Source organism: Nematolebias whitei, chromosome 15 (genome assembly GCF_014905685.2).
Source record: "Nematolebias whitei isolate Nwh7 chromosome 15, NemWhi1, whole genome shotgun sequence".
Classification (NCBI taxonomy): Eukaryota; Metazoa; Chordata; class Actinopteri; order Cyprinodontiformes; family Rivulidae; genus Nematolebias; species Nematolebias whitei.
Window position 1 is genome coordinate 43,952,397 of NC_056512.1, and position 65,254 is coordinate 44,017,650.

The window sequence follows — 65,254 nt, forward strand, 5'->3', positions numbered from 1 at the left end:
GGGGGGGGGGGGGGGGGGGGGGGGGGGGGGGGGGGGGGGCAGCATGTTATTCATGTTATTATGATAATGCATTTGTATTTATGGCAAAAAAAGTGTGACGTCACAGGCACTTTAAAGTTGAGTTGAATCCATTTTGAGTGTTTCTCAGCATTATTTTTTAACCACAACGTGTTGTGTAACATTAAATGCTTTGCATTGGTCAGATCGCAGTAATCTCAGCCTTTGGTATGTTGTTTGTGCTCACACAGCGAACACGTGTGTGGGAAAAACCCCATTTTCCTCTCAGGCTCTCACCAGCAGGCCGTCTTAAATCTTAAGGGTATCAAAACGACGGTTATGGAGCCTCGCGTGACCCCAGAGACCTTGGCTTGGCCCCTTTGACCTGACGCTCGTCTTTTCTGCTAACACCACTCCTTCTGATCGTCTGAGCCCTCTGCCAGCACGATTTAAAAATATCCCGTGGAAAAGCAAAGCAACAACAGGACGAGGGAACACACGAACAGTTTGGTTATTAGAGAATTACCGCAGAATAAGATCAGCACGTTGACATGTCGTCACAGAGGTCTGTCCCAGTAAGAACTGGGTTCATGACAAACTTCGCTTCAGATGAATGAAGGTGTTTCCAGTAGCTCCAGATTTCAAAATAAAGTTCTGGATCAATAAAAACAAACTTCTTTAGTTAGTTTGTAATAAAGTATGTCACATTTCTGCACCTTGAAACACATCTGAAGACAGATGTCTTATTTGCCTCTAGAATTTGCTGTTATGATTTTTAAAAAGCAATAATAATAAATTAACTTATTTAAACCAGCTCGTTGCGTTTTGATCTCATCTCATCTCCAAAGCAGCTTTGCTCAACACTTTTCTGTTGCGTGTTGGACTGAGCTGAAGAATCAGGAGTTAAAAATAAACAAATATTTTTTTTTTTAATTGGGCTTTCTTTTTATTGTACCACCACACGAGGAATGCAAAAAAATAAATAAAAAATAAAAATAAAATCCCCAAGTCCCCTTGGGGGCTCCGTACCATGAGAAAATGTAAAAAAATTTAAATTAATTAATTAATTAATTAATTTTAAAAAGCCTTGAGAAAGAAGTCAAATTAACTGAAGTAAATTATGTTAAAATTCAACTCAACAAGCTACAAACAGAACATTAAAAAAGTAAATTAAAATATTTGCAACGTTAATTTTGCGCCTTTTGCAACACCAACATAATTTTGTTGACGCCTCTTGTCCTGAGCCTGGTCCTGCTGGAGGTTTCTTCCTCATGGACTTTTTCCTTCCCACTGTCGCCTTCATGCTTGCAGCCTGCTCCTCAAATAATTAATGTTATTAATTTATTTGTATATATGAATGTTTCTGTTCAGTGCAATGAGATAACTTCTGCTGTGACGGCACTTTATAAATAAACTGAACTGAATTGACAGAAGTGGGCGTGGCCTATACCATTTGGGGGGACATGTCTTTTGTGAGGCTCATACCAAAGCTCTAGTTACAGTGTGAACACCATCCCTGAATTTCTTGCACTTTGGTCCACAGTCTGACTTTAATTTACTGAAGAATGTTAGAATAATCCATCCATCCATCCATTTTCTTTACCCGCTTGTTCCATTTTGGGTCATGGGGGTCGCTGGTGCCCATGTCCAGCAATCACTGTGTGAGGGGTGGGGGACACCCTGGACAGGTCGCAAGTCCATCACAGGGACACATAGAGACAAACGAGACAAACAACCATTCACTCTCACTCACACCTAGGGACAATTTAGAGTTACCAATCAGCCTAACATGCATGTTTTTGGTCTGTGGGAGGAAACCGGAGTACCCGGAGAAAACCCACGCATGCACGGAGAGAACATGCAAACTCCACCCAGAAAGGCCCCTGGACCGGGGTTTGAACCAAGGACCTGCTCGCTGAGAGGCAGCAGCTCCACCAGTTGCGCCACCGTGCTGCCCCATGTTAGAATAATGGCAAATCATAAAAACGTAAAAACAGAAGTCTCAATCCTCTTCTGGACGCAGGAAACGCTGCTGGTCCCTTGCCTCTGCAGGTTTGGACCACAAGGACCGGCAAGTGGCGACCAGAGAGGGAAACGTTACCTCCACAAACAATAAGCTCCATTTTAATTACAACCGACACTTCAGTGTTTATTTTAACAACTCAACAGTGATTTTAGCTACAAACAATAAAAAAGTTCTACTCCTGAGAAGAACTTTCAAAAAGGCTCCTAATACGTAACTTTAGCTGCTTTAGCATCCACTGAATATAACAAACAAGGTCCGATCGATCAGAACGTTTTACATTTTTTCTTAATGTTTTTTTTGCCCTACCACCGAAAACGGGCCCACGACCCACCAGTTGAGAATCACTGTTTGAAGTTAAATAAATCCATAAAATAAACTTCTAAAATGACAAGGCTTCTTAAAATCACACTTTTCATTATCAGAATTTGCAGGGCCTCGTGCTGAAGCTTTGGTGGCCCGGGGTGAGTCATCCTGCTGTAATGAATGTGGGGGTCTGTAAAGGTGAGCAAAGACTTAAAGTGAAGCCTGTCACAGACCCCCCCGCCCCCTCGCCCCCCGTCCTTTCATCCTCCTCGGCCTCAGTGAGAAGGAACTTCACGTTATGTAACGCCGCCATGCACAACCGAGGCAAAGTGACATTTAAATGAGCCGTCGCTGACAGGAAGAAGCTCAGGCCGGGCTCAAGCCTCGGGAAAGTGTGTTTGATTCTGTTGTGACAGAGGTTGGGAGGACGGCGAGACACCCCCCACACAGACACAAAGAGCAGGTTTGAGTGGAGACAACTCCGAGGATGATTCCTGCACACTCTCAGGGCTTCGTATCCGCCCAAGCATGCGCCTCCACTCTTATGTAACAACAAGAAGCAGCTGACTGCCAAAACGCCATCATCACCGAGCCTGCAGGCCTCAGGGGGGGCAGGCATAGCCGGACAGCCTGCAGGCCTCAGGGGGGGGGGGGGGGCAGGCAGAGCCCGACAGCCTGCAGCAGGTGAGAGGAGCACAAATACCCAACAGATGGGCCACATGAGGGAGCTGGAAAAGTACTCTGCTTGAAAGCTTCAAACTTTGATTGTTCCTGGCTGCTGAAGACAGCCAGAGTTATTATTCTTCATGTCAACAATCTAAATTTAGAGCGACTGGACGCTGCATCAACACGACGCTGCACGAACCAGATGTTTTAGATTTACCTGTATAAATAAAGGTTGATTGTTTTAGGCAGAAACTTTATTTCAACCTGAACACGTGCGCAGACTCACACTTTCATTTGGAAACTTCTCCCCTTTTTTCTTAAAGATTGCTCTAAAGGAAAAGCTCCCCCACACACGTCACACGTACATTGGACCCCCTGAGAGTCTTCACAGTAACAGCAGCATTATTATGGGGTGCCGTTTGCAAACAGTCAAAAATTAACAACAATATTTTGGTTTATTTAGCTCTTCATAAGGAAAAATTAGCTCTTTTTTTTTTAAAGTCATATTTTCAACATGTGATTCATACATTTATAAATGTCATAGTTCCAAACTAAATATTTAATTTACAAACTAAATACTTAACTTGCAAGTTAAATATTTAAATATTTAGTTCCACATTAAATATATAGTTTATGGCTTAAATGTTTACGTCCAAGCTAAATGTTTAATTTGCAAAGTTTGTTAACAAAATATTTAGTTAGTAAATTAAATATTTAGTTTAGAAATTAAATGTTTAGCTTGGAAATTAAATATTTAATTTACACCTAAATATTTAGTCCACTAAATATTTAACTTGCAAGTTAAATATTTAAATGTTTAGTTCCACACTAAATATTTAGTTTACAGCTTAAATGTTTATGTCCAAGCTAAATGTTTTTAATTTACAAACTAAATATTTAACTTGCAAGTTAAATATTTAGTTTGTAAACAAAATATTTAGTTAGCAAATTAAATATTTATTTTGCAAATTAAATATTTAGCTTGGAAAATAGATATTTAGGTCCGAGCTATATATTTAATTAAATTAAATGTTTAGTTTAGGAATTAAATGTTTAGCTTAGAAATTAAATATTTAGCTTGGAAATTAAATATTTAATTTACACATAAATATTTAGTCCACTAAATAAAGTTAAATATTTAGTGAACTAAATATTTAACTTGCAAGTTAAATATTTACTTTGTAAATTAAACATTTAGCTTGGACATAAACATTTAGTTTATAAACTAAATATTTAGTGTGGTGCTAAATATTTATCTTGCTATTTAAATTACAAGTTAAGTATTTAGTTTGTAAACTAAATATTTAGCTTTTAAATTAAATGTTTAGTTTAGAACTATGACATTTATAAATGTATGAACGACAAGGTGAAAATATGACTGTGAAAAAAAAGCAATTTTGTTTTTTAGATGAAAGTTTAAATAAACCAAAATGTTGCTGTTAATGTTTGACTGTGTAAATTTACAAACGGCACCCCATACTTTATCATTTACTATTTCTCAACTAAATTCAAAGCCTAATGTAGATTTAAACAACTTGATTTTAGTAGCATATATCACCGTAAAACCAAGGAGGACATCAGATTACATCAGTAGTGGCGGACAAACTTTCTGTACACTCAACTTAACTTTCTCCTACAAATCTCAAAACTTTTTTTTAAAGAAAGAAAATAAAAGAAGGACTCAAGCTGTGCAATAAAGGAGAATATATTCAGCCTAATTGTTTTATTTAAACTAAAATTCTGAAACAAATAAGACACCTGAAGGCATTCTGCGTTGCTGACTACTGCCCCCTGCTGGCTATCTTCTGTTACTGCAGCCTGCGAATCTTCAGGCTCAGTTTTCATCATCCCTCTCATCACTTTCATCCTCATCTTCTGCACCACGTCCGTTCATGGCCTGGACTCTGGCCAGCAGCAGCGGCAGGTTGATGGCGAGGCCTGGCGTCTCCTCCTCGTCTTCAGAACCATCTCTCGGAGGATAGAAGCGCTTTGCCTTCGCCAGGAAATCCTCAGCTATGTCCAGGTACAGGAGGCGATCCTGTGAGGAGAAAAAGAAAGAGCTGTACTCAACCGTAGCCGGATGTTGTCTTTTATCCAACACTGAGTGAGCGATGTGCGACTGAAGCCATTTTCTTCCTAATCTGGGAGACAAATTTGACTTTGAAGTCGTGTTAAAGCATAAAATCCTCAACAAAGGACGGTTTTACATAATCCATTTCAAATTTGGTCATAAAAGACGCCTGAAATGTTTATTTCTTTTGTGATTTCTGCCTGTAAACTCTACTTCACATGACTGCAGACGAAGTTCTTAAAACACAAACTTCAGTTCAGGGTAATCTGAGAAATTACCACCTGTGTTAAACTGAAGGGGTGCTGCCATTGGATCTGTGCCGCTGGGGTCATATTTTAAACGTTTAAAAATAATCTTTAATTTTGATGTAAAAAGAGCGACACAAACAGCTCAAAGGACATCTTTTAATCCCGAGTCCTAACTCAATATCTGTGAAAATCGTTGCCCTATAACCAGTTGTGTGTTGCTAACGTAGATTAGCTGAGGCAGCCATTTTGGATTGGCTTCAACTTGGACTATGTTTTTCTTTTTTCTCCATTTTGGCACCCCTGATTTGGAATAAAGAAGTTTTCTTCCCACACCAGGATGAACAGGTATCTCTCCGGCGGAGGCTCGTTGCCGTTGAAGATGGAGGTCTCGGTGTGCAGCGTGTGAAGCAAGGCCCGCGCTGCTGAGGCGTCATGCATGCGGTCATGTGACGCACCAGCAGACACGGTCAGCAGGGAGTCTGCCTCCGCCATGAAGCCTGGAGAGGACGAGCACAGAGGTTAACAGAAGCAACTGGAAGGTGTTTGTTTGTGTAACTGCTCCGTCTTTACCCAGGTTCTCCAGGATGGTTCTCCATTTGTCCCTGACCTCTCTGCGCGTGTCTCTCATGGCCTCGATGTCGACACTCAGACGACGGTAACCCTGCAAAGAAAAGTCAGAAATATCTCATCGTGTGTAAAAAAAAATCATCTTTGAATCGGCTTCGATGAAGAAAAACTTCAAGAAATTACAAAGTGGTAAACTCTGTTTAGTTTCAGCCCATTTGAAACATCTGTCTGGTCTTTGTTTCCTCTAAACCAAAGTTTAAATGAGCCGTCTGCCCGTCTCGTACCGTGGACCCAACCCGGGTCATGTTCCTGGCCTGAAGCAGTCCGTAAAGCGTGCGGTCGTCGTCTCGCTCCGTGTGGCTGGGGTCTCCAGGTTCGCTCCACAGGTTGGTCTCCTCATCTCGCCTCTTCTGGACTTCACGAGTAAAATAGTCCAGTGGATCAGGACTGCGTGGGTCAACAAACACAAGAATCAACGATTTGTTGAAAACATCTGCACAAACGTCATCGCAGATGTTGATCTTTGGGTCTTTAGCAACGTGCTAATCAGTTTGCTGTGGGCCGTGTCAACTTACGTTACTAAAGGTTGTTTTTGGTCGTCGTCATCGTCGGCGCAGCAGCAGCAGCAGCACAACTGCGTGCAGAACCTCTTAAAGGCCGAACCCATCTAACAGGACCAGAACCAGGCGGGTTGGGAACTCCAGAGGGAGGTTCAGTTTGTCTCCTCCGAACGATGGGGCTCTTTTTGTTCAACCAGCTCCAGCCGCTCAGCGTCTCGTGTGAACGCTTCACAGAAACGTTTTCAAAAAGTGGATCTAGATCGCAGGGTGTCGTTGAAAAAAACAAGAAAAATCATCCGTCACCATCCGTGTGCTCCACCTCTCCGACTCCTCGCTCACTTTCAGAAGGAACTTGTGGCAAAAGGAAACACAAAACGCTCAGTTTGACCAACTTTCATCTTCCCATCTTCCACGATCCGGCCAGCGCGCCGCTCGGCGTCCAGGTTTGTCCTCCAGATGAAGCTCGTCTGCAGCGCGGGGACGGCTTCTCGTCAGCCTTTCATGCAGGACAAGAAGGGCTCTGAAGAGGCTTCCGCCCTCATGGATGTTAAAAACACACACCCATAGCCTCAGAAGACAGTCACAGCACAATCATGTGAGACGCTTCTTGTCCTGAGCATTGTGCTTTGCCTCGAGGACAACACATCCCAACAACAGGCGGTTTGAATCAAATCCACCACGGCTCTGTTGACTCCACTTTAATGTGTGGATGTAGAGACTTCAATTCTTTCAAGGGTTGTTTGTCAAACTTTAAAAAGTCCTTACATCCCATTTCTATTTTTAGTCTGACTGGGGACATTGTGTACCTCCAGGAGGACACGTCACGCAGGGTGGGCCTCCAGTATTTAGTGATTTAGCTGTTAGCCTTTGTGTTTTATGCAACACAGCAGCTGTAATGCAAAAGTCTTCAGTCAAATCTGCAGGTATCCCCCCCCCCCCCCCCCCCCTCCCATGATGCGGTGCAGGACGCCACACGTGTGGACGCTGCAGAGACTTTTGATCAGGGGTCAGTGGGTTCAAGTTCAGTCTGTGTGACTGGAGGTTAAGATCTGAGGTTAGAGAGACGAGAACTGACGCTCAGTTTATCAAGAAAAGCACAAAAGCTTCAGAATGAAAAACTCTGGAGATCCAAAACCAGTTTTCATCCTCTACCAGTTTGAAGATTTTTACACAACACAGTCTTGCTTATATTTTTATATCAAATGTGCAGAGGAAGTGGAGAATAAAAATAAATATATACCATTAATACAAGTTGCTGCTGATACAGAGGTCTTGAACCTGCGGTTCTGGAGCCACAAGTCAGTCTCCCCACCATCGCAGACATCTGCACCTCCAGATGCAGGAAGAGGACCACCTGCATCATGAAGGACCACACTCACCCAGCACACACACTTTTTGCCCCGCTCCCCTCAGGAAGGAGGTTGAGGAGCATTAAGTGTAGAACCACTAGACTGAGGAACAGCTTCTACCCTGAGGCTGTTAGACTCATGAAAAAAATCACTGTAATGCATTTTTAATTGGTTTTATGTGACTGTGCTGCTGCTGATCTCATGCTGCTGATTACCCATGCAGCGGTATTCATTCGTACCCGTCTACTCACTACAGACTCATGTTCGGGCTGCTGTTTAATATACACCGTATTGTTTTACATTAGGGAGTGGTGGCGCAGAGGTTAGAGAAGGTGGGCCTGTGATTGGAAGATCGCAAGTTCAACTCCCAGTGCAGACATCAAAATGTGGGTGGGATAGGTGAAGCACCCACATCTGTCTCTACCCTCAGTTGCCCCACTCTGGGCCCTTGAGCAAGGCCCTTAACCCCCACCATCTGCTCCTCCGGGCGCCCTACGGCAGCTCTCTGCTCCACCCAGAGGCTGTGGTAGCTCGAGTGTTGCGTCAGGAAGAGCGTCCGGTGTACAAATAACTGCCAAGTGTTCGTGCAGCTTAGTTTGCTGTGGCGACCCCTGAAGAAGGGAGCAGCCGAAAGAAAAAAAACATTATTTTACATTGTTAGTATTTAGTGTATATTTTAAATCCTTATGTCCTTTGCTCTTTCATATTTTTGCTATTTTTGGGTTTAACTGAGACGTTGAGTGCACAGTTTTGTTCCACCTCATGTACCACATGTGATGCAAATGACAGTAAAGATAATTGAACTTGAACATGTGGCTCTTTTGTCCCTCTCAGCTGCTGATCGCAGCTCTGGACATATTTTACTTATATTTATTTTTAGGGACAGAAGCGACTCTGCAGCTCCAACGTTCTAAAGCTCCGAGACATCAGCTGAAGGTTCTGGGAGTAAAATCAGAAAACTTCTGAACTAATGCAGCTGGTGTGGAACGTTCACGAACTTAAACAGAACATTTAGTGCACCTCTGCTGCACATAACTGTCGAGCACGGTGGTAGAAGAGTCATTCAGCTGTGAGATTTGCTTGACAGCCGAAGTTTAGCTGAAAAGACTAAAAAATAAAAAAATCAGTACAAATATCTGCATCAAAAAGGTTGATAGGAAATAAAAGGGTTTTGCTTCTGATGAGCCAAAACCTTCAACATCATTCAAATATTGTGGCAGAATTTGTGCAGAATCAGACAATAAAACTTACAGTAAAAAAACTAGAGACACTGCATTTCCTGCAAAAATGTAGTGTGATGTAGAAGAAATTGCTGAAAAACAGCTGAAATTAGCTAGAAAAAAACATGCTGAAATGGAAGAACACGCCTAAATTAGTAGAATAAAGCAGAAAGAACACATATTTGCTGAATTAGGTTTAAATAGGAAAAACAATTAGCATAAAATTAGGAAATTTGATTAAATAAAAAGCTAAAATTAGCAAAAAAAAGTATATATATGTAGCTGAAAATCGTAGTTGAAATGGCAGAAACGGCTGAAAATTGCATAAATAAGCTGAAAGGAGTATAATAAGCTGAAATCAGCAGAAAGAACCTACAAGGATCACAAAAAAGCAGAAAAACAATACAAGGAAGCTGAAAGAAGCTGAAGCAGAACAAAATGTGAAAGGAGCAGTAAAATGTAAACTGGTGTGAAGATATGAACGATGTAAAATGAGATCATCTCATTTTTTATGAGAAAAATGGCAGAAAATGTTAAACATTTCAAAAAGCTAAAGTTGCACCAATGCCAAACATCATAGCAGGATTGTTCTGAAAGAGCTGAACATTTTGATTTATGATTTGTTGAAATAGCAAAAATAAATAAATTGTGAAACGAGAAAGATGCAGAAAAACGTCCGGAAGGAAAATGGATCACAATAGTGTGAATGCTTCATAAACGTTCACACTATTAAAAACTAAATACTGAAACAGAGTGGACCAAAAGATCCACGCACACTAGTTACAAAAGAAGTTTCTTTTCCGTTTCTCCGACCTAAACTTTGCAAATATTTAACTAAACTGCATCACATGCAAGAAGACTCATTCTCTTACAGACACGGTTGTTTTGCAGAAAGAATAAGAACCGAGACTCTCCAGGGAGCGTGCCGAGGACCACTCAGTTCTGCTTTGGCTCCGGAAGAGAAAAATAACATCCAATCCATTTTTAAAGAAACACTTGCAAATAATTTAACCCCGTGGGTGTGAAACGCTTGAATGCTGCGTGTGTGAGTGAGTTGGAGGAAAGTACAGCGTCGTGAGTTTGTGTTTTATTAGACAGAAGACGTTAAGAGCGACAGCTTTAAAACATTTGATTGACAGATGAGAAACTGAGCACGAGCAGGCGTCCGTTTGTAGGAAGCAGCACAAATGTAAAGAAATAAAAGGCCATTGTGTAATATTCCTGTGATAAAGGCACAATCATTTTAAATTCATTTCATATTCCCCTCTTAGCGGCTAAAATCAACACATTTATCCTTAATAACCGCGTACGTCAATTATTTCCAACCGTCACTGCAGCATCTGCACAAACGATGAATTTCAGAGCTGACGGCACAAATAAGGTCCTCGTGAAAAACAAACGCAACTCGCTCTTTAAAGGAACGCCGAGACAGTTTGGAAACAGATGCAGCTTTGAATCCTGACATTCCGAGGACCCACGTGGAGCCGGAGGGCCCGTTGCAAATATTATGTAAAAAATAAATGAAAGGAACAGAAAGTTATGGACGCCTTCAGGGAGGTTTGTGGAAGAGTCAGTTGTAATTTAATTCATACGTAAGACAAAAACGTGAATCTGGCAACTCAAATGTTTGGCACTAAAAACAGCTTAGTCAGAAATTTATGTCAGAATTGTAATTTTTCTTATTCCTAACCCTAAAAACGGGCAAAGTTTATGTTTTATAATAAGAAAAACAGACGAATGAACCTGCAAGGTCTCCCTCTAGTGGCGAGCAGGCGGTAGTGCACCTCGAGCGTCAGTTTAAAGGTGAATATTTATGTCAAAATAGCTGTAATCCATCAAACCAGGTGTTTGTTGAAAATACAGCTGCAAAGTCTGAACAAGTGAAGGAAGAAACAAAAAGATAAACCGTGCGGTGATAATTCTTGATACAAATCCATATAAAAAAAAGCAGCAAATTAATGATAAACGGCGTGTTCCGTCAGAGAAGGCTCGGCTGTTTTCAGGCTGTTGCAGCAGTTCTTCTTTAAGAAGTCGGCCGTCTTCCGCAACCGATGAGTCCCGTCCTTCTGCAGGTCGTCTCGTAAAGTGCACCGTGACCTCCGGCGGGGACACTTCTCGTCGCACGTCCACGTTAACGAAACTGTCGGAAATTTGATCTCCTGCGCTTCCAAATGAAGCCTGTTCAGTTATAGTTGCACTTCTCTTTCAGGAGCATCCCACGAGCTGCTACACCAGGTTTGCAGAAGTGGTGGAGGTCCAGCATCAGGAGGGCTCTCCTGCTTTAGGTGTGGCGGTGGTGGTGCGAGCGGTGAAGCCGAACATCCACGATGCGTTGGCGTAAATGGGACATGAACTCAAACATGGTGGCGGCCAGGCTCTGGTGGATGAGGTATCGAGGCAAATGACCCTGAGAAAACATCACAAGCGAAAGGGTTAATGCTCTTCTACTAGATTTTTTTTTCCTGAAGTACAGAAGTCCCTCGCTACTTCACGGTTTGACTTTTGTGGACTCGCTCTTTCACAGTTTTTCAAAGTGAGATTGTACACGAGATAAAACGTTAAATTGTACGTGACATGATTGTCAACTTTAATATTACTCATGTGACTGGGACGGTACGGGATAAAAAGTTAACAAAAAAAAATACTTTGGCTATGAGCCGCCATTTTGTATTTTCTCTCAAAAAGCCTACACTGTATCGCAGTCAAAAGAACTACATTACCCAGAAGCCAACAGTGCTTCCAGCTGTTGCCTTCTGCTGAAATGGAGAAAGTTTTGATCCGATCCGAAAAAGTTCGGTCCTTATTCACAGCGACTTCGGCGCCCAGCGGATGCAGAGAGCCGTACGGAACGGAACGGGAACTGGACCAGAACCGGACCAGAACCGGACCTCCAGCCTCATCGGTCAATCCGAGAGCTGCTTGCCGGCCCATGAGGCCTCTTGAGCGGGGAGGCGTTGCTTGGAGGTCCAGTTTTTTTCCTCCGGAGCTCACCGAGACTTTTTCCAACTGGATTTGGACTCGATCGGGACCGTTGTGTGGTTTGGTGCTGGCTATCCGAAGGTCCAGCTCTCTCTAAAAGCGTCTTGGTGCTCAATGGCTGCAAAGAGCTGATCAGAACCGGAGTAGAACCGGAGAACTCCCCAAGGCTGGTTAGTACCCAGTTTAAATTTTGCAGTAGCTGCTACTTGCATGCTGTTAGAATGACGTAGGAACATTGTAAGAGTGTGGGAAGAGTTTATAAAGCCTTAAAATATTAATAAATACTAAAATAAATATAATGTTCCTACTTCACGGTTGTTCACTTATTGCGAGGGGGGGGTCCAAAACGTAACCCCGGCGATAAACGAGGGACTACTGTACTCCAACTACAATCCTCCCACTTTAACTGGAACATTTTGAAAACGATCAGAGACTCCCACCTTGAGGTCTGTGTTCAGGACCCAGATGAAGGTGCAGACGGACGGACTACTGCTGGACTTCAGAACCACAAACCCTCCTGGGCCATTCTCCCCCCTGAAACCCACAACGAAACAGTTTAGACAGGAAGTCAGACTAAAACTAAAACGATGTTCTAATTTACTGGACTGTCGACAGGAAGTGCGGCTGAAGGCCGACCTGACGTAGCGGCTGCACGGGGGTTTGGAGTCGTGGTTGGTTGCCATGCCAGCCGACATGTAACAGTCTCCTTTGCGTTCAACGCGCCGAACGTTAATGAAGTCCCTTTGGAGGAAAGAAAAAAGCATCAGTGAGACCTGAGGCCGTCTCAGACTGAAGATCCTGACAAGCTCGATTAAAGGAAAAGATGAGAAGAAAATGCGCCGCGTATCGACGCACCTGGCTGACACGACTCCCCCTGCCGCACCGGCCGAGACGTCGTACGACACCAGCGTGTTGTCGTCAATCCGCTGAAGGACCTGAGGACAGAGAGCGGCGTTAGGCTGCAGAGCTCCAGAGCATCAGAGAACAATGAGCAGAAAGAAAGAAGCACCACCTGGCAGACAGAAACGGTTCTGTTCCACTGGACCATCTTCTCCGGCTGCAGGATCACCTCCTGATAGACGAGCTCCGCGGGACACTGCATGAGCGCCTGGACAGATCAGAACCAAGGCCTTAAGACAGAACGTCTACTGAAACCTGCAAGAAGCAGAAAGCTAACGCGTTTAAAATGATTCCACCGCATGTCATCTGAAAATTAACATTTTGGTTTCGTGTTCACGCAGAACTCATGTGGAAATTAAAATTAGCTTTATGTTCATTTGTAACATTCGTGCTCGTTAACTTACAGGAAAAATCTGTTTTCCTTTTAAACAAGTTCATGGACTTAATATGTTGTTTACATGGACCGTTGTGACGTTTAGATCCGAGTAAAAAACTAACTCTTCTGTGAGCGGACTTCTGTTTCTGCAGCTCAGCTCTTCCAGTTTGTGTAGAAATACAGGAACTAAGTGTTCATACGTAACTAAGACCAGAGAAATTGCATTTGAATGCTTATTGCTGAAGAACTTGCTGAAAAACAGCTGAAATTAGCTAAAAGCGAGCTTAAATGTAGCTGGAATTGAAGAACAAGCCTAAACGAACAGAAGAAATCAGAAGGAACACATATTTGTTGAATTGGGTTTAAATATGCAGAAATTAGCAGAAAAAATAGGAAATTCGATTTAAAAAAAAAAGCTGAAGTTAGCAAAAGAATAGCTGAAAAGTAGCTGAAAAGGCTGAAAGAAGCTCAAACTACCAGGAGGAAGTGGAAGGAGCTGAAATGAGCTTTAAAAAAGTGGATATTAGTTGAAAAGGCTAAATTTTACACAAAACAGCTATAAAATAGCTGAAATAGCAGGAAAAAAGCTGAAAGGAGCTGAAATAAGCACAAAGTAGCAGAAAATACCAGAAGAATTACTTGAATTTATCTGAAAACGGCTAAATTTAGCTGAAAAATGCTGAAAACATGCTTAAATTAACATAAGAACACAGACAGAACATGTTTACCCAATTAGAATGAAAAAAGCAGAAATGAGCACTAAAAAGTGGAAATTATCTGAAAAATGCTGAAATTAGCAACAACAACAAAAAAAGGCTGAAAAGTAGCTAAAATTTTCTAAAAGAAGCTTAAATTACCAGAAGGAAGTGGAGAGAGCACTTTTTTGCTGAATTAAGCTGAAAAAAGTTTGAACGAGTGCAAAAAAAAGTGGAATTAGCCAAAAAAGCTAATTAAAAAAACAGCTAAATAGTAGCTGAAATAACAGGGGAACAATGACACTTGCAAAAAAAAGCTGAAAGGAGCATAATAAGCTAAAAATCAGCAGAAATAAGTTAGAAGATGCACAAAAATGTAGTTGGCAGAAATAATATAAAATGAGTGCAAAATAGCTGAAAAAACAGCTAAAATTAGCTGAAAGTAGCTGAAAAAGTTTAAATTTGCACAAGGAAGCTGAAAGAAGCTGAAGCAGTAAAAGGTTGTAAACAGATTTTCTATGAGAAAAGTGTTAGAAAAGGCTAAATATTTCAAAAAGCTAAAGTTGCACCAATACCAAAAGTCACAGAAGAGTTGTCCTGAAAGAGCCGAACGTTTCGATTCATGATTTGTTGAAACCACAAAAATTGTGGGACGAGAAAGATGCAGACAAACATAAAGATGAAAAATAGTTCACAATAGAGCGAATGCTTCATAAATGTTCACACAAGAAATTTAAAATATTTACAAAAACGGGCTGAGTGAATAATTTATCTGCGAGGACTTACAGCTGAACCCAGTTTATACACGAGATGAGCAAAACTTTAAGGCTTTATCAGTTTTGTTTCAAACGTGCCTCTCGTCATCTGTTGGTGTTTTCTCATGAGAACATGTACGACTATATTTAGGCACAGATTGCAGACAACGAATAGAGATGTCAAGTTTTCAATCAACAACTTCAAAAATAACTTTGTTGTTCAGATACTCGGTTTCACATTCACCGTACCTTCAGAATAAAAGTCTTTCCGTGGTAGGGAATCTCCAGAGTGTAAACGGAGTCTCCCATGTCCTGTCACGACACGAAACACTGAATGTCAGAAAGATTTTAGTTTCACTTGCACAAAATTCCTCTTTGTTTCTTCTAAAAACAAACTCAACCACAAAAAAGTTTAGGTTGTTTTTACTTCCACCAAATAAAATCCAGACAAAAAGAATCTGAGTTTAACATAAAGGGGAAGAAACTGTAGAGAAAAATGTTGTTTGACAAGAGCTGGGTTTCGCTTCCCGTTCGATATGCTACTAAACTGGTTCTATAAACTTTATGTGAGTGAATATGATGCACCAGCTGAGAGCAAGTGTGTTACAGTCGAGCCACGTTTCTCCACAAGCTGCAACAAGATGAACACGTTTGTTTAAATCGAGACGCTCAAGTTCAGAGACTGAACAGAGTTCAGACTCGCAGAAACGCTTTCAAATATCAGCCCGAGGCTAACAGATTTATAAACGCACCAAGAAGGAAGTCTGACTGTGTGAGAAACAGCTGAATGGCAGACAGAAGCAGGGCCGACATCCCGTCCGAATCAGGAAGAAAGTAAAGAACGACTAACTAAAAACTTAAAAATCTGAAGCCATGCCTTGATGTCATCAAGACATTTTAACAGCGGGTGAATGGAGCAAGAACTATTGGGTTTTAACGGCTGATAGACCATGTTTCCTCAGGATAGACCCCAAAGGGCGCAGATAGAGTGAAAACAGAAAGGGTCCAAGAATTGAGCCCTGTGGAACCCCGCAGAAAAGAGGTGCTGAAGCAGATAGTATCTTACAAACATTAACACGAAAGCTCCCGTCACTCGGATAAGAACGAAACCACTCGAATGCTGCACCCGTTTAAAAGCCGTTGAACCACGAGAGGCAGAAAACCGACGTTCGCACGGGACATTTCTTCCGTGTTTTATGTCGAAAATATGAGCAGTTCTAACAAACTTACACGTCCAGGTTTTTGAAGATACTTTCAGCTAAAACATAACTGAATCTGTGGAAGCTTAGGCGTCCGTTCTTTGCATTCTGAGGGGATTCAAGAGGAAATCCTGAGGTTTATAGACGGGCGGCCCACCCTGGATGAACCAGGACAAAAATCCCACGTTTTCATGTGTAACTTGTGTACGCACCAGAATAAGCTGTGGGCATAGGAGGAGTTTGTTTGGAAAACATTATAAGTTAAAGTGACATCATCAACTAGTTGCAGTCTAGAGATGCACCGATCAGATATTAGTACAGACATTTAAGAGTTTATTTTTTCACGTTTGACCAAACCTATCGTTTTTTTGTCAGTTTCAATATTTTCATTATTATTTATTTTACATTTGATGTTATACTCATAACTGCACCGACTGAACAAATTAAAGTTGTCTTGTTTTTACGTTTGACCAAGACTGTGAATCTACTGGTGTGTTAAGTGTGCTGTACTGGTGAGGAGTTTTCAATAAATGTGTAATTCGGTGCATTTATGTCTGCGTTTAAAAAAAAAAAAAACGTTTTAAGTTAATTCAGATTGTTTTTCTGTATCGAAAGTGGGAAAAAAGTGGATCGGTGCATCGTCTGCTGCAAAATCTGTAAAAATGATAAAACCTCTACTGCGATTATACAAACACCTGAAATTAAAATACCAGTTCAGACACGGACAGTTCGACTTTCTGTGACCAGTTTAGTTTCAGAATCATGTCTGTACCGTGACACACGCCTCAGCTGGGGAGCTACAAACACGGCTGGGCTTCACCTACTGATAGTACAAGTAGTAAGTAGTAGTTTATTATTTTAGTATATATATGTATTTTATTTATTTTTTTTTTTTCCGGCGTATAAGTCTCAGGTTTTTTGCATAATTTGTCAGTACTGCGACTTATAAGCCAAAGAAACTTATAAATATGAAGACAAAAAAAACGTATACAACGCATTTTTGACTGAAGCTTTAAATTTCGAAGAACTGCAACAGCGCGTCCTCCCGTGCGCGCTCTCTTCACTTGGCTGGTGCAGGCGGAGGAACGTGCAGAGCTAGCTTCTCTGGCTGCGATGGATGGCGCCGCCCAGGATAATGAAACTGCTTTGACCATTAAATAAAGGCATAAAAAACACTTCATAAATGCGTCATATATTGTTTTCCTCTTCATGATGCTTTTTATGACTGATGCGACTTATACGCTGGAAAATACGGTAGATATTAACGCATTTTAAAACCTTCCCACACTCTTGGGATATTCTAAACAATATTTCTAAAGTCTAAATGCTCTAAAAGAGACAGAATGTCATGATTTCCCTCTTTGTGCCTCTGCTGCTTACAAGCGCTCTTGGCCACGCCCACTTCTCCACTCTGCATGCAGATCAGCTGATCAGCTGCAGGAGGAAGTTTATCCTGCAGTAAGGGCTGCACAAAGGAGCAGCAGGTGCTAAATAGTTTTAAATAATTTATTTTAAATAAAACTTCCATGCCAGTCGTGCAGCTCATCCATCAATCAACCAATTGTGTGTCGTGTCCAATCTTATTTTGAAAAACCGCGATAGAGCGAATCCACGATAAACGAACCGCAAAGTAGCGAGCGACTACTGGATTTGTTTTGTGCGCCTTTTTTGTTTGCCATTTGTGTCATCGCTGTATAACAAATCGCTACCAAAAGTCATCGCACGTGATTCCTGACCAAGATGCACGCCTTGGCGTATTTGCTCTTTTTATTTTAAAGCTCTGCAAAAATCAGAAGAAAACTTTTGAACAGGAAAGTAAAAAAAGGTGTTTCGGTGCACGTGCATAAGAACTGAAGTACTGACGTTATTTTTCTCAAACTTCCAGTTGTCCTCCTGAGTGAGAATCTGCTCCACCACAGACATGGCCTCCCAACCCTGCCGGACGTACTCCTTGTCCTGCACAAACAGAACAACAGGAGACGATGAGCAGAGCGCGAGAATAAAAATTATTAAATAATAAAAAGTAACCGACGCAGGTACCTGAGCACTGACAGCTTTTCGCCCAAGGCCCTCTTCATCCAGATCCTCTTCCGAGTCTGCAAAGGTTCAGGACAAAAACTCAACCCGTTGCTCAAACATGAACTGCATCAACGTACAGGAGTTAAACCCACAACTTCAGACAATCACCTACGACAGATTCAGGTGGGGAGTAGAACGCATCTGAAACAGCTTGGGGGTAGATGGCAGGAGCCCTTTCACAGGCTGCGTTCACCACTGCTAAATACGCTGAGGTCAGAGGAAGAACTCGGGTAAAGAACAGACACGTTTTTGATGAGACGAGCTAAACGTGTCTTGTTTTAACGTCACCTCTGTCGTCGGCGGCTTCTTGAGTCAGAACTTTAAAGTCGAGGAACCAGGTCTCCACCCAGGCCACTACGAAGGAGGTGATGGGCAAGACGTAGCCAAAGGCATTTTTAGACAGAAGCTGCGACAGAAATCACAAAAGAGTTTTACAACAACCACAGCAAGAAGCTGGGTTTTATGTCCACTGTAAAAGATAAGAGCAGCAGCAGCAGAAGAAGAAGAACGCTCACGTTGGATATGATGACCTTCACAACGAGGAAGACTGTGGTCACCAGAGTGGAAACCTGCAACCAAGATGGAAGTTCTCGTTCAGATTCAGCAAACAAGACGTGAGATTTAATTTGCTTGGAACAGAGCGTGCTCAAATCAAACTGCTGCAGCGGACTTACCGCAATAACCCACCAGTGCTTCAATCGGAACGCTGCATAACCGATTTGTAGACAAAGGAAACGAAAGACGGCAAGAAGCTGGAATGAAAGGGACGGATATTTTACCTGCGCGTTCATAAACGTAGACGAGCATTTCTTCCTGCTCGTTAGTAAAAATAAAGTTTAAATGTTCGCTGATGTTTACTTACTACTATGTCAAAGAAAGACGACTTGAAGTTATATCTGACAACCTGATCCTCCAAGTTTTCCCAGAGGGTTCCAGTGATCTGCGGGACAGAAGAGCAGAGTCAAAGCAACTCGCTGCATCACGGACACGTCATGAAGTCGTCTCGCTCACGTTCATCTCTATGATCCAGAGAAGACTGATGAAGAGGAGGTCGAACGTCACAAAGAGGCAGAAGGTGCGGCGGACGTCGGAGATGGCTCGTACAGGCAGGTACGGGGAAGGGAGGGACAACGACGTGGAGTAAGAGGCGTTCAAGGAGGCGAGGGCAGGGAGGCTCCCCCCCAGCTCCGCGTAGTTTCCACCAGGCATTCCTGCTGTCAGATCGGAACCCCCCCCCCTGGACAAACAAAGAGTCAGGAGGTTTGAAAACCGAGGACTCCGGGTCATTTTGACCAGAGGGAAGCAGTAGGATTCAAGTAAACGACATCACTTCCTCTCCTCCCAGCAAAACAACGAAGGCTCATTAAAAGAAAACACCAAAACACACAGTTTGGACAATTTGTTAAAATATATTTTGATTATTATTGTAGCTTGGTGGTTGCAGGTTCAAGTCCAGGTTGCATCAGGAAGGGCATCCCGTGTGAACACGTTGCCAAATCTTTCATGCAAGCTCAGTCGCCGTGGCGACCCCTGCAGAAGGGTGCAGCCGAAAGAAACTTATTTAAAACAACATAAAAACATTGTTTTCTTACAACATATTGCTGAATGTTGTAATTCATGTCAAAGAAGCACTAAATCTTTGAGACGAAGCATGTCTCTCCCCTGCAGTTAAAAGGCAAACGTGGACAATAATGCATGTTCCTGTGTTTGTTTGTCTGTTAGCAAAATATCTAATGAATCACTGGAAAAGAATTACAGAAACTTGCCAACAAAACCTACTTATTGTCAACCTTAATTTATAAAATGCTTCCACAGCCAGCTGATCCTGGAAAAACACGCACATTGTTACATTTCAGTTAGTTTTACAAATACTTCCCTAAAACTTTAGAAGTTGAAATAGTTTCGACTCCTCCTTCCACTTATAAATAATCTATTGCGTCTGATAAACAGTGTCAAGATGATTCACTTCGCTATAAAACTGTAATGTTTACAAAAAGAGAAATTCTAGTTTCATTCGGTTAGAGAGATCCCATGACTCACGACTCGTCACTTCTGCTAAAAACAAACAGCTGACCGGCAACGTTAACTGTTCCTGTTAGCAAGCTGTCAAAAAGGATCACTGGTTCATGTGACTTGAAAAAAAAAACCCCCCAAAACAGATCGAATCATGGCGAAATGATTGATAAACTCTCCGTTAGCTCAATCGGCTAACGTCCCTTCAACAAGTTCGACCTGGCTAGCTAACAGTTATAAATGTGAATTAAACACACCGTATGTCGAGTGGACAGCTACATTAGCTAATGCCGTAACAATGAGACACTTTTTAATTAAATCTTCAGAAAATTAGTTTATATAGCGTAAGTTTGAAGAATCGAAACTTACCTGCTTTAGCGCGACATCATCGCCTTGCAAGTCTTCCGGGCTTTCAAAGATGAAGTAATTGCTCCAAGATGAAGCGCTGTAGAACGACGACGGGAGGCGTCAGGTGACCAAAACATTTTGGTTTTACTCTTATTTTGAAAATATTTACCGGATGTCCGTAAAGTCTAGATACTTAACTTTACAATAAATAAATATAATAATAACTTTACAGTTATAGATTTCAAATTTATCAAAACAGACAAAAATTATATCTAAATTCAAATCAGTCTAAAAGAGAAAACTCGATAACGCTTCAAAACCATCAATAAAAAACAAAAAACAATCAAGATGACTTTCAACAGACACTTTCGGTAGTACATCCGGTAAGAGCATTCAAAACAAGATGTTTATAAAGAATATGTGAAGGGTCAAAAACATGTCCAGAAACTATAAACATTAACCAAAATGCACTCAGTAACCTCGACATCTCGTGTCAGTGCTCCTAAAGTGAAGTTTACTCCCAATTCTGTCAGTTTGGGGAAAACAAAATGTGTAACGCACTTCCGGTTTCGCTTTTTAAACAGATGATTAAAATGTTGAGGTTAAAAAAGCAAAAGGGTCTTTAAAATACACACTTTACATACACACATAAACATATTTTTGGCACTAATGGAGCCTCATATATAGAATCACAGCGAAAAATAATATATGTACTGTACTATCTGATTTACAAATTGACTTTGATTTAGACAACATTAGCCAAAAGTGTTTAATATAAAAATATGTTTTTACATCAAATGAAAACACTATGTTGCAGGATAAGTTTAGAAAAAGAAGTGTATATGTGCACATTTAAAGAGTAATAATTTTAACATAAAGAATAATTTATTTTGTTTCATTTTAACTTTGTTTTCTTACTGAAGGTTTATAGAAAAAATAATATATGAAGGGATGAATAAATTATAATTCTTTATGGCTGACTAAAATCTTTTCAAATACAGACCTCCTGTTTTGGTAAAATATTAGAAACTTTTTTATTTATTTATTGCAACTGTTTGGAAGATGTTCTTTATTTTTTTCATGATTCCATTCTGAAATGGCACAATTTTGTTAATTCTGACATTAATTTAACAAACAATAGTTGTGACTGTTAAGTACATTTGGACAGCATTAATGATATTTATTATAAAATATAACTTACTGGTTTATTACTCTAAACAACTAATTTATTATTGTGAATGTTTATCAGTCTTCTTCAACAAATTTCTCCTTACTTATGTTAAAACTATACTAAATCTAATGTGCTTAATTTTTATTGGTGTTTTGATTAGATTATTTTACAAGTAATACATATATATTTATTTTATTGATTTATTCTGGAGAAAGGCTTTACATGACCTCCTTGAGCTTTTTGCCTCTCCATGAAATTTTTTTGTCTGCATTAATTTGTTTTGTGTTTTATCTTGTGGTGCAAATAAAAATAATAATAATAATAATAATAAAACACACCAAGCACAGACTAAATTATAGGAGAAAAACATGTTTATTGTGATATCATAAAGCTGCTCAAGTAAAATCAATCACAACACAATGAGAAACAAGAGAACAGGAAGTAAAAGACAAAATAAGAGCGTTAGTTTACACAAGTCTTTTCTCAGATGTTGTTTTCTGAGCCCGGAGCAGAAAGGAGTCGGTGGACGACACAGGACAGCTTCGGCTGCGGAGCCTCATCATCCAACGTACAGCTCATCCAGTCAGGTTAAAGGTTAAAAAACAAACTTTCACTGAGTTTTATTTACAAACAAACAAACAACATGACACATTCATCTGTGGCACAACTGGAAACCGTTTCATTTCTCAACTTGTCCCCATTAAATTAAATTTAATTAAACAAACTCAAGATGTTTTACGCTGACTGGACTTTTACAAAGCAGGGTTTGATTAATGATAAAAACAGCAGAAACTGGTTCTGGTTTGGGGCTCTTGGTTCTGCTCGTCGGGCCTGTGAGTCATTTGGCAGCTGAGCTCCTCACATTCACTTCCGATTAGAAAAATACCTCTTTCAGAAACAAACAAAACACTAGAGATCAATGGAGTACATTATAAAATGCTTACATAGAAAACTGTAATTTATAATTAAACGTATCGTTTTTCAGATAGGTTGCCAGTTTACAGTAAATCCAGCTCAAATGTGTGAAAAAATCGTTTTGAAAATTAGAGGTAGTTTCACCTTTGGATTGAAAATTTAGTTCATTTTGTAAATCACAAGACGAAAAAAGCTCACTGTGACTTTTAGATGAACGACATACATTTTGGTACTTAATATAATTTAAATTAACTCACCGAGCAGCAGATTTACTTACAGAAATAAAAGTTTTCATACTTTTTGAGGCGCTCTGACAAATTATTTAAATTTAAAGAAAATAATTAAAATTAGATAAAGATTTAGGTTTGGAAATCATATGACCCAAATCATAAAGAAGAGTTTTTTACCAAACAGTGTAAACACTGTGACTTTATCGATAAACGATGAGATCGATATCGATTTATCGATAAACCAATAAGAGAATGTTTTTAATAAGAAGTAGCAATAAAATAATGAGAAAAACAAACAGGAGTTGAAATGAGAAGAATATCCTAAATATTTCTTTTAAATCGATACAAAAAGTCAGCGGCAGCAGGACTCTCCACCTGGGAAGCTTCAGCTTCACCACAACGTGGGACGACCGGCCTCCATTTCAAAAATAAAGCAGAACGCACGCCACAAGTTTAAGTGCTTCCAGCAGAATTATATAAATCCTGTGAGTCTTAAAATGTACCCAAGAACGTTTTAGCCTCTTTAAAGGGACTTTTAAAGCAGGAAAGTGACACTGACCTTGGCCCCGTCCTCTTTTTTTTTTTATAAAAAAGGGCCCAAGTGGCGTCTGTGTTCTGCTGTCAGAGGATCGTTCTTCACCTGCTCATAAATCTCACTAACTCCCTTTTTCTTACCCTTTCAAGGTGAAGGAACACAGAAAGCTTGGCTCACATCATGAAACTTTCTATCGTTTGACTCGCAGCTCGTCCAGCGTGACTCCACACATTTCTTCACCAGTTCTTAAGACCCGAGCCCGTCACTCTCCTCCGCATCGTCCCTCCAAATGCTGTCAGTTACTCCCCAAACTGTTCTCCCCGACTTTGTCTCCCCCCTTCTCGTCTCGCTCCTTCGCTGTCATGCTGGAAAACTGTCCGGTGGATTCTGTCTCTGGATGATCTGAGGAGTTTAAAAAAAACCTTCATGTCAAATAAATAAATAAATAAAAGCGAAGCAATTCAAGGTTTGTTTGTTTGTTTTCTAGTTTTAGTTCGAGGTTTGTACCCAGATATGTCAGAGATGAGTTCTGGTGAAACTGGAACCAGAATCTGTGCTTAAATTAAGTTTTGTTGGTTGAGAATTGTGAGGCTAACAAAGTTAAGTCAGGTCCTCTGGACAGATTAAAATAATAAAACATTTTAAAAATCGTTGAAACATTTCGTCTTTTGTCCAAAAGACTTCTTCAGTCTGAGGAGCTGCAACAAACTCAGTCTTATAAATAGAACCTTCTCATAGTGGATCAACCAGTTGCTGCTGACAAGCAAAGCTGTTCACATGATCAAGGAGGACCATCAGCCTAACGATCAATCGTTAGTGCCCTGATGGCCGCTTGCTATTCACAGAGGGCTGAATGATAGTAGGGCAGTTGAACCCGGAGGCTCCGCCCCTGTTTAATGATGGACAGGTTCTCTTCACAAAGATGGCCTCCTTCACTCCTCTCTCAAACCATCGTTCCTCTCTATCCAGGATGTGCACATCTTCATCCCTGAACGAGTGACCTCTGGTCTGCAGACGAGTGTAGACCTCAGAGTCTTGGCCTGATGATGTTGCTCGTTTGTGCTGGTCCATCCTTTTGGCCAGTGGCTGTTTAGTTTCCCTGATGTAAGACTGATCACAGCCCTCCTGACAGTGACCAGCATACACAACATTACTCTGTTTGTGCCGGTAGAGAGGAACGATTCAAAAAGCGTTCAATACAAAGAGAGGAACGATGGTTTGAGAGAGGAGAGAAGGAGGCCATCTTTGTGAAGAGAACCTGTCCATCATTAAACAGGGGCGGAGCCTCCGGGTTCAACTGTCCCCGTCTTACAGTGCTGCTATTGCTATTATCATTCAGCCCCCTGTGAATAGTAAATGACCATCAGGGAACTAACAATGTATTGTTAGGCAGATGGTTCTCCTTGATGAACAGCTAGTTCTGGATGTCACCAGCAAACTGTTTGATCCACTATGAGAAGGTGCTATTTATAAGAGTGAGTTTAGTGCAGCTCCTCAGACTGACTAAAATAACTCAAGGAAACAAAAAATCAACAGCTGAACAGGAAGAAAAGGTGAAATCTGCTTCAAGTTAGAGGAATTTAGTAATTTATAGCCAGAATGATGGGATCTCTAGTAAAACAAAAAAAGAGAAATTGCAATTCCTGCGAAAATCCAGTGTGAATGCTTATCGCTGAAGAACGTGCTGAAAAAAAGCCAGCTGAAATTAGCTAAAAACATGATGAAATGTAGCTGATATGGAAGGACAAGCAAAAGTTAGTAGAAGAATGAAAGAACACATTTGCTGAATTAGGTTTAAATAAACAGAAATGAACACAAAAATAGGAAATTAGCTAAAAAAAGCTGAAATTAGAAAAAAAATAGCTGAAAAATAACTGAAAAGGCTGAAAGAAGCTTAAAGTACCAGAAGGAAGTGGAAGGAGCTGAAATGAGCTTCAAAAATGTGGAATTAGCTGAAAAGGCTAAATTTAGCACAAAAACAGCTGAAAAGCAGAAAAAAGCTGAAACTAGCAGCAATAAGCTGAAAGGAGCAGCATAGCAAGCTGAAATTAGAATAAAGGAGTTAATTAGGCTCAAAGTAGCAGAATTGCCACAGAAAACTTGAATTGATCTAAAAACAGCTGAAAATAGCTACAAAACTATCTGAAAAGGAAGAAAAAGCTTAAATTAGCAAAAGAAAGAAAACATGTTTGCCCAATTTAGCTTAAAGAGGCAGAAATGAGCACAGTGGAAAATATCTGAAAAAAGCTGAAATTGGCAACAACAAAAAAACAGTTGAATAGTAGCTAAAAAGCAGAAAGAAGCTTAAATTACCACAAGGAAGTGGAGAGAGCACATTTTTGCTGAATTAGGCTGAAAAAGTTGAAATGAGTGCAAAAAATGTAGAATTAGCTGAAAAAGCTAACATTAGCATTAACAGCTAAATAGTAGCTACAATACTGAAAAAGCTGAAACTTACAGAAATAAGCTGAAAGGAGCATAAAACAGCTCAATAGAAGCTGAAATAGCAGAAAAAGCTGAAATCAGCAAAAACAAGCTGAAATTAACATAAATAAGTTAGAAGAATGACAAAAATGTTGTAGTTAGAGGAATTTGAAAGGAGCGCAAAACTGCTGGAAAACAGCTGAAATGAGCTGAAAATAGCTGAAAAAGTCTAAATTTGCAGAAGGAAGCTGAACCAGAACAAAGCGTGAAAGGAGCAGTAAACGGTTGTAAACGGATCAAAAGATCTGAAGGATGTCAAATGAGCTCAATTCATTTTGTGTGAGAAAAAAATGGCAGAAAAGGTTAAATATTTCAAAAAGCTAAAGTTGCACCAATACCAAAAGTCAAAGCAGGATTGTCCTGAAAGAGCTGAACGTTTTGATTTATAATTTCTTGAAATTTAATCTTGAAACTTTGAAATAAGTTGTTATTGTTGCCAAAATTTGCCACAAACAGAAATGTCTGAATAAATTGGTAAATTTCAGTGCTGGCCCTACAAACACCCAGATATCCTGTTATTCTCTAACCATGTGTGTTTGTAGATTTACTGTATGCAGGAAAAAAAAGATCCATTTTAGAATAAATCAAAAACTAAAATACCAAATAGAAGTTTCAGTCATGCCTCATGATAAACAACTACCTTATTAAAGAACTTGATTTGTTTTATTTGTTTTAGGATTTCACAGCCAGGGTAGAACGGTCTCACTTGACTTAAAAGACAAATGTACTGTAACGATAAAAAAAACCAGCTCATATATTTGAACGTCCTGTTCGGTACTTTGTGTTTCCACAAAGGGTTTCCCTGAGAAATCTGTCAGCTGCTCTGACAGAGCAACAATTCAGAATGAAACGCCTCCGTCCCCCTGAGATATAATGCACGTTGTAAAGCTCAGATTCTGTTCTCACCAACAAATGTACCAAAAATAAGTCACAAGGGTTAAACAAGGTTAATGTTTGTCTTCTATTTTCTATAAATCACAGATTTTAGGATGTTTTGTGACTCGGCTTCAGCAAAAATTGGTTTAAATTAAAAACTAAGGTCCAACCAAAAATTGTCTCTGAAGGTAAAACCCGTTTTGTTTCTCCGACCAGTTCAGTCCTGGTTCTGGTCGACAAGCTGAAACTCTCAGAGCAGTTGGGGATTTTCCCTCTGAGGACGCAGAGTCTGTAAAACGTTTGCTACATCTGGCTGTGACGGGAACAAATTATTTAGAAACACGAAGGAACAAACCAACATTGTTCCCCATTGTTACGTTGTAAATGTTACATTTAATGTTTCTCTGTCTGAAACACGGGGTTCTCCAGTTTGGAGACGTTGTTCTGTTTTTACTGGAGGTAAACGGTTAATTTTAATAGATGATGCTCAAATTTGAGGAAAATTTGAAGCGATGTTCAGTAACTCGAAGATGTGCAGAAATAATTAGAACAGATGTGAATAAACTTTGAATGTCACTGCGCTGTTGTTTTCCCAAAGTGTGAGGTTTTTGTCTACCGTAATTGCTGCTCTATAGAGCGCAAATAATATCCATCCATCCATCCATCCATCCATCCATCCATCCATCCATTTTCTTCCACGTATCCGGGGTTGGGTCGCAGGGGTAGCAGCCTAAGTAGGGAGGCCCAGACTTCCCTCTCCCCAGCCACTTGGTCCAGCTCCTCCGTGGGAATCCCGAGGCGTTCCCAGGCCAGCCGAGAAACATAGTCCCTCCAGCGTGTCCTGGGTCTCCTCCTGGTGGGACGTGTCCAGAACACCTCACCAGGGAGGCGTCCAGGAGGCATCCTAACCAGATGCCCGAGCCACCTCAACTGGCTCCTCTCGACGTGGAGAAGCAGCGGCTCTACTCTGAGTCCCTCCCGGATGATCGAGCTTCTCACCCTGTCTCTAAGGGAGAGTCCAGACACCCTGCGGAGAAAACTCATTTCGGCCGCTTGTATCCGAGATCTCGTTCTTTCGGTCACACCCCAACGCTCATGACCAAAGACGAGGGCAGGAACGTAGATCGATCGGTAAATTGAGAACTTCGCCTTTTGACTCAGCTCTTCACCACGGCAGACCGGTACAGCGCCCACGTCACTGCAGACGCTGCACCTATCCGCCTATTTATGGTGGATAGGAAAAAAAATGGAGCAAGAAAAAAATAATAATATAAAAACAATTTTGTACGTATATAAGCCGCGCTTGTCTGCAAGTCACGGGTGTTCACGTTGTAACGTGAATGGTAGCGCACAGCTACTGAGAGAAATGTGGAGCTCTTGCTGTAGATCAAGAATCAACCACCAGATGGTGTTTCACAGACATTATTTTACTTTTCAACTCAAACGGAGAAATTGAACCCCACGTGTCTTCATGATAACCACCTCCTGCACTCATGGTTACTCTACTGAAGGGCCTAACACAAACGAACACGTGATGAACACATAAACTAGGCTAAGAATAGACTAATCACTAAAACAACAATGCTAAACAGCTACCCGAAATAATTAACAACGAACATAAATTTTACCTATAATCCCTCCCTGAGGCCATGGGACCGATGGACAACCACAATGAGCCAATGAGGTCGTCTCCTTGAGCCATGAGGACACACACCCCAAGAGAGACATGTATTGGGCAGCTATGTGAGTGTCCAGGTGTCAGAGGCTAAATGTTTTTATGGCAAGAAGACTGTTAGCCCATCAAAAAAATCCATAAATTAGCTGCAGCATTGTATAAACTGCAGGGTTCAATGCCCGTGAAAAAGGTAGCAGCTTATAGACCGGAAAGTACGGTAATTTAAGTTCAGTTTGTAACATTTTTTTTAAAGTGTGAAGCTAGTTTTCTGAGCAAGTCCCCTCTCGCATGATTAAACTGTTAAGAAAATAGGCCAACAAAAAGGGTCGGGTTGTTCACAGTCTTCTTATTGTTAGGTGCAAATCAATATCCTCCAAGGTTCCTCTCCTTTCTTGTTTATCTCCTGCAGATAACGAGGCAGAAATGACAGCAAGACGAATTCTTACTGCCGTCCCTGAACGCAGCGCAGAATATCACTCTGTCACGTTCTCGGTTGGCTCCTGACAGATTTCAGTTTATTTAGTTAATTAGTGGTAGTTTTTTTTTGGTTGGTCCACTCTGTAGTCACAAAAACTGAGTTTTTATTTTTATTTTCACAATCAGAGACGTTCAGGGTGAATTGGAGCTGAGCTTTCAAGTAAATTGGGTGAAAAATAAAAGCATAAAACAAGCTCCAATTTATTTCCTTTTTTAGATCAAAACTTTGAGTCCAAGTCGTGAAACGATGTTTAAACAAAATGCAACAGTTTGTATCCTTGGATAAATATACTTTTGTTTTTTTCGTTTGGCTTCTCGTTGATTCGTAATTTGCAGAAAATGAGACCAAAGCAGCCCATTTGTTCAAGGACAAATTATTACTTCGGTTCTAAAATATGCAACTTTTATCGGCTATGGAAGAAAAGCATGTGAACCAACCAGCCAACAAATCTAAAGGTGCTCTGTTCATTTTAAAATTAGCAACATGACTAAATCTATTCTTGGACAAACTGCAGCTTCAAACAAACAACACGGCTACAGCCAATAAGACTGGAAGAGAATAAATCATAAAACCTTACAGTTCTATCAAGAACAATTGTGTTTATTTAATTGTTAGTTGGTCTAAAATATTCATATTAGGACATTTGAGAGGAGAAGTTTGGTCACTACTAACTTTTGATTATCTGCTGTATTCTTAATACCTTAAATACCTCTCTTTTCAAGCATCCATTGATATAAAACGCAATAAAAATGCAAATATATTTAGAAAATACACATTTATGCACAAATTAGGTGAATAATATTTTATCTGAAATGCTTAATGTCTCCCTTTTGAATAACTTTGTATTTTCACTGCTTTTTCCTGCTAGCGTTGCCTCATTTTGCATGGCATTTGATCTTAAACACCTTCCCAGTTTTTATTTTAAGAAAAAAGAAAACTAATTATTAAAGATAAAATAAAAACTATATATAAATGCCAGCAGCATACGGACGCTCAATGTGTGTTTTCCTTTGAGTTTAATTGTGTTTCTTTGTTGTCACATTGCTGCCGTTGTCTTCCCAGTTGGTGGACACCGAGCCTCGTCTCACCAGCAGCTTCGGCGAGAGATGCTTCCTCCCCCTCCTCCTCCTCCTCTTCCTCCTCCTGCCAGTCGTCCTCATCTTCTTCCCCTTCACCAGGGTCTTCTAAAGGATAGACACCTAGTTTCTGCATTTGTGCTTCAGCCATCTTCTGCACAGCTACACAGACACACAGGAACACAAGGACACGTGGACACGGGGACAGAGGGACATGTTGTTTTGGGTTTTACCACGCTTCAACACAGTCACTTTGTATTTGAACAGCAGGAAGCCGGTGAAGAGCATGCACTGACAGACAGAGAGACAGCAAGAAAAGAAACTCTTTTTTTTTTGTTTGTTTTTAGCTCGTTTTATTTTTATATTTCCTCACACCAGGGCCACCTCCAGAAATATTTCTGCACAAATAATTTTGACGAGGCACCAAAATCCTCATGTTCATGAATTTTATCATGTTGTCATATTATTTAGGAAATACTGCGTTATTTGAGGGAACTGTCTTCTGAAATGAACACAAAAAAATGCATTGGTCCCCGCTTACATTGAAACAATGCAAAGCAGTTGTATAATCCAGGGGTTCCCAACCATGATCCCTGAGGAACACCATCTTGCATGTTTCAATTGTTCCCTGCCCCAACACACCTGTTTCACTGATTCAATTACTGTACTTCCTCAAGTTCTGCAGAAGCCAGGAGATCAACCATTCATTCAGATCAGATGCGACAAAGCAGAGAAACAAGTAAAACACGCAAGACGGCGTTCCTCAAGGACCGTGGTTGGGAATCACCGGTAATCCAAATTTACATTCCTTTACTGTCTGTGAGAGTAAACCAAAAAAGTGAAAATAAATGATTTATTTTTACAAAGATATGCTGAAATAGTAGAGACAGATTCAGCCTTTTGTATTTTTTAACTACTAATTGTTTCAAAACAATGTTTTTTTTAATGTTCTATTACTCTGAATTGAAGCTGCACACTAAACAACAACTCAGGACTCAAATTGATAATACTGTCTAGCCAAGGGGGGGCAGTGGGGAACCAGCAAATTTATAAGGATGGGTACAGACCCCCCCAGGCTCCTCAATGGAGGCGCCCCTGCCTCTCACACTGTGTTCCCTCATCCTCATCGTTCTCTGTCTCTTCTGTGATTATATCTCCCCTTCCTCGTCCTTTAGGTCACCTTAGCTTCAGCATTCTTTCACTGCCTCAAACACAACACAGCACTGATGCAGGTTTTTTTTTTTTTTTTTGTAGCTTAACTGAGTTACGCAACTCGAAATCTTCCTGAGTTCGCTCTCCACGTCTGAGCTGACGACGGGCAGATTTGTGGATCAGAAGCAGGGCTTCCGGATTCATTATATGATCACTCGACACAATAACGCACCCCCTAAAATCCCCTGCAGACGAGACAATGTTGGAAACCTTCACATGCAGCAGAGACTAAAGGAAATCGTGCACGACTTTCAACCTTGATGCGGTTTGTTCATGTCGGTGTGACTGTGCCACAGCTGTATACATAACTGACTGTAATCCTGGATGATCCCGACTTTCCTAGACTCACACTCACAGCTGTCCCACTCTAATCCGTTTCTCACACACACTCTGCTTTTTCAGTGTTTTCTTTAAACATATAGAAGCATGCATATCACAAGACTCATGCACAGAAACAGAACATAAAGCTTTTTATTGCTATCCATCTGTCACATGCATTTTTTCTCTCTCTCTCTTCACCTGCATCATAAAGCAAGAAGGATGAAGACTGCAGCAAAGCGAGGTAGAAGAGGGAAGGAGTTCAACGGAAGGATAAATCACAATCCACACACCCACCACCTGCAGAATGAAAGCGGTTTGGACCGACCTTTTAGTGATGGAGGTTGATACACGCTTGGATTCACACGTTTTGGTTTGAGCACGCCGTTCTCTCCCACGACCCACTGTCATGAAAAAGAGAAGAAGAAGCAGAAAACACCAAATTACGCTTTCCCACTAAATTTACTTTTACACCAAGGTACAATTATAATATCAAGGTTTTTGGTCATTTGGTCTGTTGTCACCGATTCAGTTTAAAACTTTCATGGACAGAATTTCTCGGTGCAGCCAGGGAGGTGTTAGGGGTCCGGTTCAGTGACCTCAGGATTCTGTCGCTGTGATTTTCAGATGGTGTGTTCCTGTTGATGCATGATCTGCAGTTCTCACTGGAGCTGGGGTGAGGACCAGCACCTCCATGTCTGAGACTGTGGACCTCAGTCAGAAAAGGGTGGACTGAATCTCCAAGTTGGGAGTGAGGTGCTGCCTCTGATGGAGGAGTTTAAGTATACATGTACTGAACAAAAATATAAATGCAACGTTGAGCATGCATCAGGATATAAATGCAACACTTCTGTTTTTGATCCCATTTTTCATGAGCTGAACTACAAGATCGAAGACTTTTTCTATTTTTCTATGAAAAGGCCATCCATCCATTCCATACATTATCTTTTATCCGCTTTTTCCTTTTTGAGTCATGGGGGTCGCTGGTGCCCATGTCCAGCAATCATTGCGCAAGAGGCAGGATACACCCTGGACAGGTCGCAAGTCCATCACAGGGAACCAAAGACCTCGTTCCCTCAAATATTGTTAACACATTTGTGTACATGTGTTTTAGTGAGAACTTCTCCTTTGCTGAGATAATCCATCCACCTCACAGGTGTGGCATGTGAAGATGCTGATTAGACAGCATGATTATTGCACAGGTGTGCCTTAGGCTGCCCACAATAAAAGGCCACTCTAAAATGCGCAGTTTTACTTAATCGCGGTGCGTCAGAAAACCAGTCAGTCTCTGTAAGTGATTTACGACACAGTTCTTTTTGGCAACATCTTGCGGCGTCAGCGTGAAAAGATCAGCTTGAAACCACAGCGTGAAATGAGGCGTTTCATCCTTGTTGTCCAACTGACTGAGCTGACAGCTGCTGGTTAAAATCCGGAGATATTTTTGTCTGATATCAGGCAAATTGTGAAGCTTTGAGCATTTATTTTTTGTGAGTGAAAACATGTGGCATGGCATGATGCCACATGTCCACATGCCTTTGCTCGTGACCTCTTGACATTCGTAAACACAGATTTTTACAAATTTGATCTAGTTCATAACACAATACCAGTTTAGAATGACGCTTGTGCTGCAGGTTTCCTGTCTCCATGACTTTACAGTAAAGAACCAGTTTATAATTACTGTGAGATCAGATTGTAACTCATATACTGCATACAGTAGTCCCTCGTTTATCGCAGATGTTCCATATCCTGACACCCCCCCACCCCACCCCCCCGGGGATAAGTGAAAAACTGTGAGGTAGGGATACAGTCTAGTCCAAGTTGAAGTTGAAGTTCAGTACTTTGTCATGACATGTGCCAGGCTGCAATCACACTCATCACCTGTTACTCCCAATCTCCCTCATTTTAAATAAACAATCCGTGCATGGATTGTTTATTTAAAATGTTACAGTATTTAAATTTAAATTGTCGAGAAGAGAAGTGCAGCAGGACGTGAAAGGATGTCACTCAGCTTCAGCTCTGCAGCACGGAGCACAAATGAACTTCTTGATCAGTTGCACTGAAACAACTGAACATAGAAGTTCTAAAATAATTTTTAAAAAAAAACCTTATTTTGTGATTATGACGATTTTACGATGTGACATACTTTGAATTTTAAGTTGGAAGACAAAAGTGGATCGGTGCATCTGGACAGCAAAGAGTTAAACCTTCATGAAGCCGATGCAGCAGGAGAAATGTGGGCGTGGCAGAGGAGATCATGACAGGCTGCAGGGGGTAGATTCCTCCTGCACTTGTGTGCTGCACACAGGTGCAAAATCATTTAAAATTATTTGTTTTAAATAAACAGTCCATGGCTCATCCATCAATCAGTCAATTGTGTCATGTCCAGTCTTACTTTGAAAAACAGCGATATAGCAAATCTGCGGAAACAGTGACGTAGCGAGGGACCACTGTACTGCCAAATTCTCTGAAACGCCTTTGGAGACGGATTATAGCAGAGAAATGAACAGTCATTTGACAGGAAACAGCTCTGGTGGACGTTCCTGCAGTCAGTATGCCAACTGCACGCTCCTTCAAAACTGGGCACATCTGTGGCATCGTGCTGTGTGATAAAACTGCACATTTTAGAGTGGCCTTTTATTGTGGTCATCCTAAGGCACACCTGTGCAATAATCATGTTGTCTAATCACCTTCATGTTATGCTTTCACCTGTGAGGTGGATGCATTATCTCAGCAAATTAGAAGTGCTCACTAACACAGATTTACACACATTTGTGGACAATATTTTTAAGAAAAATACTTTTTGTGTACATAGAGAAAGTCTTAGGAGTTTGAGTTCAGTTCATGAGAAATGGGAGCAAAAACAAAAGTGTCGCATTTATATTTTTGTTCAGTGCATCTTAGGGTTTTGTTTGTCTTTTAGCTTGCATTATGCTCTTTTTTTATTTTACTTATTGTTTTCATTTTGGTTAGTTTCCTTTAAGCTATCGCTTTGTTTCTTTAAGCTTTATCATCTCAGTTTCAGCAGCTTTCAGCAAAGTCATTCAGTGTTCAAACTTCAAAAACAAAGTTGCCTTTCATAAATATGACAATACAAATTTTATTTTGTTACAACTTTAATGCATCCAGACAGTGAAGATGGAAGTAAAGCTGAAATAAGACACCTTAAAATGGGGTGGGGATGCAAACAAACATTCGTTCATGTTCCAATCCATCAAAATTATAAATAAAGCGTTAAACATACTTCACACACAGAAGATAATTTAAAACTTTTTAAAGAACTGATAACGATGAGGTTTATAATACTGTTCTTATGAGACATTTTCCAGGTGGTACGGTTTATTTGCTCAGTAGGTTTTAATTTTTCTGGGATTATTTTGGCTTCTTTGGTCATGAGACATATTTGGTTTATCATAAAATTTGATGTTAGACTTTTTCATCATGTGAACAACAACAAACAACAGTAGTCCCTCATTTATCGCAGGGGATCCATACCCTGAAGACACAAGATAAGTGAAAAACTGTGATGTAGGAATAGTAGTATACAAGTAGTAAGTAGTAGTTTATTTTAGTATTAACTGTATATATATATACATATACATACATATATATATAAACGGCATTTTAAACCCTTCCCTTGCAATATTCCAAACAATGTTTCTAAACTCTAAACGTTCTAACAGAGCACAGAATGTCCCTCTCTCTGCCTCCTCTGTTTTCAGCCACCTGTAAGTGCTCTAGGCCACGCCCACTTTTACACTGCATGGAGATCAGCTGATCAGCTGCAGCAGGAAGTTCATCCTGCAGTATGGGCTGCACAAAGGTGCAGCAGTTGCTAAATAATTTAAAATAATTTGTTTTAAATCAACAATCCATGCCAATCGTGCGGCTCATCCATCATTCAGCGCAATCTTATTTTGAAAAACCGTGATAGAGCGAGTCAGCGATAAACGAACAGCAAATTAGCGAGGGACTACCGTACATGTGCATGCACACATGTATGTTTTTGCACTCAGTGCTGCTCTGTTTCAAGACTACCTTAAAGCTTAAGAAAGTTTAAATGGGTTTAAATAATAAAAATAAAACCACATTTTTTTTAATTACACACTGCAGGATTAAAGCTGGCTCAGTATAAAGGTTGCAATGATTGACTTATTAGTAAGGAGGGGTAACAACAGAGAGATGAGAATGCACAAACATTCAGAAGAAGAAAAGTTGATTTCACCTTCACCTGATGAGCGGCCTGATCGTCTTCAGGAGACGGCTGGTCGGCGACTCTGAAGAGCGTGGCAGGTGTGGGCCTCCTGCGTCTGATCTGTAAACAAACAGAAAGGGCAGCCATGAATAAATGAGCAGTCAACGTGTCTGATGCTGTATTATTAATAACGCGCAGCACACCTTCATATCAATCTAATCAAAGTTGAGAGCTCGTGCTGGTTGTGGGCGCTCGGCGGCTTCATTAGTGCAGCTGTTGAGTGGTTCGGTCTGATACTGGACCCGGTCAGAGTTCACGCAGAATAGACGAAGATCCATTTAAAACTTTCAGACCTGACGAACGAGTCGGCCCTTTGAGTTAAACTGTTTTAAAACGAGTGGCAGAGTTAAAATCCTTCATGGATTTATTTGGAAACAACGAGCTCTCGTCTGTAAATTCATTTGAGCACCCAGAAAAACAAAAAGAACCACAGTCCCACATGTAGTGGACTAGGCCCATGTCAAAAACTAAGTCTAAGGTCAAAAATCTTGACCTTAAGAACCTTGTGGGACAGGAACTGTCATTTCATTGATTTGAATCCAGAAATACAGGTTCACCCATCCTGAGACTTTCTCTCTTGAAGATTCAAGTGAAAAGAACACTCTCTGTTTTATTATCATTACTATTTTACAAATGTTGATAATCAAAGTGTCTTAGTTCAAACCATTTTAGATGTTGCAGTGAACTAATCAATTTTATTAACTGTGTAATGATTTTTTCTCACGCAAAATTAGAACTCATGTCAAAGCTGTTACAGAGTAATTATGCCTTTTCTGATTTCTGCTTTTGAATGAGCAAGTGTAAGTTGGTCCAAGGTTGGAGTCAAACGCAAAACAAGTTGTTGGCATGTTTTTAGAATCCTCTCAGACATAAATATAGAGGTTTTGGCACCTGTTTCTGAAACGCGCCAAAACAAAACTCTCTCTGTCTGTGAGAACATTTCTGATCTTTCCATAACAATTCTTGCTGTCTTCTAACCTCTTACGTCACAAAACACACCCCGTCTGGTCGGTTCTGACCAATGGTAATACTCCCAAAAGTGAACCGGGAAACAGCTCTTTAAAATGTCAGTACTTCCTGGACTACACGGTTCTGTTGAAGTTCTGTTGAGGTTCTGCTCGAGTTCTGGCTCTGCTCGAGATCTGTAAACTACACAGTTCTGTTAGAAGCTCTGGGATGGTGCTGGAACAGTTCTGGGACAGTTCTGTTCAGTTCTGATGGAGTGCTGTTGGAGTTCTGCTGGATACACAGTCCAACCAGTTCTGTGAGAGAAGCCCAGTTCTGTGAGAGACGGGATGATCCTGACATGACAACAGAGCTCTTCCGAGTTCCATGGGATTATAACATTTTCACTCGCCACTACTTCTGACGATTCACAGCATCCTAAGGAGACGCTGGACAGGTAGCGTTAACGGAACACCATATCTGCTGATTATCATCAGAAAGGTAATGGGTCAAGTTTCCTACCAAGCGTACCGAGGCGAGCTGGGTTTCTGATGGAGAGTGTCGGTTCTGGTGAACACTTACTTCCCCTCACACACCCTCTTACTCCCTCTTAACTTCTTTCATCTTTAAACTTTTCTCTCAAGTAGAAATTCTTCCAGATATTTTAGAAATGTCTGTGTAAAATGCTCACCCACATCCATGTGGGTAAAAGATCATAATTGTACAGTTTTCATAAATGTCTGTGGTGAAGCAACGGAAAAATCATGGCCGTATGATTTTTCCTGATTGATTGCTTATGTTGTTATTTTCATAATTTGCCAAATTAATGTAAATGTTTGATGTTAAATTTTGATTCTGTAAATAAATGACCGCATTCATTTTGATGGGTCAAACATAGATGACGTCTCACGTTTGCATTTCCTTAAATTCAATGCACGTTTTATTCAGTCCAGAAAAATGAGGAATCCGTGTTAAATGATGAATATATCCGAGCATCTGTTCATCTACACACACTAATCTCCTCAACACCTATAAATTCTTCCACAGAGTCTAAAGTCAGCAATCTGGATGGCTTCTTCAGGGCCACATGAACTGTCCGCCCCCCACCTGTGGAACAACCCAAAGACCGAGCTGCTCGTCGTTACAAGCCTAAAGCATCACAGCTCTTTTCAGCTCCATCCTTGGTTGTAAAAGCAACAATCGGTACGCCGATGTTCCGGTCGCTGGCGGATCTGAATAGTGAATGTTTGTGGTTTTTAGATGTTTTTTCTGAACAGGGAATGTAAATAAACTTACAGTGGGAGTTACACTGTGGAGACGAACAGACGTAGGTTTTATTTTATTGCTTTGCTTGAGGCATCGCAGAAGGACGGATCTCATCAAGTTAGGGGGAGCAGTGGTGCAGAGGTTAGAGAGGGTGGGCTTGTGATCAGAGGGTCGCCGGTCAACTCCCCGAGCAGACAACATCAAAATGTGGGTGGAAAAGGTGAAACGCCCACACCTGCCTCCACCCTCATTTGCACCATTCTGGGCCCATGAGCAAGGCCTTTGCCCCCCCCCCCCCCCCTCCCAGCTGCTCCCCAGGTGCCTTGGATGGCAGCCCACTGCTTCACATGTGTTCTCACATGTGCAATGGGAAAAATGCAGATAATTACTTTCCCCATTGGAGATTAATAGAGCACAATAAAAAAAGTGAAGGGACCAAATTTATTCACCACCAAGCATAATGGCGGAACAGGGGGTGGCAAATGGTGGCCTTGGCCGCTGTAGATTAATCTTTGGCCACCCCACCAGCCACACCAATCATTTCAGGATACTACACTTTTATTCTCATCCACTTTCTGAATGATTTCCAATCAATGCAGGTGTTCTGCAACTTTTCATAACAAAATGATAAACTTAAGTGATTTTTCGTCCATTTTATCCCAATTTTACCAATATAACCTGCAAATAAAAAGTCTAGAACTTGATTTGTGATGATATATAATACAGAAAGACTTTTAATAAGAGGTACAAACTGAAACAAAGCAAGTTTAACACAATCTTTGCCCTCAAACATTTAACAAACATCCTTTCAAGCCAACAGGAAGTATTTGATGCTGAAAAGATTAAGGGTGAAGAATCATTTCATCGTAATGATCCGTGCTGAACACGTGAAGCTCTGTTCATAAAAGCTCCGTGGGTTTGGATCACGTTATGAAGAATGAATAGCTGTGAACAGAGAATAAAGCAGTGCAGTTAACTGAACCTGACAAATGAAACAAGAGGGCGATTGAAAGAGTCCTCCGAGGAGTAAGTCACCCTCGACGGTGACATAAACAAGTGTGCTGCTGTTTCACTAAATGAAGACAGGTGACCTGGCTCTGTTTTCTGTGAAACGGCTAAGACTCGTGTTTGTTTTTCTTCTGTCTGGGTTGGTGCGTCATCGCAGTGAGGCACGCGTTGCCAAAGCAGCGGCTTGCTGAGCGACGTGCTGGAAACCGGCCTCCTGTCCGATCCACAGTGATCAACGATGGATTGAACACCGACACACACTTTAATCTCATCATGCAACTTCCTGCTTCCCCACGCCTCCTGGATGTCACACACTCCGTCCCGCTCTTGTTCTTTCATTTCCGTCTTCCTTCATCCTCCATCCTTCCTTTATTCTGTTTGCATCCATCTGCATCCCTCATTCCTTGACAGTACGCTCATCTCTTCTCCTTTGCATCGCCGGAGTGCGTCACGCTCAAACTGCAATCACAATTTCCTTCCGCTACGTCGCATTTGATCTGATACTTTGTATCCATTCTTTTTTCATCAAAGGTTTCAATTCAATTCAAAAATACTTTATTAATCCTAAAGGGAAATTAAATGTTGTTGTAACTCATCATCCTGGTTTCTTTAGAGTTGTAGATGCTGATGGCTGTGGGCAGGAAGGATCTCTTAGAGCAGATCTGAAGAAACTGGCTGCAGGTGTTGATCTGTCTACTTGGACTTGGTGTGTTTCTCGGTCTTCTTGGGCAGCAGGAGCACCTGAATCTTGGGCAGAACTCCTCCCTGAGCGATGGTCTCTCCTCCCAGCGGGGAGGGGGATGATCCTGGTCTTCTTGTAGTCAAAAGCCACACTTCCCACCAGCTCCAGGATCTTGGCGGTCAGGTACCCTCTGCCAGGTAAACGGGGATGCATCCACGGCACCTTCTTTTTAACTCTGTGATTTGGGGCCATAGCAGAGGTTTTATGAGATGTTAATCAGCTGCTCCCAATTGTAAAAACCACTTTGTTCCCATGGTCACACATCATAACAAATGTCCAAAAACAAAAAGGGTTTCAGTAAAACTCCTTCAAGCTGCACAACATCTAATATCAAAGGAAATAATCAGCCAAATAAAAGTATTTACAGCCAGAATAAAGAGGAATTAAAGTTTCCAAAAGCAACATCTCAGAATGAAAGTAACAGAGCTGTTCCAACATGCAGCCACCTTGAGCGGCGCTAGAACACCAAAAGGTTTCCTCTGTCGGTCCAGACTGTAGGAGGCTAGGGGCATCTTTTTGGCTCTCGCTGCCCAACACCTGCCCCCGGCCCCTCAGGGCGGACTGAGGTGGTCCAAACAGAGGACAACCAGTGAGAGCAAATCTACAAACAAGTCCTGCAGAAATAAAGCCATGACCCTGAGATGTTTGTCTGTGTTGTCATTTTAACTCTAAATTTACAGCTAATGATTTTTATTTTATTTGTAAAATATGTCTACATGCTATAGGACTGAAGGTGTTAATTACCCACTGTATGAACCTCTTTTTATGTTTTTGTGCATATTTCCATATAAAAAACCAAACAACAAAAAATATTTGCATGCCTTTTTTTTTTAGATAGGGACATAAAATTAGCTTGAACAGAAGTAAACAATAATTGTTTCTATGTTTTCTGTATGTTTTTTTGCTGTCTCGCTTAGTAACAGCTGGCCAATAGAGGGCGCTAGGACGCCACCCCACCACTCATCACATAACCTTGAATTTTTTTAACCTTATATCTTGAAAAAGACAACAACAAAAAAGAAATAATAAAATAAAAATATTTTGAAACATATGTATATATTTTTGTTGTTGTTGTGTAAGATAAAAAATTTTATAGTTAATGATGAGTAAAGTTGTTTCTTTCAAAAACGTTGTCTGATTGGTGATGACGTATTTCAGCCCTGGGGCGCAAAAAACTTTGCCCATGGACTCTAGTTAAAAGCTGTACATGCGCAGTCAGCTCCTCTTCATTACAAAATGTAGGACCATTCTAGGCGCTCCTCTCCTGCGCCCAGAACTGAACGCATGGTACAGATTATGCTTCCGGTCCAGAACAGATCGTGGACACTCACAACCAGGTTATGTGTGAGAGAGGCTAGGCTAGCTGCTGCAGCTTTAAGCCATTGAAAGTCCTATGTTGCCATTTTGGACTGATATGCCTCTCAACTTTTAGATGTCTCTGTGAAAAAAACATTCAGTTGACCGTGTATTCTAAAAGTGGGAAACTGGCGAGTTTGTTTGTTTGTTTCTGGAGCTAGCATGCTAGCGCTAGCCTCCAGGTTATTGTATTGGGCTCTGTGATAAATCAGTGCAATTGCTACATTTATTTGAATGTGCTTATAGAAAAACATAATTATCAAACATTAATACTTTTGTATACTAAATGTCACTGATGCTATTGTTCTACTATTTCTGATCGCCTGCATTTGTATTGATCTAGATAATGAAAATAAGCCTCTTGCAATAAGTAACTAGATCCTAGTGTTAACACTGAAGTATTTAAATTGAAGGGACACTGAAATGGTGAAATGCTATATTTTGTGCGAAGATGCAATATTAGGACCTTCAGAAATATTTAAGAGCACTCAAATAATGAGCTTGATTCTATTTATTTTATGAACTTTTTATATATGATAAAAACATGTACATGTATTGATGATGGTTTTTGATATTGATAAAACCCAGGGTTATTGATTATTAGATCTGTTTCACACAGGCTAGGTTCCTGTTTCCATGTCTGTTGCTGAACTGACCAGACCAGACTGGGTGGAGAGCTAACCCTGGTTTCGAACCAGGAGATCGGTTAAATCCCCATAACTCCTTCCAGTGTGGTGGGAGAGGCTTTTAGCCTACAGCTACATTCTCTCTTTCTCTCTCCCTCCCCCACCCCCAACCCCCTGTTTCTCTCTCTCTCTTAATATAGCTTGTATAACTTGCTGCCGTACACATAGCACCACCGTATAAGTCGCATCAGTCCAAATACGTCTAATAACGTGGAAAAAAACATAAATACGTTGATTCGCCATATAAGTCGCATCTATTATTCGTCACCACTGACAACCCGGAAACGTGGGACGGTGTTGTACCAAAAATCGATTGGCTGCCAAATGGCGGCTGCAGGAGCGTGCACGGGAGGACTTTAACAAGAATTTAACAAGATTAACACTTAAAAACAATTATTTGTTTGCTTGAAATCATAGTAAAGGTGTGTCTCAGTTTAATTTTTCCTTAATAAATGCACTTTAACGGTCAAATCAGCTGCATTTCGCCTGGGCGGCACGGCGAAATGCAGCTGACTTGACGTTTGCTCTGACGTTTGGCCTCTATGGCAAGCAAAGTGTCTCATTAATAGCCACTTTTACCTATTAATGAGACACTTGGCTTACCAGATTGGTCGAGGGCCCTCTAGTGGCTGAAAATGGTCGTGTTCAATATTTTCAATATTCATCAGATCTCAGCCAAAAATTGGGTTATAAATATGGGGGGGGAAACGTATATTAGTCACTTCGGTGTATAAGTTGCAGGACTTGCAAATTTATGCAAAACGGTGCAACTTATACAGCAAAAAATACGGTAATGCTTTGTCTAAGGACACTTCAGCAGGCTGTAGGAAATTGAATCCCAGACCCTCTGAAAGAAAGGCAAACCTCTCTGCCTCTGGGCTAAAGCCTCCCCCAAAACCTGGAAAATTGTCCGTTTGTGATTCACACTTATATCAAATCAACAAGCGAACAATTGCATTTGTGCTTGTGTCTCTTTCTGCAGCACGCTGATGGCGCCAGCGGTGACGTTTCTAACGCCAGCTGACTCAAACACACACAGACTCTAGTAATTTTCCAGCCTTAAAACGCCCCCACTCTGCCTGCGTTGCATAATACATGGCTTCCACTGAATACGGCAACACTGGGACGCAACGTGTGAGATTACTCCAGCTTTATCCCTTCATCCCCCCTCCCTCCTCTACATCTCTAAATCCCCTCGCTCCCAATCTCCTGACCCCTCTCCACCGCTGGCGGGAATGCTTTTCAACCCGTTACTGTGGACTCTTTGCACGGTGGTCTGATATCCGCCGCTCCACAGGTGGAAGCCTGCAGAATGAGGCAGCAGCACCCTGGAAATGATGAAGAGCTAGGCCTTGATAATAAAACAAATAAACCACCAGTTCGTGGATTTTATAGACAGGAGGTGCGTCAGTTTATCTAAAGCTAATGAATTATGTACTGACTGAGCAAACTGACTTCCTGCTGCCGAAAATTGTTCATATGACTGTCTGTTAGCAAAATATCTCATGAATCACTGGATGGATTTTATTGAAACACTCAGAATATACTGGACGCATGTCTACAGCTTTTTCATCTTTGGAGGCAAACCAATTCAGGATGGCTGCCACCGCCAGCTGACCTTAAAAAACACAAAATGTCTTCAGATCAGTCAATTTTACAGATAATGAGCTATGTGGTAGTAGCCGAGGGTCATTCTCAACACATACTCTGCCAACAAGTAACGTGGTTTTTAAGATTTGACCAAATCAATCCCAAGTCTGTCGTATCTCAACATACAAAACAAAATTAAATCAGGTCATCTGGACATTTCTTCTTGGAAGAAATGTTTTATCTTTCATCCAGAAGACTTCATCCGTCTGAGGCCTGCCAACCCAGATCTGTCATATAAATAGCTCTCATTGATGTGTTTCAAGCCAGCCTCCTGTTTAATTCCAAGAAACTGGCTTTAACGCGTGCAAAAAGGGACCAGAACACTATTTTAGATTAAAACGGTGGCAGAATAGACGGTGAGCCATATGCCTTCCTTCAAGGAATGCTTGTTCATTAATTGCAGGATGGTTTGACAAGATTTTATTTGAAAAAACCCAAATTTAAGATATGCATGTGTCTATTTTTTGTATTATTATGTACAATAATAAAAAAGATAAATTACTTTCAGTGCATTTTGAGTTGTTTCCTGTTAAGATGTTTCATTCCATGTGATAAAGTTTATTCATGAGGGGGTCAAGGTTAAGTTGCCTCGTTAGGGCCGATTCTGGGTCACGAGTCACTGTTGACTTGGCATGTTTGGGTGTTCTCTGTGCATGTGTGCGTGCATGTTGGCAGGAGACGGTCTTGGTTAGCAGCCTGGGTGCAGATTGGCTGATGTGGGTCCACTCCCCAGAGACGCTGCTCTCATGCCAGGCCTATAAAAAGCAGCTGCAGCAGGACGACATAAACTAGATCAGAGGTGTCTCTGGGGGTTTGATGGAGAGAGACAGAAAGGCAGTAAAACTCTGCACCATCGTTTGACAGCGAGCGTCTCGTGGGACGTCTGCTCTGCAGATCTGACCTCAACACAAAGGCAACGCAGAGAGAAACTCGCCTTGGATGTCGTTTCCTCGTTAGGTACCCTCGCCTGCTTCCAACAGCAATAAATTACATCAGGTCATGGTATCGAGCGCTGTGTCTGCGTATCTGAGCTCTCTGTGATGTAGCTGAAGCATCATTCAGGTCCATATTCTATGAAACGCCAACACTCTGGTGGCAGAAATCCACATCTGTTCTGATGGATGGAAATGGATTGATGTGCAGTTATTCACAGGCAGCTCTGGCAATAAGAACATGTAGATGTACAGTATATATTATATTCATAGCCTTTTGAATTTTCATTTACTGCATTTAGGTCAAAGCTTAAAAACTATGTAATGTACAATAATGTGCAATATTGCAAATGTCACGCTTATAGCATCTTGTGAAAGAATCTCAGCTACTAAAAGATTAAAGTTTATCTCAATATTTGTAAAGTGAACAGAGTTATAACCATTAGTTGTTGACTTCATTAAACAGTTTCATTAAATTCTGTCCAGTTAATGAACTGATCTCAGCTACAACCTTACCAATTTTCAGCTCAGTGTGTGCTAAATCGATTGACTTATAGCCATTTAGAAGTTTTCAAGGGTCAGCTGATTGTGGTAGCCATCTTGAATTGGAAGTAAAGACATAAACTGATCTTAAAGTTCCTCTAGATGCTTTCTAATTTGTACTGGCTAAATCATCTGAGTCTGAGTGCTTCGAGCATTCAGACGCAGATGCTTTGTGAGCTAAACTGTAAACTGGATGTGATTTCTGAGAATCGCAGGACACTTGCGGCTCCTGGAACTTGCTGGCATGAAGGAATCGACCTTGGAGAAGGCTACAAGCATGGCCCGGCGGAGTGACCACAAACTTTGGCTGTTTGGAGGCGCCATTGAGATGTGCCAGCAGAAATATGTAGGCAGACAAAAAAAATCAAGCAGAGTCGGCCCGTCCCAAAACAAACGTCGTCTGAATCTGGTTTCCCCGCGTGGCCTTGAATAGGACACCTATCTCAAATTTCTCCTGGAGGTTATGTGAACAAGAAGCTCTGTTCTGCTCCTCCCCTACCCCGACGACATCTGTGGACCTGTGTCAGAGCTGAGCCAGCTGATGGATACAGCGCCATCTCTTATCAGGACTATGGAACTTTCTGGCAGTCCACAGATAACTCACCGCCTTTGTCGGCCTCCTCATGCATAAATGTATTATGATGTCATTAGTATGTAATTGTTTATATGCAAGGTCTTTTTTTTGCAACTTTCACACCGTCCCGACGAGGACATAGTGTGTGATACGATATTTTTTTTTACCTCCCCTCCCCTCGTGTTTCTCTTTTCTTATCTACTTTTGTCTGCGTGAAACAGGTCTCTCTTGTGAACGAGTCCTCGACACTCAGCGGGAACTAACTGTATAAATAAAGGTTGAACTGAATCTCTGTTATTGTTCAGAATGTGCCCAGAGGATCAACACCAAAGTTTTGGTCAACATCTGTAAAATTTACAGATTTAAGGCCATTGTTGTGTTTTTAAAAGTCAAAGGGTTTTAAATTGTGGGCTAAAACAATGTCACCTGATGTCTCCTTTCAACAGCAGGCGATAACGACTTTAAACATTTCAATCCAAATCTTAAGGAAAACACTTTAAGTCTGACTTCTCTCTCTTCCTGATTATTTGGTCAAAGCAGAAAATATGTTGCATCTTATCCAATTAAGACAAACAGGATTTTTCCATCTCTTCATTATTAACAAGTCTTTTGAACTTTCTGTGTAAACTCTGGTAAGTCAGCCCATTCCTTGGTTGAAGGTGCAGTTGTGTTCTTCCATCTCAGCTGCTGTGATCTTTAGTTGGATTGAACGCAAGCGTAGCCATAAAGTTCACATTTTTCTTTGAATCAACCCCAGGGAGGTTTTTTAAATGAAACGGCCAGATCTCATGTGGTGTTCGAAGTGCTGCCTCACGTTGAGTCAGGTGGAAAATGATGGATTTTATACTCTTTCATACGCTTAAAAACAGGCGAATACATCGTATTTGTTTAAAGGTTCTGTGACTTAAATCTTAAGTTCTACAGTTGAAAATTTCAGAATACAAATTATATTTTTCCTTGCAGGTTTTTTTTTTTTTTGGTATCTGCCAAAACGGTTGTCAGTGAACCAGTTCTCTGTGGCAACTTCATTTCTCCACCATCCATCCATTATCTTTGCCGAGTCGTGGGGGTCACTGGTGCCCATGTCCAGCAGTCACTATGTGAGAGGGGGACACCCTGGACAGGTCTCCAGTCCATCACAGGGACAAACAAAACAACCATTCACCCTCTATCTCACACCCAGGGCCAATTTAGAGTTACCAGTCAACCTAACATGCATGTTTTTGGTCTGTGGGAGGAAACTGGAGCACCCAGAGAAAAACCATGCATGCACGGAGAGAACATGCAAACTCCACCCAGAAAGGTCCCAGGTCGGGATTCGAACTTGTGACCTTCTCACTGAGAGGCAACAGCTCTACTAACTGAGCCACCGTGCAGCCCATTTCTCCACCAGTCCAAATCAGTAGGTGCACGCTCATTCCTGCCTCGTGGATCAGTCACCACTTTTCTTTTCACTGTTACGCCGACGACCTACAAATTTATTTGCCTGTGAACTCTAAAAGTGGAAATCCTCACGTCTTTTATTGATTGTATTAACGACATTAAACAGTGGCTGCACCAGAACGTTTGGTTTTTAATGAAGGAAAGATGGAGCGGACCAACCAGTTTTATGGTGATAGGGGAGAGGGCGGACTCCAGAAACCATTTTATCACCATAAAACAGGTTGGCACACTATGTGAGTAAGCCATTTACGGGACTGAGTTTTTTGTGGCTTCTCGGACTGATGAAGTCCTTTGGATGAAGGACGAAACGTTTCAACAGAAAAAGAAACCGCCCAGAGGACCTGACTTAACGTTGTTGGATTTTTTAACCTGGATTATTGAGCACGAACTTTGATGTTTTAATCTTAAAACGTTATTATTCAGGCAGGCTTTTAATACTCAGTGGCTTTTTAAAAACTATTATTTGTTTTTAAACTTTGTGTTGTGAACACTTTGTGCTCCTTTTGGAAAAAGCTCTATAAATAAATGTTGATTCATTGATTGGTTCCTATTCAAACACACAGTCAGAGAGGCTGCAGCGTGCTGCTCAACATCCATGCAGCACTTTAATGGAAACCTTTGGGCCCGAGTTCTGACTGACTGAATAAACAGATGTGCTGCAGATCACATCCGGAGGGACTCACTAATGACCCCCAAACGGGAAATGTAATTAAGTTGCGTCCACAGGCCGAATGTCATCAGACAAACCCGGCACCCTTTAACGCTCATCCTCCTCTATCTTTCATTAACCCTCCAGCATTTCTGCAATTAGCTGTTTTGCTTTTTGTTCCAGAGACTGTTGAAGGAAAAGTTAACCATCATGGCACTGTGCAGATAATGTGCTACTGTCTGCCACTTGCCAGGCCACAGTGCACAACAGGAGGTGCCAATCAAAGAAAGAGACAGTGGCACGACTCACAGCTTGAGCTGTTCTTCCTCAGGCGATCCCATCACTTGTATTGCTTTGTGTAGTAAGACAGTGCAGTTTCAAAGGTCAACAGACGGGCACAGAGCAGCTTTAGTTACTCATCTGCAAGGTCATATTTACCCACAGGTGATAAGCTAAAATAATGTTTTTGTTACTCATACTCTCCGACTACAGACATTTGAATTGAGTTAATGGCGAAAGTGTAGTGAAGTAAAACCAAGAGAAAATGCCTTTTTGTGGAAAATGTAGCGTGAATGTTGAATACTGAATAACCTTGCTGAAAAGGCTCAAACTGTGTTGTGATGATTAAAACATGAGCAGACGCTTCAAAAAACCAACGTGTAACAGAAACTAAAAGGAGCAGAACTAAAGCTGAGAGGCGAACACAAGCTAAAAGGAGCAAAATGGAAACTTAAAGCTACTAGAGAACAGTAGACAAAAGTTACAAGGAGTGAGGCAGTAGCTAAATGCTACAAGGAGCAGAAGTGTAGCCAAATGCTAAAAGTGGCAAAACACCAGCTAAAAGTAGCGTAAGAAGACAAAAATAGAACTACCATATTTTACACTGTATAAGTTGCTTTTGTTTTTTTTTGCAGAATTTGCATGCCCTGCGACTTATATGCCAAAGTGACATATTTATAGATTTTTTCCCATATTTATATCCTAATTTTTGGCTGAGATATGACCGTGTTCATTCATATGAAATTAATGAACACTACCACGTTCAGCTGCTAGATGGCACCAGAGCAGTATGGCATGCCGTTATGTCATGTAATAGGTAAAAGTGGCTATTAATGATACAGTTGGCTTGCCATAGCGAGACACCTTTGTCCAGCTCGCATGGAGCAATCGTCAAATCAACTTCATTTCGCTGCACCACCCCGGCAAAATGCAGCTAATTTGACCATTGAAGTACATTTATTAAGTAAAAGGTCAACAGAGGGCAACACGGTGGCGCAACTGGTAGAGCTGCTGCCTCTCAGCGAGCAGGTCCTTGGTTCAAACCCCGGTCCAGGGGCCTTTCTGGGTGGAGTTTGCATGTTCTCTCCGTGCATGCGTGGGTTTTCTCCGGGTGCTCCGGTTTCCTCCCACAGACCAAAAACATGCATGTTAGGCTGATTGGTAACTTTAAATTGTCCCTAGGTGTGAGTGAGAGAGAGAATGGTTGTTTGTCTCGTTTGTCTCTATGTGGCCCTGTGATGGACTGGAGACCCATCCAGGGTGTACCCCGCCCCCCCGCACAGTGATTGCTGGACATGGGCACCGGCGACCCCCGTGACCCAAAATGGAATAAGCGGGTAAAGAAAATGGATGGATGGATGGAGTTCAACAAAGACACACCTTTACTATAAAGTCGAGCAAACAAATAATTGTTTTTAGGTGTTTATCTTGTGAAATTTTGAAGAAATGCACAGCGAGTCCTACCGTGCACGCGATACTTCCGCGAATCGGCTTTTGAAATGCAGCTGATTTGACCGTCAAAGTGCATTTATTAAGTAACAGTTCAACTGAGACACACCTTTGCTACAAAGATATAAAGTCGAGCAAACAAATAATTGTTTTTAAGTGTTAATCTTGTTAAATTCTTGTTAAAAAGTCCTCCCGTGCACACTCCCACGGCCGCCATTTGTGGGGGTACACACGTTGCAGTTCGGGCTGCATGAAAGTTGATAGAAGAGTAAGATATAAAGTTAAGAAACTCTTGGCAGGTGGATAATAACAGGCGGCTGCCTTTCTAAGCAGTCCCCAGTAATATCTTCATGGAATTGAAGTAATCCTAATGTATTTTTCTATGGAATTTAACTGTATTTTAAATAAATTTTAATATTTTGAAAGGTCACAAGTTACAAAAAACAACATTTCTGCGTTGAGTTCAGGTTTTGACATATGAATCATTAAAACAGCACAAATATATATATATTTTAATTTTTAATAAAACAACAAACAGGAAAACAAAATATGCATTATCCAAACTAAACATATGAACGTAGGATGTTCTGTGCGAGCTCAGTAATTTAAGGTTGAGGGATGGGGGCTCAGCTACAGCAGGACGTGTCAGAGATTACAGCAGCAATAACATAAATCCACATCTTCTCAGTGTTGATGAAACTGGGATTAAGACCAATCCCATTAGTTGCGAGTCACGCTTCGGTGCTCGGTTTCGTGCACCTGAATCAGAACAACTGAGGATCTTTCAGAGCAAAAGAGAAACTCGAGTGATTCTGGAAACAAATGTCGTAGGCAGGATGGAAACAATCGATAACAGTTCAGGGTCCAAACCTTGACACAGCTGCAGTAAAATCTGACAACGTTTGGTAAGAAGTCAGCTCCTGACACATCTTATCCCCGTTTCAGTGCCTCCTTTAATCGTCTTCTTCTCAGCAGAGAAGTCCATTGTTTCATTGTTTGTTGAGCAAGGGTCAAAAGATTGCAGATTACAAAAAGGTTGTTTCTTGAAGATGTTTCACTTTTCATCCAAACAACTCCTTCTGTTCTATGATTTATTTGCTCATCAGTCGTTATAACAATAACTGGACCATTTTGGCTCAACCCTCCATCCTGTGGAGGAATCCATTTAAAACAAAAATTCTGTTTAGGGGCTCCTTAAACACCGTTTGTGTGTGGATGCAAGGCTGAAACAAGAACATTTTACACATTCGCAAAAACTGTCCCCGTGTGGACGCAGTCTAAGAAGCTCTGCTGCAGTTTCAAAGGCTACTTGAGAGTTTTTTTTTTTTTTTATAATAAAACAATACTCACCTCACTGTTTACAGAGTAATCAAATGACTTCTCACTTAATATTTCTGTTTTTTGACTGTACACACACGACATTTTCTTGTGCAGAGAAGCCAAAAAGAAGATGATGGATTGCTTCATAAATATTCTCACCAACAGGGCGTTCATATCTCAGTAAAATAACAGAAGCTGCTTTCCACAGAAGCCATGCCACATAATTAAAGTGGAAAGAGGACATGAAAGGAAACTTTCAGCCGGACCACTGGCATGTTCTTGTTCCAGAGTCATTACCAAATCAAAATGTCCAAAACCAGAGGGAAGAAAATCAAACGTGACTCGCAGAAGACAGAGCTGTTGACTGTGTCCAAACTAATAATTACAATTTGAGGTCTAATAACTTTCTTCCCAATAATGTTTGTTGCCACTACAAACATCTACAAACCGCTTCGGGGAGAGGAAAAAGTTTGCCGGGAACATAAACAATAAGTTTTCATAAATTCAGCCGCCCACACCATTAGGCGCCGGGAGTCAGGCCACTGCAGCGACATTCATGCGGGGAGAGATCATTGCTCGTCCAGTCGCAGCGGGCTTCGTGATCTTTCTGGGAGTGCATGTTGACAGTCCCCCAGACGGCTAATGTTTACCCACAAATACTTGCTCCGTCAAAGGTTGCTGTTTGATGTTTAACCCAGAGTGACGTCACGGTCGGGGAGGTGATGCTGGGCTTCCTGCAGAGCACGAGCGCCGTGGTGAAAGGTGTGCAGGGGAGAGGAACCCTGAAGGTTCAGGTCTAATATCAGTGTGAACAACTACTGCCGCGTACGTTGAGCTCATGTAACAATTCATATGTTAAAACGTTTAGCTCATTCAGGAAAGGGGCGTAATGACCGTTTTTATTTTTTACTTTTATACTCTTTAAAATAATCAGAATCTTTTGCAAATATTTTACCAGCAGAAATACCTAAAGATCTCCTGTTCCTTTAAAAACATTGTTCCGTTTGAAATCTCTTTGTCTTCTTGTGCTACATTTAGCTTTCAGCTACTATTAGGCTACTTTTAGCTAGTATGTTGCTACATTTAGCATGTATCCATCTTACTGTTACTTTACCTTTTAGCTAGTGTTTGGCTCCTTTTAGTGCTTGTTTGTATACTTTTAACAAATGTTTTGCTACTTTTAGCGCATAGATAGCCTTTTTGTACTTTTAGCTTCTAACTACATTAGTGCCATATGTAACCTTACCAACATTTAGCTTTTAGCTAGCCTTTTGCTACATTAAGTCTTTAGTTAGAGTTCGCCTACTTTAGCAAACATTTGGCTACTTTTTTCTTATAACTAGGCTTTCACTACTTTTAGCAAGTTTTTTTTTATTTTAACATTTAGCTAGGTTTTTGTCACATTTAACTTTTATCCAGCTTATTGCTTCATATGACCTTTTAGCTAGTGTTTGGCTACTTTTAGCGCTTGTTTGTAAACTTTTAACAAACGTTTTGCTACTTTTAGCACATAGCTAGCCTTTTTGTACTTTTAGCTTCTAACTACATTTAGTGCCATACCTTACCTACATTTAGCTTTAAGCTAGCCTTTTGCTACGTTAAGCCTTTAGAGCTTTTTACTCATTTTAGTTTTTAGCTAGCTTTTTGCCACATTTAACTTTTGTCCAGCTTTTTGCTTCATTTTAGCTTTTAGCTAGTGTATGTTTAGCAAGCATCTTGCCATGCTTCTTTTGGTTTTTAGCTTCTGTTTTGCTCCTTTTGGCTCGTCTAGTGTTCTTCTTTCAGCTTTTTTTGATTTTAGTTGCACTTTGAGATTTTTGTTAATGGAAGTTCGTTACAAATTAAATTCATTAAAATTTAATTTCACGACAGAATTTCCACTTTTTCAACAAATTTCAGCAAAGCTATTAAAACACTTCACGTTCATCCTTGCATTTTCACAGAAAAAGCTATTTCTCTAGTATAAATCAACATGGATTGATTTTGTGGTCCAACATTTGGACAAATGCTCTTTACTGCTTGTTTGATACGGCTTCTGAGTTTCACGAGTGGACAAGACCCGTTTGGGTCAGAGGAGGAAAAAGCACAGAGGAATGTCCACACGAAGGTAGCTGTGTCTGTGCCATGACCCTAATCTCTGTCCATTACGCACATTGCTCTCCATCTCTTGATGCAGCGTTGGCACCGTTTGGGGCGGGTTTAGCAATGGAAAGCACAGCCACAAGCTTTGCTCATAATGCCCCAGACAATACAAGTCTTGACCCTGATCTCTAAATGTGATGAACCGTACTCTTAAAAGGTTGTTTATCTGTCCATCTGTTGGGATTTTAAGATGTTATCAAGGATACCAGAAATGGCAAAGGAGTGACGCAAGTGAGTCTCATCGAGGAGTCCAAAACCGTAACAAAACAAACAGATTACCGAAGATTTTTTTCCCATTTAATTTGTGTGTTAGGGCACATATGTAATGATCATGGATGCCCAGTTGCACCAGTACAATAATTTTCCTTTGCAGCCTGTTTTGTGTTATCTGTGATGTATCAGAGGTGTTTCTCAAGTCTAAAAACTTGAAGGGGGAAAGAAAATCTAATTAGAAAGAAGGTCTGATTTAATCTGATATCCTGTTGAACAAGTCTAATTTAGCCAACAAAAGTCATGACATGTCGTCTGCTGACTTTGTGGCATGTAGAAAAAAAAAAGGTATGCTGTTCTTTATGGATAAACACATTTTTGTTGGTTAATGAAGTGAGCTTTGAAAATCTGGAAAAGAAATCCAACAGCAACTAAAGAAACTGTTAAAACAAGCAAGAGAAAAGTAGCTAAAATCTACAGAAAGTATAAAAGTACCTAAAAGTTAAAAGTGTCAAAATTGGCAAAATATGGTAAAAGTGATATTTAATCAAACTTTGCTAAAAGCTAAAATTGTAGCCAAAAGTTAAATAAAAAAAAGCTAAAGCTACATGAAGGGAAAAAAAACAAGTAAATAGTTAAATGTAGCAACAACAAAAAAAATAGAATAAGTATTATTGTATTTAAATGCTAAACATAGCCAAATAATAGTTAAAAATTGCAAATTTGTAGACAAAAGCAAAAATTAGCTAAATTTAGCCAAATGCAGCTGAACTCTGGCTCAAAGATCAAAATAGCAAAACAGTATATAAAAGCTTACGGAAGCTAAAAAGTAGCTAAAAGTATAAAACTTACAAAAATCAAAATTTATAGCACTATTCCAGATTGAGCTAGTTTCACCTCTTTTGTATTTTATATGCCAGAATAAATATTTCCAAATACACATAAATCATCATTCATACCTAAGATATGCACAAATAGCTTCTATTTGTTCCCATAATTCTCCGAGTGGGAGGACTGGAAGCGTCTCTCTCCACTCCACCAAAGAGCGCTCACTCATGCATATTCCCAAACACAGCATTGTTGTAAACAACCTTTTCCAACAGGCAGATCTGTTCAATAAAGTTGACCTTAGGATGCCAACTGTGGGGCAGCATTTAGTGACATTGTTATGCAGCCTGTCTCCATGGTAACAAGGCCTCGGCAATATCAGTGGTTAGTGGTTTTCAGGAAATGAAATGCCATCGGAAAGAACAGGAAGGAGTTACTGGTTGTACAATAAGTTCCAAAACGCGATGTCGTTATTGCAACTCGTTAGCAAAAACGGACTTGTGCAACTCAGTAATGGTTTTGGGAGGAGGCGGAAATAAGTTGAGTGTTGGTTAAATGTTACCCTTGACCACCCACACATCCCTGGAGAATCCCATAAAACTCATGTAGATGGTATCAGCTACAAACACGCACATAAATACATCCAATCCTGAAGGCTCCTTCTGTTCCCTGAACTCCCCATCTAGGCTCGGCTAATGGGCTAATGTTAACCGTTTTCCAAGATTAAAGAACAACTGCTTCTCATAAACCACATGCCGGTGAGAAAGAACACCGCATTAGCAAAACTTTTGCATGACATCGTTTGTTTAGTTTGTCGCAGTTAACAAACAACCTCCGTGTTTCTACTCAATAATGCTCAGCCTGCGTGCTGAGCGTAGATCGTGCTGAGAGGCTGTTGAACGTATCAGTTTATCAGGAGTTAATAAACTATATGGATTACAAGATGCAATACATTTGCAGCCTTGGAACCATTGGCAGAAACGTGATCTGTCTATGCTCAGCACAAATACTTCTGACTAGTGACACGGACGTTGTTTGGTTGTGAAAACAGCTACAAACTAAACAAACTGGGTTATTTAAAAGTAGTGATGGGCCGTTTGAAGCCGAAGCTCTGGGGCCTGCTTTAAAAAACAACAATGATTCTGAAGTTCTGTGTCGGAGCTCGATTCATTTGACAAAAGTCACGTGATCAACGACGTCCGAAGCTTCGAAAGTACCGAAGTTACGTCACTGCTTTGGGTTTGATTCAAAGCTTGAGGAAGTAGATCATTGGCTGGAGTTGGGGTGCGTCATTCTGAACTGGTATTGTTGTGAATTAATATGATTTATTTAAAAAGAAACTGTGTTTACAAATGTCAAGGCATCGCAAGCCAAGAGGCATCATGCCACAAGTCCATCCATCAGTGGTGTAGTCTACATTTTTGTACTGCGCTTAGAAACCAAAGTACACTGGCTAGTACAATGTGATCGTCAATTTATTTTGATTTTTAAGCATATTGAACATTTCCAAATTTCTCTGATGCTTATATTTGAATAAATGAACAGCAAACTTTGTACAACAGTTGGCTTTGTATTAAAAACGTGTTATAGAATTTATAAAACATTATAAAAGCAAAACATGTTCGAGTATTAAGTAGTAAGTACACAAGTTTTAATTATACAATAATTTGCTGAATAAGCGAATGTATAAATAAGTGCTGCATACAGACAGATTGTTACGGAAGCATTTAACAGCCATTTAATGTATCATTGACATGTGCCTAATGGTATGTCATGTATCACTGGGCACTTTTAAGTGGGTATACTGAAATTCTTAAGCTTTGTCTGTACAGCACTTTGGTTGGCCTTGTTGCTGTTTTAAGTGCTTTGTAAATAAAGTGGTATGGTATGGTTTCTAGTGGGTATACTCCGTATGCTCTCGTATCGCACAGACTACGCCACTGCCATCCATCCATCCATTACCTTTACACGCTTCTTCCTTTTCGGGTCACGGGGATCACTGCTGCCCATATCCAGCGATCACTGTGCGAGAGGCAGGGGACACCCTGGACAGGTCTCCTGTCCATCGCATGGACACACAGAGACAAACAAGACAAACAACCATCCATCCATCCATCCATTATCTTTACCCGTTTATTCCAGTTTGGGTCACGGGGGTCGCTGGTGCCCATGTCCAGCAATCACTGTGCGAGGGGCGGGGTACACCCTGGACGGGTCGCAAGTCCATCACAGGGCCACATAGAGACAAACGAGACAAACAACCATTCACTCTCTCACTCACACCTAGGGACAATTTAGAGTTACCAATCAGCCTAACATGCATGTTTTGGTCTGTTGGAGGAAACTGGAGTACCTGAAGAAAACCCACACATGCACGAAGAGAACACGCAAACTCCACCCAGAAAGGCTCCCGAGCCGGGATTTTGAACCGGGGTAACCTGCTCGCTGAGAGGCGGCAGCTCTACCAACTGCGCCACCGTGCTGCCATCAAAATTATTTATTCATCCAGTAACTATAACTTTATTCTTTCACCTACAAAAAATAAATGTTCAAAGCACATCAAGGAATGACCGATACCAGAGAGAAATGTCTCAGGATATAAAACACAAGCAACTGATCTTTATACTTTTGGCCACAAGATGTCGCCAAAGAGGACAGTGTTAAAAAGCTTTTGAGTAATGAACCCTTTTTCAAAACAAGCTTCGGTGCTTCAGAAAAGCTTCGTTTACCCATCACTATTTAAAAGTGTAGAAAATAATTATTAGCCATGTAGCATTCTTTCACATCGGTATGTCGTTTCTGAGAAAGAAATGTCTCATAAGCCTGAAAAACAATAAACAATAGGCCCTCGTTTTGCTAACCATTAGCTTAGCAATTAGCTTAGCTTAGCCTAGGTGAAATTTGTTGCCATTTTCTCCATATTCTGTGCTCTATAACAAAAGTCACAGAGGATAAGGTATAAAATACTGATAAATTTTTGATAGAAACATACTTTAACACTACTTACACACTTTTGTTCGGTGTATTGCTTCTGTACTATTAGTGCTAAGTGTATTCTTAGTTTAACGTATTTCTTAGTTCCCATCTTAGATCTTATTATTGTTTTTCTTTTACAGTTTATACTTTTGTTGCATGTAACTACCCTGTGTACACAATTTCATTCTACCATGTACCACATGAGATGTGAATGACAATAAAGAAACCTTGACCTTGACCTTAAAAATGACCAGACTATCTCTTTAAGGAATAGAAACTTGGATGGACTGACTTTTCATCCAAGCTCTGTCTGTTACACCTGTGTTTTTATTGCCTATTACATAGAAACATATTTGTAATTTGGTTTTATTGGTATTTTACATTATGACCGTGACGTGCAATGTTTCCGGGTGTCTGAGTGACTGCAGAGCAGCTGAAACAGAGTCAGACATGAACATTGTTTAAACTACGTGTGGTCAAAGAAGCCATGAAACTATTTAGACCACAATGCATTGCAAAATACTGACTTTGAGCATGCACATAACTGTAAAATGGTCAACTGCAACTGATGTAGAGACTTCAGGGTGCATTGCACCAGTCTGAAGGTAAAACCAAGAGCCACAAAGTGGTGTAGTCTACATTTTGTAGTGGGTATACTTGCTTTCATTAAATTTTTATTTAGGCAGGTTAATCCCATTGAGCCTCGGGGACTCATTTACAAGAGAGATCTGTAAATCTGTAAATCTCTAATCATCAATTTAGAGTCAGAGATTCTTTATTGTCGTTTGCACCTCATGTGGTACATGTGGTGGAGCGAAATTATGTACACAGGGTCCCAGTTACATCCAACAATAAAATGTAAAAGAAAAACAGCAATAAAATCTAAGACATGAACTAAGAAAAACATCAACTAAAAATACACTAAGCACTAATAGCGTAAAAACATTACGTCGAACAGCAGCACGAACATGAGCATGAGTCTGTGTGAGCAGATGAGCACGCATGAACACATGAACATGAAACAGATCAGCAGCAACATGATGTGATTTTTCACAGTGATTATTCTGGTTAGAGATTCATGAGTCTAACAGCCTCAGGGTAGAAGCTGTTCCTCAGTCTAGTGGTTCTACACTTAATGCTCCTCAACCTCCTTCCTGAGGGGAGCGGGGCAAAAAGTGTGTGTGCTGGGTGAGTGGGGTCCTTCATGATGCAGGTAGCCCTCTTCCTGCATTTATTTTGATTTTTAAGAATATTGAGCATTTCCAAATTTCTCTGATGCTTATAATTTACATGTCCTGCGACTTATAGGCCGAAGCGACATACAGTGTTTATGGATTTTTTTCCCATATTTATAAACCAATTTTTGGCTGAGATAGGACCGTTTTCATTCATTCTGAATGATTTTTTTTTTGAGCAGTACCACTTTCAGCCACTTGATGGCAGCCGAGTAGTAGCAGAAGTATGGCATGCCGTTGAATCATGTAATAGGTAAACGTGGCTATAATGATAAATTCAAAGAAGTTCAAGACAAAAACAACTGCACTTTATTTATTATACTTTACACTTTATTGTTTTTTTTTCTTGAACTTTTTTGAATTTACCATGTACTGGATGACTGAGAATCTTCACCAGCTTTTAATGATACAATCTGCTTGCCATAGTTCTCCACCTTCGTTCTGCTCGCTGCTTGGACAGACCATCAAACCAGCTGCACCGCCCCGGCGAAATGCAGCTGGTTTGACCTTTATAGTGCATTCATGAAGCAAATGATAGACTGAGACACACCTTTACTATAATTTGAGTAAACAAATAATCGTTTTTAAGTGTTAATCTTGTTAAATTCTTGATAACATCCTTCCGTGCACACTCCCACGGCTGCCATTTGGCAGCCCATTGATTTTGGCACAACACCGGCCCACATTTCCGGGTTGTCAGCGGTGACGCATAATAGATGCGACGTATACGGAGAAGCCACATATTTATGGATTTTTTTCACTTTATTAGACAAATATGGACTGATGAGACTTATAGGGCGAAGCGACGTATACGGTGGAAAATACGGTTAAGTAGTAAGAAATATTAATTATACAATATTTGCAAATGCTATAAACAATTGATTGTTACGGAAGTATTTAACTACCGTTTAACGTATCAGTGACACAATAATGATATGTCATGTATCACTGGGCACTTTAAAGTGGGTATACTGAAATTCTTAATCTTTTCTAGTGGGTATACTCCGTATACCCACATATCGTGTAGACTACACCACTGGAGCCATGATCCTGGGGGAAAGACAGTCGACTGTCAGGACATTGCTGTTCAAATGTTCACGCCAGCAGTAACAACAAAAAAAGTCTATATTTAACAAACAAAGCACCTGACACTTTCTAGATTCATATCTTACTTGGAAGAGATGACAGCGATAACAGGTCAGTGTCCGGGCGTGTTAATGTACAATAACGAGTAGTCCCACAAATCATTACAAAACATTTTCCTCTTCCAAATTCAGTCAAAAACAAGCGTTCTGAGAAAAGACTCAACAGTGTGAAAAGTAGATTTGAAAAAAGTTACAAGTTGTTTATGAAAGGGGAACATGGTGATCTTTAGGGAAATGACAGAGCAGGATCACAGGCTGCTGTCATTTATTAAAAAAAAAACTTTTAACGCAAATAAAGAAACGGGGACAGTCGACGAGGGAGCCGACCCAAGACAAGTGAGCCTACAGGTCAGGAATCTTTGCTCGTATCCTAAAGCTCATCTTGCTTTTACTCTCCCACCTCTTCGCTCTTCAAGGTATCAGGAGGAAAGACCCATTGGCCTCAATCTTCTCCGATACCAAACCACAGTGGCCCACTTATCCCGGCTCTAAAATAAGAGCCTGCGCTATTACAGCTCAGAAGAGATCAGCCAAATCCAAAAACTAACCAAAACTTTAAAAAAAACAAACGTCACAAAGAAACAGGCTGAATACTCGTGACAAATCTGAAAGACTTCAACAACAGAAGCTCAGGTCAGAGGTGAAACAACACGGAAGTGAACTGAGAAGCCAAACGTCAGGAGGTTCTTGTGTCTTCTCAAATGGCAGAAGGACCAGATGATGACTTTCACATCAATGTCACATTAAAAGGTCAAGACGAAGACGTAAACAAGAAACACAACTCTCAACAAATCCAGACATCAAATTCATTCTGTGGATTAAAAAAATAACGTGTTTAAAAGATCATTGCGTAACTTTGTGTGTCCTTCAGTGACAGCCTGTCCGTGCACGTTTAAAACCTGTGGCTCACCATCTCCACTTGCCGTGGGTCCAGGTTGGTGGGAGCAGAGGCTGGAACAGCAAACTGGATCTTCTTCCTCTCCTTGTGCTCCCCCTCGACATGGGTCGACATGGAGGGCTCCATGGCTCTGGATCCTGGGGGGTCTGACTCCCAGTGGAAGCCAAATAAATAATTTCTGTGGAAGAACCTCCTCTTTCAGACCTCCTAACTGTGGCCTCGTCACCCCCAGACTTCTCCTGCCTCTCCTTTGGCTACTGGAAGAACTTTCTCCACCTCTGCTCCACTTTCCCTCCCCAGGAGCTGCTGCCTCTGCTCTCCTCTGTCAGCGTCTGCCTTTAAACCTGAGCAGCTGCAGCGCGTGTCCTCAGATCTGGAGGAGGCGGGGCCATTTGTGTAAAGAAGGCGGGGACATAATGAGATGGGGAGGAGTCAGAGCGCACAGGGGAGGAGCATTTTACAAAAAAAGGGACAGAGCTGCTGTTTTTATCTGAGCTGAGGCTGATTTGCAACGAGTGGGGAAATTTTATAATCTCGTCGCATCAGCTGAGCCTCTTCTGGCCTCTATTTGTGAATGAGAGATTTATGCTTGTAGGGGGAGGGGGGGGTCAGATAAACACGAGAATGATGCAGGGAAGACGAACAGCAGCTGAACTTCCTGACATTTCACTGGATTTAAAGCTGTTGATGCACATGAGGCTGAAACAGAAAGACCAGACACTGAAAGCACGAAACTCCGAGAAATGACTGTTTCTGTGACGCACGCTGCTTGAAAACTGCTGGAATTGGCAGCTAAAATCAGCTAAAACTGTGAACTAAAAGGTAAAAATAGCATTGTTACTATCCAACAGTTTTCAGTCAGGTCATCTGGACAGTTTAATTTTTTTTTTTTTGCTGAAACGTATTGTTACTAATTAACTAAATACTACAGTAGCAAAATCTAAGAAAACCTATGCAAAATTGTTGCTAAGGGCTAAGTAGCTAAACTGTAGGTAAAAGCTAAAATTACAAAACTGCAACTAAAATAAATGGACATAAATGGTAGCTGAAATTAAAATGAGCAAAACAACAACAAAAAAACAACAACAACAGAGCAAAAATGTAGCTGAAAGCTAAAATTATTGGTACTGTGGCTAAAATCTATAATTTACAAACAGCTAAAGCTAAAATTTGCACAACCAGAACTTAAAAGCTAAATGAAGTAAAAATGTTGCTAAAGCTTTTTATATGGAAAAAACCTGTAGTTAAAAGCTAAAATTATCAAAACTATGGCTGAAAGCGGGCAGCACGGTGGCGCAACTGGTAGAGCTGCTGCTTCTCAGTGAGAAGGTCCCTGGTTCAAACCCCGGTCCAGGGGCCTTTCTGGGTGGAGTTTGCATGTTCTCTCCGTGCATGCGTGGGTTTTCTCCGGGTGCTCCTGTTTCCTCCCACAGACTAAAAACATGCATGTTAGGCTGATTGGTAACTCTAAATTGTCCCTAGGTGTGAGTGAGAGAGTGAATGTTTGTTTGTCTCGTTTGTCTCTATGTGTCCCTGTGATGGACTTGCGACCCGTCCAGGGTGTACCCCGCCCCTCGCACAGTGATTGCTGGACATGGGCACCAGCGACCCCCGTGACCCAAAATGGAACAAACGGGTAAAGAAAATGGATGGATGGATGGATGGATGAAAGCTAAAATAAAAAAAGCTAAATGCAGCAAAATTTTAGCAAAATGCTAAATGTAGCAAAACGAAATGCTAACATTAGCAAATTTGAAAGAAAACCATAGCTAAAAGCTAAATTTAGTAAACACCAAAAGCTAAAAGGCTTCAGGCTGCTGTTTAATAATATACTTTTATATTTTTTCTGTTTTGGGGTATAGCTGGGACGTTGAGTACACAATTTCGTTCCACCTCATGAACCACATGCAATGCAAATGCCAACAAAGAACTTGAACTTGAACTTAAAGCTAAAATTAGCAAAACAGTGGCTAAAAGCTAACAGGGCCATCTAAAAACAGAGCAAGTGATGTAGATTTCAGACAACAATGTTTCTGATAAAAGTGAAGAGATTTGATGCATTTATGGGGAGATTTTTATTTTGTAAATAAAGTTTATTAATTTAAAAAAGATAAATAATTAAAGCCATATGACACTATCGCTGATGGAGCCAAACTATTCTGATATATGAATAGCTTGTCCAGCATGAACGCTGAATGGACATTCACATAACTAATGCCAGGACAGAATCCAGTGTTTTGCACATCTAGTTATGATTTATAACATGGAAAAACTGCATATAAACATAATTAAATGTTGCTATTTAAACTAAGAAGGGAAAGAGGGTAAAGAAGCTGTTAACTCTCGTGGCGGAGGGATTTGGACATCACAGGGCTGTAGATTTAGCCCGGGGTCAGAGTTGAGCTTTGACATGAACTGAAATTAAGGAAAAAGCTTTGAGTGAGGAGGAGGAGGCGTAAAGGTGGTTAGGAGGCCTTCGTGGGCAGAATATAGAAAGTCAAGGTAAACATGTTGTGCTGGGACAGGATCTGCATCCAGAGTTAGTGACTTGAGTAATCTGAGGGTTTATTCCACGGCTTAGAGCACGCTTCTGCTGGAGGAATGGCCTCAACACAGTCCACCCCTTTCTGTCACGGCAACTATTTTTAATTTATGAAATTACATGCAGTTAAAAAACAGATTACTGTCTTTCCAAAGTGAATGAATCATTTTCTGTGTCTTTGGTTTGATTTCCTTCCACAATGGTTGCATAACTTGCAGTATGAGCAGACTTGTGCAATGCTTTAAGAGGGGTGAACAATGCGCTTGGTGTAATAAACTGGAATAAAACCACGGATTGACTCGTTTTGGCCAAAAGAAGACGACATGATTCACTAACTGGTATTAAAGGAAGCGTCTGATGACGACAATCAGAAGTCTTTAATGATAATTATATTCATTAAGACATCCACTTGGCTCTAATTTTATTCATGTGAATGTTTTTGAACTTTATTAGTTTACAGTTGTGCTCGTGGCATGTTAAAAACAAGTTACAACTTCATTTTTAGACTTTTTTTTTTTTTTTGGAAGCGTGCCTCACAAACATCCCCTGCAGGTTGTATTCTACTATCCACACTTCTTGTGAATGAACTTCTGATCTCCTTCACTTCAAAAAGCTTGCCAAGGACGGAATGGAGCCGTTAATCTGCACCGAGCACTTTTTATGTTCTTTGAAATCCTTGGAATTAAATCTGACAAGAAGAATGCACGTGGATTGTATTTTGGGGGCGTTTTCTCCTTCCAGACTTGTTTTGCACAGATCGCCTCAGTGTTTCCTGCACAAACGCTCTGTTGTCAATTGTTTTTGTAAAAGTCTAGATCTGTAACAAGGTTAGAGGTTTTTAAGACTTCTGTATGATGTGAGGAACATTTGAACAACTTCTAGTAAAATTGGCAGAGAACTTTTGCCATTAATGTGGATATAAAATGTGACAGCAGGCCCCGTTTTTAACGTCAAACTAATGATTTCTCTGTTTTTTCCACTTTCAGTTCTTATTCTTTTGTTAGTTTTGAAGATATGAGTGCATCTCTTGTTTAATTAAGCAGACTGGTGTATTGTTTTACCCTCGGCTTTAAGAATGTAATTAAAACTGGACTTCAGAGTTTGTTCTCCTTCGTAAGTAGAACGAGACGAGATACAAAAAAAGTATGTGGAACAAATAAATAGAAAAACAAGGAATATAAGATAAAGTATTGCACTTTTTAAATAAAGGAGTGAAGGATATCATTTAATTTAATTTCCCGCTGGGATTAATAAAGTATTTTTGAACTGAATTTGAATTTGAATCATAGTTTAAACTAAGATTATCTCCTGATGAAAGGGTTGGAGCAGTTTCAAACCTTGTAAATGACTTCTTGTGTGACTTTGTGCAATATTCTTATGTAATCGGCTTCAAGTAAGTTATGAGTCTCACTCTCACACTAAAATTTAGCTGTAAAAGTTGCTGGTTGTTTACATTTTGGGGTCAAAGATTGGTCGTTTCAATGATTAATTAATGAAAGTTTTATTAAAAATATGTCCACTGGTTCAGAAGATATATTGCCAATAATAAAGACAAACGTCACCACATGAGTGAAAACATGGCTTTGTCTCTGCCTAACAGCCGTTCATCCTTGTTAAAATGATGCGTTGTGTTGTTTCCAGGTAAATACAAACACTTTGTTTGTTTTTTGTTTCTTTCGGCTGCTCCCTTCTTCAGGGGCCGCCACAGCAAACTAATCACATGAATTGTTTTTACCAGATAACCTTCCTGACACAACCACAGACCTCCGAGCTACCACAGCCCTCTGTGTGGACCAGAGAGCTGCTACCCAGGGGAGCAGATGCTGGGGGTTAAGGGCCTTGCTCAAGGGTGCAGAGTAGAGCTGTCGTTTCTAACCTGGGCCCGAAGCCTGGCCTGGCCCGGCCCGGCCTGACACGAGTTTGGGGCGGGCCATGATAATGTGCTGGATGAGCGGGCCGGGTCTGTGTCGGGCTTTTGATTGGACCCAATTATATGATAACATGGCTTGCCATACATTCACCAGCTGCACTCGGCCATTTCTCCGCGAGCTGACCGGCCTTGAAAGAGGTAAAAAGTTCAGTTCAGTTCAGTTAAGCTTCAGATGGGACTGTACTGCCAGGAAGTGATCCGTCGCCCAAACGGACGTTCACTCAGCCGCTGCACTCAGTGGGCGCGCGCGGCCGATGACCCAACACGTGAGATCCCAAAGCAGACATGTCAGAGCAGGGTCCGTGTCTGAGAAATGCAGAATGCAGCAGAAACATGGTTTTAATGCTCTTTGACGGCCATGAAAGGACAAACACCCCCTCAGCTCTGCAAGTCCCCGACCGTTAATAACTCATTAAAATGTCAGGGGGGTTTTTTCCGGGTTCGAACCTGTAATTACTGTCAATTCGTCGGGTTGGGTGGGGTTCGGAAATAATGGCTGCGGGCCGGGTCAGATTTTTTGAGCCTGAATGCAACTCTAGCCCAGAGTGGGGCAAATGTGGGTATTTCACCGTTCCCACCCACATTTTGATGTTGTCAGTCTGGGGAGTTGAACCAGTGATCTTCCGATCATAGGCCCACCTTCTCTAACCTCTAAGCCACCGCTCTACGTACAAATCACTTTAAGTAAAAGAAAACATATTAGAACATTTTTACAGCGCTGGTGATTGTCAAAACAAAATGTCAACCTTTGTTTTCTGAATGGTGACATCATGAAGCAAAATAAAAAATCTCACCGGCACGTAAAAATAATCAGATATACACATATTCTGCCCTGTCAGATTATCATCATCTCTCTGAACCGCTGACAAACAGCTCTGAGTTAAAGCGACAATCAGTGAAGACGTATCAGACGTTGCAAACGAGACCCCCCCC

General features: G+C 40.8%; 3 protein-coding genes across 3 annotated transcripts; all 3 read right to left on the reverse strand.

The window, feature by feature from the left end:
- Window positions 1–4,767: 4,767 nt before the first annotated feature.
- On the reverse strand, window positions 4,768–6,545 carry mreg (melanoregulin). The gene is made up of 5 exons (XM_037689263.1): window positions 6,454–6,545; window positions 6,163–6,325; window positions 5,882–5,972; window positions 5,645–5,808; window positions 4,768–5,030 (listed from the first exon to the last, which is right to left on the reverse strand). The coding sequence occupies exons 1-5, from the start codon at window positions 6,543–6,545 to the stop codon at window positions 4,827–4,829; spliced, it is 714 nt and encodes a 237-aa protein (XP_037545191.1). The 3' UTR covers window positions 4,768–4,826.
- A 4,207-nt stretch (window positions 6,546–10,752) lies between these two features.
- stard3 (StAR-related lipid transfer (START) domain containing 3) lies at window positions 10,753–19,199 on the reverse strand. The gene is made up of 14 exons (XM_037688617.1): window positions 19,002–19,199; window positions 18,853–18,930; window positions 18,665–18,742; window positions 18,506–18,559; window positions 18,279–18,396; window positions 18,099–18,197; window positions 17,952–18,007; window positions 17,775–17,867; window positions 14,962–15,024; window positions 12,999–13,094; window positions 12,842–12,921; window positions 12,623–12,727; window positions 12,427–12,520; window positions 10,753–11,414 (listed from the first exon to the last, which is right to left on the reverse strand). The coding sequence occupies exons 1-14, from the start codon at window positions 19,197–19,199 to the stop codon at window positions 11,289–11,291; spliced, it is 1,338 nt and encodes a 445-aa protein (XP_037544545.1). The 3' UTR covers window positions 10,753–11,288.
- Window positions 19,200–23,325: 4,126 nt separating this feature from the next.
- ppp1r1b (protein phosphatase 1, regulatory (inhibitor) subunit 1B) lies at window positions 23,326–60,188 on the reverse strand. Its single transcript, XM_037689258.1, has 5 exons — window positions 59,862–60,188; window positions 35,544–35,633; window positions 31,650–31,725; window positions 29,804–29,953; window positions 23,326–23,604 (listed from the first exon to the last, which is right to left on the reverse strand). The coding sequence occupies exons 1-5, from the start codon at window positions 59,973–59,975 to the stop codon at window positions 23,498–23,500; spliced, it is 537 nt and encodes a 178-aa protein (XP_037545186.1). The 5' UTR covers window positions 59,976–60,188; the 3' UTR covers window positions 23,326–23,497.
- Window positions 60,189–65,254: the final 5,066 nt, after the last annotated feature.

Coding starts and splice junctions, on each gene's coding strand:
- mreg (XM_037689263.1), bottom strand. CDS start 6,545: ATGGGTTCGGCCTTTAAGAGGTTCTGCACGCAGTTGTGCTGCTGCTGC. Junction 6,326..6,453: donor CAAAAACAACCTTTAGTAAC/GTAAGTTGACAC, acceptor TGACCCACGCAG/TCCTGATCCACTGGACTATT. Junction 5,031..5,644: donor AGAGATACCTGTTCATCCTG/GTGTGGGAAGAA, acceptor TTCTCCTCACAG/GATCGCCTCCTGTACCTGGA.
- stard3 (XM_037688617.1), bottom strand. CDS start 19,199: ATGCCTGGTGGAAACTACGCGGAGCTGGGGGGGAGCCTCCCTGCCCTC. Junction 17,868..17,951: donor GAAAAGCTGTCAGTGCTCAG/GTACCTGCGTCG, acceptor CTGTTTGTGCAG/GACAAGGAGTACGTCCGGCA. Junction 11,415..12,426: donor TCCTGAACACAGACCTCAAG/GTGGGAGTCTCT, acceptor ATGTTTTCTCAG/GGTCATTTGCCTCGATACCT.
- ppp1r1b (XM_037689258.1), bottom strand. CDS start 59,975: ATGGAGCCCTCCATGTCGACCCATGTCGAGGGGGAGCACAAGGAGAGG. Junction 29,954..31,649: donor TCAACCTCCATCACTAAAAG/GTCGGTCCAAAC, acceptor GTGTCTGTGTAG/CTGTGCAGAAGATGGCTGAA. Junction 23,605..29,803: donor ATCTCTCGCCGAAGCTGCTG/GTGAGACGAGGC, acceptor TAAACTCCTCAG/ATCATCCAGAGACAGAATCC.